The sequence below is a fragment of the Nicotiana tabacum genome, chromosome 14 (assembly GCF_000715075.1).
Source record: "Nicotiana tabacum cultivar K326 chromosome 14, ASM71507v2, whole genome shotgun sequence".
NCBI lineage: Eukaryota > Viridiplantae > Streptophyta > Magnoliopsida > Solanales > Solanaceae > Nicotiana > Nicotiana tabacum.
The window spans coordinates 16,621,212-16,693,300 of NC_134093.1; the positions used below are offsets into that span (position 1 = coordinate 16,621,212).

The following is a 72,089-nucleotide window of genomic DNA, read 5'->3' on the forward strand; positions in this document are numbered from 1 at the left end:
AGATGGGGTGTTACTCGTATTATTCAGCGGGCATAGACTATCATCTCCTGCTACCCGATTACTAACTTTAAGTTATTATCTAAAGCGCACTAGTTGATTCTAAATCGTACTTTATGCGTGCACTACCCGTCCCATACCTATGGTCCAGGAGGCATTTGGACCTCTATTTTGGGTGGTTCTAGATTTGACTTAGGCTGCTCAAAAATTATTAAAACTAGGCGACAGTGCAAAACAGATAGGACTGCAATTAAATACAATTAAAGGCTCAAGTTAGCTTCCGCTATTAGACAACAAAGGCACACAGACAGATTTCTATGTAGGGTATTAGGCAGTTTCAGAATTGAGGGAGATTGAAGTTGTTAAGCCCTATAGACATCGCTTCTAGATGATCCGATTCAGATATGCAGGCTATTTTAGACCTATGATTTCTAAATTACCAGTTCTAAATACATGTTGCTGTGAAGTCACTTATTACAGATTATAAGTTAATAGACCTATAGGCATGATCTCTAAATGGTTTGCACAGATAGTGAAACTTATTGGAAATGCTCAAAATTACCTATGCTTCCTAATAATTGCGTGGATGAGTAATGAAACAACCTTTGAAAAGCGAGCAGTGATGTCTTATAGGCATGATTTCTATAAATTGACGAATGGAACTGATTTTATACCTTTAGCTTTTATAGGCATGTTGTCTAGATGAACGAAGCGAATTAATTAGTTAAAATCCTATAGGCATGGTATCTAATGAACATGGTGCGGATTAAAGAACCGTTGTTAGCAATTATTTCCTATAGGCATGCTATCAAGCAACACATAGCAGTAGATATGGGAATAAATAAAGCACAAATGCTTTGATAGTACACTAGCTATATGAGTGTGTGATTTACCTAATGACATGATCTCTAATAGTGCATAAAGGGATTTAAATATAACACGTCAGAAAGCAAATGTATCACACAAATCATATGAGCATGCTTTCTACCCTTTTTATGCAAGTATTAGGAGATACCCCTTTTCAATTTCACTATTACCCCAATTATTATTACAGAATTATTACAGACCCAATAATGAATAAATTACAAAGTGGTACAAGTAATAACAGTAGGCCCAAGACAGGCCTAAAGAGATACTCAGCACTGCCAGGCCTTCAACTAAGCTCTTTGTCCATCTTTTAGCACACACGGATCTCAACCTAGGCGAGAAACCATAGGAAAACTCAAACCAAACCAAACAGCCATGGTTTGATCATAGGATCCAGAAACTAATCACTCACACAAATTAATTTGCACATTTAACAGATAGAAAGAGGAACAGAGCTGAGTAGTAAAGAAAGTGACGAAAGAACCTCATGTCCTAGTGTGTCAGAGTTCACAAGGGTCTCAAAATAGACCCCGAGCAGTGCTCACACTAGGGAGGTTAATAGAGAAAGCTTTAGTGGCCTTGGCTTTCAGTCGACCAAGAATTATAGGTTCAGATTATGGTAAATAACCAATGAGAATGAAAAATAGTGATCAACTGGTAGAATTTTAAAAAGTGCTTTTGTATTTTTAGAAGCAGGCATTGCAGAGGTGATCACACAATGAACATATCAGCAAAGAGGGTAAACAAAGTTAAAAGACAGGTTGATATCACAAGTCCAAATTTAGAATATTGGGGCAGAAGATATTTGTGGGAAGCAAAGGGGAATTATGACTTCTGGGATTCCAAACTAATAAGCAAAGGTGCATTAGGCAAGTAAGACAAACAATAGAACATTAACCTAACAAGTTCAAACCTAAGGGTAAAATTATGCTGCACACCAGAAGTTAAACAGACCAACTCATAGCAACAAGGCAAAATAGAGTCAAATGTCATGAGGGAAACTCAAGTTGGGAAGCTATTCTAAAAGGTTCCAACTAGTTGCTAGGGAGTCCAGAGTTAGGCAGGGCAAGGATATACTAAGTGATAAAATGATCATAGGAGCAAATCATAGCTAGAATGATGTTTTTAACATGGATTGGTGCATATCACAGATACAAATCAATCACTATAGAAATCCAGGACAAGGCAGGAAACAAACTGATGTCATATGACCAATGTAGACTCTCAAAGTACCAATATATTAAGATAAACGACTTCAAATAGTCTAAATTGTTCCAGTTAAACATAAACACATTTCAGAACTGGCAGTTTAGGCATAAGTAGATGCTAGAGAGGTTTATATCACAAACAGAGTCGATACTAGCAAGGTTGCACATAGAGATAGTCTAGAAACACATTGGGTTATGGAATTTCAGAGATGTGAATATGAAAATCATGAACACAAGAGAATGAATATTGCAAAGGCTAAAGAACTCACCAATTACTGATTGACAAGTAGACAAAAAAAGCAAGAACAGACTCCATAACACTTTGAACGTAAACATAGCAGTATAACCCAGGACCTTAGATGCATCAATTTCCCAAGGGCTTCAAGGAATCCGTGGCAATGCCCGTACCTAAGGAAGGTAAAAAAATAGGAATTCCGATGGCCTTGGATTTCAGCTGGCCAAGAGCCAGAGTAGAACAAGAGAATAAGTGAACAACAGAGTGAAGATTTTTAGCTTTTTAGTGGGAATTTTGTGATTCAAAGTCTGTCCAAAAAGGAATGGGGGAGGGGTTTATATAGTAGTGAAAACATCGAGCAATAATCAAGGAAACAGAGTAAATTAAGCAACAAACAAGGAAAATAAACATGCAAATCAATCTGAAAATCAATTTAAGAGAGAAATCTGTAAACCCTAGTTTTTAGTGTAAATCAACAGAATCTAAACAAAAAATCGGACTCACATAGTATCATAGAACGTATATAGACAGAATAGCGTTCAAAATCAGAGATTTCAACTATTTTGATTCGATTTCAGAAGAGATTTGCTTGCTATGTTTAGGCAAGCACTTAAGTAATACCATAAGAGAACAACCAGTACCAAAATGGGGTCATATATGGCAAGAAATGGTAGTCGAATCCCATATTTAGTGGGATTAGGAGAAGGATTTAGGGGGGTTTAGGGTTCTTCAGAGAGAGAAGGGGAGATTGAGAGAGTGTGAGGGAGGTGGGTTAGGGGATAATAGGTTAGGGTTTGGGGGCTGGGTTAATTAAAAAGGGAAGGGTGAATAAGGGTCGTTGATCTTGAGAGATTAATGGCCAAGATTAAAAGTTGGAACGGGCGGGTCATGAAGATGGGTCACCGACCAGGGTTTGGATTAGTGGATCATTTGGTTTGGGCTGGGGTATTTGGGCTAGATGTTTGAGGGTTTTGTGCCATTTATTTGGTCTGAAATTGGTTTTAAAATGGGCTGTTGTTTAAATACCCAATATTTATAAAAGAAAAATAATAATAATAATTTATAAATATAATTAATAAATAACAAAAAATATTATTTGTGCACTAAAATGATGGAAAATAATAACTTAACATTAATATAAAAAGTTATTTTGGCAAAAGTAATGTAATTATACATTAATATAGGCTATTATTGCAAAAACGTGCAATTAGCCTAAAAATGCAAATGCAGTTATAGAAAAATAAAGTAGAATATTATAAAACATACATGTTGGTGTAAATAATAAGTTTGGATGATTAAAGCATCATCAAAATAATTTGAAGGGTAATTATTGAATATTTATGTAATATAATGCAGCAAGAAATTAATTTAGAGCTTCTAAACATTATGGAAAATTATGAAAATTGCTTGTATGGGTTTGTAAACTAAATGATGATGAAAATATGCTATTTTGAAAGTATATATACATTTTTTTAAAATATGAGGGAAATATTGGGTATCAACAGCTGCCCTTCTTTACCCGGGAATGATGAAAGAATTGTCGGGTAAAGAAATGATGACCTATTTTGACCAAATGGGATGATTTGTAAAATAGAGGCCGAACTCTTATTTCTGAGTTGCCTACATATCTCTGTTATTACAGGAATCAGGTCGCGTGTTGTTCTGGATCCAGCGGTGAATTGAGCCGATGGAGCTGTTGCAGGAATGGTCGTATGCTTCGGAAAGTGTTCCTTTAGGTAGGATAATATCATATGAGTTTATATGAGGTTGTGAATGGATGTATCTTAGAACGGTTATGGATGAGCATTTTAATGGTTATCAAGTGGAAGCGGGTAACAGACGGTGGTTGGCTGCATTTGAGATAATTTCAGGATGTGAGCACCAAACGGAAACCGGAGCAAAGATTGCTCCTGTTTAAAAGAACAGTTACCTCCTGGATTACCTGCAAAACTTAAAAGCAATGCATGCAAGTATATATGGGATTATTGTGAGAATTTAAACATGATGCAAATTCTCTTTGGACCATGAAAGTTGTCTTTGGACGACGAGGATGATGTGCAATATTGAGAGATGATGTCCTGGGCCATGAATCGCGTGATAAGGGATTCGCAGGCTATGAAATGATGTTCTCGGGCCATGAAAATGGTGCCTCTGAACTATGACGTCTTTGAATAATGATGTGCAATATTGAGAGATCCTTAGGCCATGGTATGGTGTCTTCCGGCTATGAGGATGATGCCTTTAGACTATGACGTTTTTGGACAAAATGGCGATGTTTCAGTGAATGAGATGCAAAGACATGATGATGGGTCATATGCGAAGAGAAACAAGACAGGGCTTAGCCCCGGGAAAGTTGAAAGTAGTGCTAGATTTCAATAGCAAAGCATTTGGTATTATGCAAGGAAAGGCAAAGTTTAGCCTTATGTAATTAGGGATGCAGTTCTTAGCCTCATGCAGGAAAGGGAGACAGGGCTTAGTGTCATGCAAGGAAAGGCAGAGCTTAGCCTTATGCAATTAGGGAGGCAATGCTTAGCCTCATGCAATAAAATGAGACATGGCTTAGTCTCAAGCAATGGAAGGAAGTGCTTAGCCTTATGCAACTAGGGAGGCAATGCTTAGCCTCGTGCAAAAAAAGGAGACAGGGCTTAGTCTCATGCAATGGAAGGCAATGCTTAGCCTTATGCAATTAGGGAGGCAATGCTTAGCCTCATGCAAGAAAAGGAGACAGGGCTTAGTCTCATGCAATGGAAGGCAATGCTTAGCCTTATGAAAAATGTAGACAGTGCATAGTCTCATGCAAGAAGAGGAGACAGGGCTTAGTCTCATGAAATAGAAGGCAGTGTTTAGCCTTATGCAATTATGGAGGCAATGCTTAGCCTCATGCAAGAAAAGGAGACAGGGCTTAGTCTCATGCAATGAAAGGTAATGCTTAGCATTATATAATTAGGGAGGCAATGCTTAGCCTCGTGCAAGAAAAGGAGACATGTCTTAGTCTCATGCAAGGAAAGGCAGATCTTAGCCTTATGCAATTAGGGAGGCAATGCGTAGCCTCATGCAAGAAAAGGAGACGGGGCTTAGTCTCATGCAAAGAAAGGCAATGCTTAGCCTTATGCAAAGAAAAGACAATGAGTGATAATGGAGTATTTCTTAGCTGGAAACGCATTTGCGTTTGGCAATCTTGTCATTACGAAGATAACGATTTTGATATGTGTGCGTATTCCTTGTTTCTGTATCTAAAACAATATCATGAGTTTTGCGGGGAAGGTTGGTTTGTGCTTTCACCTTCTTGCTTTGCTCTTGATCTTGCTTCGACATCCTATTCGATTTATCCTAGGTAGCATCTGGCTATTAATAAAATAAAGTTTTCGAGAAAACATGCGTGCATTTGATGAATGTAGTCAATAGTAGTATGCAATATCAAGTAAGTTAGATGAACCAATGACTGTGACACTTTTAGAGACATTGCGACTTCCTAACATTTAGAATTTTGAGGGTCCTCCTCAAAATTCTACCCCAGTTAAATAAGCGATTCTTTGACCGTTCTACTCGTGATGAAGTTGGCTGGACTTGCTCCGGAATTTTGAGGGTCCTCCTCAAAATTCTGCCCCAGTTTCTGACCATGTATCGATGATTTCTTTTATTGCATGAAGCTAGCTTGCTCTAGGCCTGACCCTTTTGTTGAAAGCTCTGGACATTCTGTTCTGGTAAAATTGACCGTGATATACTACATTCATTCTTTTTCCGTCAATGAGAGCTAGTTTCTCATAACGACTTCGTATCCATTTTGCATCACTAAGTTCAGCCTCTTGTATGATTCTCAAAGAAGGAATTTCTACTTCAGCAGGAATGATGACTTCAGTGCCATAGACCAGCAAATAAGGAGTTGCCCCAGTTGATGTTCGAACCGTGGTACGATATCCAAGTTTGGCAAATGGTAACTTCTCATGCCATTGTTTGTGATTATCTATCATCTTGCTTAATATCTTCTTGATGTTCTTATTGGCAGCTTCCACATCTCCATTCACTTGTGGCATGTATGCTGTGGAATTCTTATGCTTAATCTTGAAGGTTTCACACATAGATTTCATTAAGTCACTGTTAAGGTTGGTGGCGTTGTCGGTGATGATAGATTCTGGCACCCCGAATTGATAGACAATACGATCCCTAACGAAATCTGCGACGACCTTTTTAGTTACAGCATTGTAAGATGCGGCTTCAACCCATTTTCAGAAATAGTCTATGGCCACTAGAATGAACTTTTGCCCATTTGAAACGGCGAGTTCAATTGTACCGATGACATCCATTCCCCAAGCGGAGAAAGGCCAAGGTGCACTTGTTGCATTGAGTTCATTGGGTGGCACTCCTATCATATCTGCATGTACTTGGCATTGATGACACTTTTGGACATACCTGATGCAATCCGTTTCCATAGTCATCTAGAAATATCCTTCTCTTAATATCTTCTTAGCTAAAACAAAGCCATTCATGTGTGGTCCGCAAGTTCCGGCATGTATCTCTTCGAGCAATTTGGATGCTTCCTTGGCGTCGACACACCATAATAGTCCTAGATCTGGAGTCCTTTTGTACAGAATTCCATCATTTTTGAAGAAATGGTTGGACAATCTTCGGAGTGTGCATTTCTGAGTATGATTTTCGTGCTCCGGGTACTCTCCTTTTGCCAAGTATTCTTTGATGTCATGAAACCACGGATTCCCATAATATTCTTCTTCAATATAAGCACAATAAGTTGGCTGATTATGGATCCCTACTAGAATAGGATCAATGAAATTCTTGTCTGGGTGTTGTATCATGGAAGATAGAGTGGCCAACGCATCTGCGAACTCCTTCTAGATTCACGGAACATGTTTTAATTCTATTTTTGTGAACCTCTTCATCAACTCTTATACGTAGTACAAATATGGCAATATTTTCATATTCTTTGTAGCCCATTCTCCTAAAACCTGATGTACCAAAAGGTCTGAATCTCCAATTACCAGCAATTCCTGAACGTTCATGTCAATGGCCAACTTGAGCCCCAAGATGCAAGCCTCATATTCTGCCATATTATTGGTACACAGAAATCTAAGTTTTGCGGATACCGGATAGTGTTGACCCATCTCTGATACAAAAACTGCTCCAATACCTACTTCTTTGAAGTTCACAGCTCTATCGAAAAACACTCTCCAACCGTCATAGGTTTCGGTGATATATTCTTCTACGAATGATACCTCTTCATCGGGAAAATATGTTTTCAGTGGTTCGTATTCTCCGCCCACATGATTTTTTGCCAGATGATCTGCCAACGCTTGTCCCTCGACCGCTTTCTAAGTTACATAGATGATGTCGAACTCACTCAGTAGTATCTGCCATTTTGCTAATTTTCCCGTAGGCATTGGTTTTTGAGATGTATTTTAATGGATCCATTCTTGATATGAGATATGTGGTGTAGGCACAAAAGTAGTGCCTCAACTTCTGAGCTATCCACGTTAAAGCATAGCAGGTGCGCTCCAGCAAAGAGTATCATACTTTGTAGGTCGTGAACTTCTTACTTAGATAGTACATGGCATGTTTCTTTCTTCTTGTCTCGTCGTGTTGTCCCAAGACACAGCCGAAAGCCACATCCGATACAGATAAATAGAGTAGCAAAGGTCTCCCAGGTTCTGGTGGGACTAGAACAGGTGGTTTGGATAAATATTCATTGATCTTGTCAAAGGCTTTCTGGCATTCTTCAGTCCAACTTGTTGAAGTTTCTTCCTTTAACATTTTGAAAATCGGATCACAAATCACAGTTAATTGTGCTATAAAACGACTGATGCAATTGAGATGCCCCAAGAAACTCATCACATCTTTCTTGTTCTTTGGAGGTGGCAAATCTTGGATAGCCTTGAGCTTTGACGGGTCTAGCTCAATTTCTCGATGGCTGACGATGAACCCTAGCAGCTTTCCAGCGGGGAACCCGAAGGCACACTTTGCGGGGTTCAGTTTCAGGTTGTACCTTCGAAGTCGACCAAAGAATTTCCTCAAATCTGCTATATGATATATACTTCTTTTGGATTTGATGATGATGTCATCCACGTACACCTCTATCTCTTTGTGTATCATGTCGTGGAAAATGGTTGTCATGGCCCTCATATAAGTGGCTCCAGAATTCTTTAGGCCAAACGACATCATTTTGTAGCAATACACTCCCCATGGTGTAATAAAGGCTATCTTTTCGGCATCCTCTTCATCCATCCAGATATGATGATATCCCGCGAAGCAATCTACAAAGTATTGGAGTTCATGCTTGGCACAGTTGTCGATCAGTATGTGTATATTGGGCAATGGGAAATCAACTTTAGGACTTGCTCTGTTTAAGTCCCGATAGTCGACACACACTCTGACCTTCCCATCTTTCTTTGGAACTGGCACAATGTTAGCTAACTAAGTCGGATATTCAACCACTCTGAGAACCTTGGCTTTGATCTACTTGGTGACTTCCTCCTTTATTTTCATACTCATAACTGGCTTGAATCTTCTGAGCTTCTACTTTACAGGCAGACACATAGGGTTGGTAGGTAGTTTATGATCCACTATGGACGTGCTCAAACCAGTCATATCATCATAGGACCATGCAAAGATATCCTCATACTCCTTCAAGAATCGGACGTACTCTGCCTTCTCTAATGGTGATAGGTGAATGCTTACACGTGTTTCCTTGACTGTTTCAGAGTCTCCCAAATTAACTGTTTGAGTCTCATCTAAATTGGACTTAGGCTTGTTTTCATAGTTTTCCACTTCTCTGACAATTTCCTCAGGTATTATATCCTCCTCCGGATCCTCTAAATCATTATACTTATGTTGTGTTGTCTCATTACATGTCACAGTCGTAAGTTCATCGGGATAGGTAATAATAGTGTTGTAGAAAAACTTAAAGAATAATAATAAATACTAAAAATAACAATGCATTAGATGAATCTTGAAAACGTCAAACAAGTACGGCTCGATGACCCGAGCAATTATTTCAAACAAAACATGCTTATAACAAAATACTGAAAATGTCTTAAATGCTCATAAAATTGCTTTTAAAATAAATGATGCTAATTTCCAGGCTATCCAAGAATTCGACGGGCCCTTGATGGTGCAACAGTCCATTTCTTGAGAATAGCTCCCTTCTCCATGGTCTGAATAATGAGGCCTTCTTCCTCCCTTTCCTCAACTATCGCACTGCAATCCATGTCTTTATCATCTAGAAACAGATTCCTTATATCAACTAGAACTTCATCTTCTTTGAACTCCCACATCATGTTAGCTTGATGAAATGACTGGCTCAAATGTGGTACTGGTTGCTCTAGAGGGTAATAAGGACCACGCCATGGTGGTGACCAATTCTGATACTTGTGCAAGGTGTATTCATACCAAAGCCCAAAAGTTGTGCTGTGACGCTTTAGTTATATCGATTTTGTAATCCCCTGGAGATTCTTACCGATACCTTTGCCAGATTCATACCATGTCCATGCCAATATGTCTTCTATCTTACTGCTCTACCATTTGTCCTTTTCAATTATGTTGACGCGCTCGATGCGATGGTATGTTTCTCCCCCCAACTTCCTGCTTTTCTCAATGACCGGAACAGTTTGATTGGTGTAAATAGGATTACTCCGTCCCCATGGATGATCACTTCTTGATGGTTCCACTCAAACTTCATGACCTGATGTAGAGTAGAGGCTACGACTCCAGCGGCGTGTATCCAAGGTCGTCCCAACAATAGATTGTAGGTAGCAGATATGTCAAACACATGAAACTCAACATCAAACCAGGTTGGGCCTATCTGTAGGTTGAGGTTGGTCTCCCCAATTGTGGCCCTTTGAGACCCATCAAATACTTTCACATTCATACTTCCTGCTCTATCTCGTGTAGACCTTTACTCAACCTTTTCAAAGTAGTTAGTGGATAGATGTTGACTATCAGGACTCTGGCAATAAACTTGTCTTCAAACTACACTGTGATATGCAGTGCCATGTTATGACTTAATCCTTCTGGTGGCAGCTCGTCTTCATGAAAAGTGATCTTGTGGCTTTCCATCACTTGCCCTACCATGTTAGCCATCTCTCCACTGGTGATGTTGTTGGGTACATAGGCTTCGTTCAACACCTTCATCAGGGCATTCCTATGTGCCTCGGAGTTTTGCAGCAGTGCTAAAGTGGATATTTGAGCAGGGGTTTTGTTCAGATGATCAATCACAGAATATTCCCTTGCTTGCACCTTTCTCCAAAGGTCATCCGGGCCAGTCTCGATGACAGGTGATTTAGATGCAGTTTCTATGATCGTTCCTCCTAAATGCTCAGGTGTATAAACCCTACCAGTTCTGGTCATGTCTTGCGCTACACCTGTTTCTTCCATTTTTGCTTTTCCTTTTCTTCCTGCTTCCATAATATAATCCCATGGTATAGCATTAGACTTATAAGACGGCATTGCTGCTACCATCACGGTGAAGGGTGTTGTTACTTCAACCTTAAACGGAGTTGGTGTAGCTACCTCAACTTCAATTGGTGCCTGAGTCAGTACCATCATAGGTGTGAGAGTGATTGGAGATGTTTCAGAATTATCCCCTTCTCCAATGAGTCCAATTGACCCCTATGAGTCTCATTCTTCATCGGTCTCTATCACGTTTACTCCTCCACCCCTGTGATATGGGAGATGATTGTTACGAACATTGGGTGTAGCCTTTTTTTCCTATACGACTTTGGTGTCAATTAATGTCTGAATCTTATCCTTCAAAGTGCAACACTCATCAATAGTATGATCTTTCATTCCTGAGTGATAGGCACATGTCTTGTTTGGATTAATCCACTAGGAAGAGTTTTCCATAGCAACAGCGGGAATGGGAGTGATATAACCGGCAACCTTCAATGTCTCCTACAACTGGTCTATAGGTTCAGTAATTGGGGTGTATTGTCTGGGTGGTCTGCGGTCGAAATTTGGTCTATGTTTTTGGTAGTTTTGGCGGGCTGGTGGTGAGTGGTATTATGTTGGTTGGGTGTTATATGTATGGTAGGTGGCAGCATGTTGTTGGTATCTGGGAGGTAAAGGCTGATATATGGGTGGACGTGTTTGGTATGTGAGAGGAGACTTCGGACCTTGGGCTACCATTACTGCACCTACTTCTTTCTTCTTGGAGATACCTCCTGAATGCGGGGCCTTATTTTTGGCTTGGAGTGCTTAAAAATTTGTCACCATTCCGCTTTTGATCCCTTCTTCTATTCTCTCACCCAACTTGATGATATTAGAAAATTTATGGTTTTCAATAACCATCACTCTTTCGTCGTATTGCGGATCCTGAGCTCTGACGAAGAACTTATTCATCTGTTCTTCTTCCAGCGATGGCCTTACTTTTGCAGCTTCAGACCTCCATCGAGTAGCATACTCGCGGAAAGTTTCCGTTGGCTTCTTCTTGAGATTTTGAATGTAGAAAATGTCTAGTGTGTTTTCTATGTTAAACCTAAACCGATCCATGAAATCTGATGCCATGCTCACCCAATTAACCCATTTCTTTGGGTTCTGACTAATGTACCAAGATAGGGCATCTCCGGTGAGGCTTCTCATGAACAGCTTCATGCGGATTCTTTCATCCCTGCCAACTCCTACAAGCTTGTCACAATATGTTCTTAAATGTACCTTCGGATCACCAGTTTCGTCGAACATTTCGAACTTAGGAGGTTTGTAACCCTCTGGCAGTTCAACATATGGCTGGATACAATCTTTGTAATTCAAACCCTCAATGCCTTTTCCCCTTTTGACACTTTGAACCCTGCCAGTAAGTTTCTTGAGTTCCTTTGCCATGTTCTTGATGAGCAGGTCCTTCTTGGCAGATTCGGGTATGTATAGGGTCTGTTGTGGGATGTGGGGTAAGGTTTCCACATATATGGGATTTCTTTGGTGGACTCCGGGAATCTGGGCGTAATGGTGGTCATTGGTTTAGTTTTGAGGGTTAGGAGTAGGTTGTGGTGCATTCTGAGGGGTGTGGTATGTGGTTATTTGTGGGTATTGAGTTGGGTGGTGATGGTGTTGTTAGGGAGTATATATCGGTGGAAGGTTGTGGTTCTGAGAAGGTGTGGAGTATTGATGTGGTATGGGAAGATTCAGTGGTGGGTTTTGATTCTGCGTGGTTTGGGGAGGTGTCGAGTTTTGGGCGTTTGTGTTTTGTTGGTTGATGTCAGGGACGTTTAGGGTGAGGGAAAGGTTTTCCAAGTTCCTGACCTGCTCAAGTTCCCCTTGTAGTTCCAATATTTTATGTTCCAGACATAGGACCAATTCGTTATGTGCTGGATTAATATGACCGTCCGAGGTTTCAACGTTCTCTGCATTGTCCTTTCTGATACTGCTTAAATCGTCCATTTTTTCTTTCCCTTTACTTTTCCCTTTAGGATAACTTGGTGGAGGAGGAGGTGGAGGACTTCTAGATCTAGTATGATATGCGGATGATGCCAGCATGCACAAACCAACATTTGGGGAATGGGAATAAATAAAAAAAACAAAAACAAAAAGGTAACCAAGTCAGTAAGGGATGTTGAAATAATACTTGCAATATTGAACATGTGTTGCAGAATCGGTAAATAAATTCGCGTCCTAATTTGGGGGACCTCGTTGTGCCCGAGGTAGGCCTAAGTGACACATAGACTTGGAGAAAATTTATCCCAATAATTGTGTCATTTTATTAATGCGAAAATGGATCAAATTCTGACTGAAACGACAATAATAAGAAAGTCACTAATGGCATTTGCCCTATTACATTCGAAATCTAAAACTACGCTAAAATGCAGTAAAGAACATCATTTCCTAATCTATTTGGCCCTAGAGGGACCTTATCCATGCTTGGCCTTCTTGGATCCATCAATCAAGTTCCCCAGGTCGCGCATGTCCAATAGTAGGTAAGCCTTTGCTAGGCGCCCTCCCTCACTGCCTTCCGTATTCTGACAATAAGAGAGCCTCTTCCCCATCTTCCCCTCGAGTCCCATTAACCCTTGCTCCAAATATTCTAATCTTTCTATTGATTTAGTAGCAATTTCTTTCCATTCGCCGATAACTTCCATATCCACTTTGTAATGTTCCAAATGTCTAGCTTCAGACTCAAAAACCCTCTTGCGCAGCATCCTATACTTGACTTGTGCTTCAACAGCGTCATCGATAACCCTATTTTCCAGATTAATCCTTGGTTTGACATCTCCCGCTATATCATCGACCAACCACGATGGGTAGAAGTATACATGACCGGCATGGTACCTGTCTGGCTCAATAGTGTCTTTCTCTACAACGACCTTTTGATTCCACATATGTTTTTCCTCGAACATGAACAGAATGATGTTCCCTTTAAAGTCTGCTTTATACTGGACCATGTTGGAAACCCGAGATATAACCTGCTTTCTTCCCGCTTTCCTCATTACCCTTATAGGAGCATAAGGATAGATTCCTCTTAACCCGATCATCACTAAATGAGTGGTTTCTCTTGACCTGATGATGAACTCGCTGCTAGGGAACCATTCGAACATCCAATGTACCCTTTCGTCAGTCAAATTGCTGAAGAAACGCACCCAACTCACAGCATTTCTAGGTTGCGCGAACCTATCTGAGATAAATGTCCTTATTTTTGGATGATGGTAGGATATGTAGTCATTCATTGGTCATCGCAGAAGTTCCTAACGATATTCACCTCTCTGGAAATGTTCTAATAACCAAACCTGTAGCAACAGATTACAACCCTCGAAGTGCCCATACCCTTGCTTGCATCGATCTAGAGCTCGGTACATTTCGGCCAAGATCATAGGGAGGATAGTGTAAGTTTTTCCTTCATTTCCTTCCATTTGAGTCCTAGCGACCATGGCTAAACGAGTGTAGATCCTCCCCTCATTCATCGGAAATATCATCAACCCCAAGAAGCAGACAATGAATACAAATTCTCGGCGGTGTGTCCAGCCCAAAGAAGTAATGGAAAATTCATCATGGTGAAAGCGATATGACTTGCTATGCCCATAACGTTCATAAAGGAATTCAAATGGTATGTATGACTCCTTCAGAAAAAGTAATTCATCATTCTTCTTAAAACCTATCATTTTCAAAAAAACCATGGGGAGTGCAATTTCCTGGTACTAATAAATCCGGACTATCCCATGGTAGCCTAGCGAAGCTTCCTATTTCCTGTAAGAGAGGGATCATCTCTACATTACCAAAGCGAAAGACAACTCTTTTCTCATCCCAAAACATAGTGGCAGCCTCAATCAATGCGTTATTTGGCCAGATGTCCAATAATGAAGGTAAATTTCTGAGGACCATTTCACATGATTCTGGTCACTAGATGAGAGGTTCTTCCACAAATCAAGCAGCAAAGGTGGGATGTTTTGAACCATGCCGAACCTGGGAACTTCGTACGTCATTTTCTGCAAAAAACAGATAGAGTTAACCCTTTTCCCCTCTGGGTCTGACTATTTACATATTAATTATCAACATATCGGCATGTTTTCTCCAAGTAATGCACATAACGTGATGGTATCCATTGAGATTATGAAAATCCCGTCAGACTTTGGACAAGGCTTATCTTAGTGGATTATCACGTGGACAACGTTCCAACCCATACTAGATTTGACATGATGCATGCAAAGTTGATATTGGAGTGAGGTTTCTAGAAGGGTCTAGACCGGTACCCTCAAGTGGACAACTTGAGAGGGAAAGGCACGAAACCATCTACTGCACCGCTGATTGACTAGTTTTACCGCAAATAAGCCTTTTCCAAATTAAAAGGGTAATTTTGGGAATAACACAGACACTTATCAAGTGCCGCTATGGTATTAGTTGGGCACGAGTGGAATTTGATGTGGAGCATGCTTATGCAAAGATAATAACACATTGCCAAGTATGTGCATGTTAAATATTTGAAAGAAATAAACACAGTATTAAGATAAAACATAAAGGACGTAAAAAGAAAGACAAAAGAAGAAGTTAGTTCGTGGAACATTGGGAATATAATAAAGTGAGCAAGGGAGTAGGGGTGGGAGAGACATGATATAGATAATAAATATCAGTTAGAGCAACTAAGGGCGGATATGGAAAGGGATATTACAACCCAAATTCACATACCATAGATCACGCCATAAGTTAGTCGACGTAAATCCAAGAAGAGATTATCTTTGAGATGATAAGAAGTTAATCCTATTGGTCTTAAACGATACAAGGGTGTATAAGAGTCGTTAACAAGTATTTGAAGTTAAACGAATCAAGGATGTTATAACTCGTATTTTCGGGTAACACTAGAGGTGATTAATTGTCCCAAGAGGTCTTGTTTTAATTTATTTGAATCATATAATATCCGCATCATAAGTCTTGAAGTCAAGCGAGTTATGAAACAAAAGTCGATAAAAGTTGTTGCAACTTAGGTTTATAATTTTACTTAAACTTTAGGTCAAATGTTACTACATTTTTCTCCCAATGTGCTTGGAATTATGGGGTGATATACATATCAAATTGAAGATCTATGAGTTTAGTTTCTAACGCATTAAACCATTTATCGATACGATCTCGGAATAGAGAGATATTCGCATTTTCGCGAGAGTGCGCCAAGCTGCTCTCTATGGGGCCCACAAAGGCGGTTTAAGACATATGGACATATATAAGATACCTCAACCCCGTTTTAAGTCATTATTTTTCAGTATATTCAGACCTTATAACCCTAAAAACAGTCTCTCAAGGTTCTCTCATGATCCAAGACCCAAACAAAGGGCAAACAACACAAATCAAATGTCAGGAATCCCGTGGCGCTAGTAAGTTTCTTGTTCTTCTTGTTGTTGCTGATTTTTGTGTTGTTCCAGCTCATGTGGGAGGTTGTTTTAAGTGTTTTATGTCCTGTAAATACCCCTTCAAGTTTTTAATATCAACCCTAGGTGATTTCAAGTCTTCTAAAGTAATTCTAGTGCCGAAAAACCCGAATTAATTGCTAGTTTCGCTTCCTTGTTCTTGTGGCAGAATTGAAGGGATATTTCGTGGAAAATTAAGGTCAAATTGGAGTTGTTATTTCTGTTTAAAGGTAAGGAACCTCTTACTCTATATATATTTAAGATTATCCAAATTGCAGCTAAGTCGTTGAAGCTAGAACTTGTGAAATATATATTGAAAGGCTTGGTAGTAATGTTGTTGGTTGGCGGACTGTTTTGGAGGCTCAATATGATTATTAATGATGTTGTTTGGGCTGTTTGGTGATTGTATTGACTTGTGGGATGTCATATAAATAGGGTAGGTGCTGTCCGTTTCATCGTAAAATAGGTTGTGGTCGATACATAATAGTTACGACGCTTAAACGATAATGATAGTGTCATTTATCTTATTGTAGACTAAGGAGTCGTGACATTTGCATAGCTTGAGGTTGGGCAGTATATACAAGGTATGTAAGGCTATCCCCTTCATTCTTTTGCACGACTCCGATTGTACATAATGTAATGAACGAGCTCCCAAAGATACTCTACTCTTAGAAGCTAGCAGTACTTACATTGCTGCCCTTCTTATGAAACGATTGATATTGATGTTACTTCTCTTATTCTTATATTATCAATGTTGTTGGTAGTTCCTGATTCTTATAAGATTCTTGATGAAGAGTTAATCCTAATAACGTGTACGAAGGATACCAACCTTATGTCACTCCGAAAGGTTCAAAATGTGATTCCAATGAGTCCAGCATGCATCATATATATGTATCTATTTTACTCTACCGAGCCGCGCTATAGTCGGCCGGGTACGGCACCTATTGTGCAACCACTGATCAGTTGGGTTTTACCGAGCTCCACGTGGCCGGGTACGATTCTACCGAGCCCTATGATGGCCGGGTATGTTTTACCGAGCCTATTATGGCCGGGTACGATATGATGATGGTGATGCCCACAAAGGCGTATGTTTTAAAAGTTTATGTATATATATGTATGTATCATGTATTTCATGTCAGTAGCCCTCAGAGGTACCCAGATGTCACAGGTTGTATATTCTCTATCCCTGTTTATATTACTGTTCTTACTTATGCTTTCTTGCCTCACATACTCAGTACTTTATTCGTACTGACGTCCTTTTTATTTGTGGACGCTGCATGTCGTGCTGCAGGTCCTGATAGACAGGTAGACATAGCTCCCCCACCACAGTAGGATGTCCAGTTCAGCGGTTATTGGCGAGATCCCTTCTCCAGACTTGCCGTGGTCTTGGTATGCATTTTTGTTATAGACATTATGGGTATGTCGGGGCCCTGTTCCGGCAATGTTGTAGCACTTATGTTCCTTTAGAGGCTCATAGACAGGTGTCGACTTATGTATGGTTTAGAATGCCTTTTCGGCTGATTTTTGTTGTATAGTCTTTCATGGCATCATGATAGCTCGTACCTTATATAATTTCTTGACAGTCTTGTCGTCCCATGTTATGTATGTTCATGACATTATCTTTCATTGTTGGATGTTCATGATCCATGTCTACTATTTATATTGATCTTGTCGGCCCTTAAAGATAATAAGAAAAGTTAGATAAAATGTACGTTGGTGCTCGGCAAGTATGGCCCGGGTGCTAGTCATGACCCTCCAGTTGGGTCGTGACTAGGGATGTGCATGTTATAACAAATTTAAGCACATAAAGATGGAGAAGGGAAGGGTCGTTCATGTTATAACGGTTTTAGACAAGTAAAGCTGAACGGGAAAGGGATGTGCGTGTTATAGCAAATCTAACAAATAAAGATGGAAAAGGAATGTGCGTTTATAACAGAGAAAACCAATCCACATAAGCCAAGTTCATTATGGTAAGAGCCTAAGTGTATATCCCCAGCAGAGTCGCCATGTTGTTGCGACCGTTTTCTCGCGAAATCGGGTTTCGACATATGACAACTCTTTTAAGGAAGTACTAAAAGTGGAGAGTCGCCACCTAATGGTTTAAGGTACATTAGGGCACCTATTTGCATATGACTCGGGTTAAACTAGTTTGCATCACCAAAGATCGGGTAAGGGATCGAAATTACCTCGAAGAGAAGGTGTTAGGCACTCTTCGAGGTCCACAACTGTTGGTCCCGGCCGAACTTTAATTATATGAATTAGTCAGATAAACAAAGACAGAGAAAAGCAAGAAATTTGGGAAATTTATTAAAAGACGTTTGAGTAAATACGAACATTTGATTCAAAGATAAACAAGAATAAGAATAAGATAGGGGGTCCTAAGTTTTTTAGCCTAAAGGATCACCCTGTGCAACATAAATAATACTTTGTAACTCCCTCGAGATGGGGTGTTACTCGTATTATTCAGCGGGCACAGACTATCATCTCCAGCTACCCGATTACTATCTTTAAGTTATTACCTAAAGTGCACTAGTTGATTATAAATTGTGCCTTATGCGTGCACTACTCGTCCCTTACCTATGGTCCAGGAGGCATTTGGACCCCTATTTTAGGTGGTTCTACCCTTGAATTAGGCTGCTCAGAAAATGTTAAAACTAGGCGACAGTTCAAAACAGATAGGACTAGAATTAAATACAATTAAAGGCTCAAGTTAGCCTCCGCGATTAGATAACAAAGGCACACGGACAGATTTCTATGTAGGGTATTAGGTAGTTTCAGAATTGAGGGAGATTGAAGTCGTTAAGCCCTATAGACATGGCTTCTAGATGATCCGTTTCAGATGTGCAGGCTATTTTAGACCTGTCGTTTTTAAATTACCAGTTGTGAATACCTTTTGCTGCTAAGTCGCTTATTACAGATTATAAGTTAATAGACTCATAGGCATGATCTCTAAATGGTTTGCACAAATAGTGAAACTTATTGGAAATGCTCAAAATTAGCTATGCTTCATAATAATTGTGTGGATAAGCAATGAAACAATGTTTGAAAAGCGAGCAGTGATGTCTTATAGGCATGATTTCTAGAGATTGATGATTGGAACTGATTTTATACATTTAGCTCTTATAGGCATGCTGCCTAGATGAACCAAGCGAATTAATTAGTTAAAATCCTATAGGCATGGTATCTAATGAACATGGTACGGATTAAAGAACAGTTGTTAGCAATTATTTCCTATAGGCATGCTATCTAGCAACACATAGCAGTAGACATAGGAATAAATAGAGCACTCATGCTTTGACAGTACTTTAGTTATGTGAGTGTGTGATTGCCCTAATAACATGATCTCTAATAGTGAACAAAGAGATTTAAATATAACAGGTCGAAAAGCAAATGTATCACACAAATCCTATGAGCATGCTTTCTACCGTTTTTATGCAAGTATTAGGAGATACCCATTTTTCAATTTCACTATTATCCCAATTGTTATTACAGAATTATTACAGACCCAATAATGAATAAATTACAAAGTGGTACAAGTAATAACAGTAGGCCCAAAGCAGGCCCAAAGAGATACCCAGCATTGTCAGGCCTTCAACTAAGCTCTTTCTCCAACTTTTAGCACACATAGATCTCAACATAGCCCAGAAAGCATAGGAGAACTCAAACCAAATGAAACAGCCATGGTTTGATCATAGGATCCAGAAACCAATCATTCACACAAATCAATTTGCATATTCAACAGACAGAAAGAGGGACAGATCTGAGTAGTAAAGAAAGTGACCAAAGAACCTCAGGTTCTAGTATGTCAGAGTTCACAAGGGTCTCAAAATGGACCTCGAGCAGTGCTCATACTAGGGAGGTTAATAGAGAAAGCTTTAGTAGCCTTGGCTTTCAACCGGCGAAGAATTATAGGTTCAAAATAGGGTAAATAACCAATGAGAATGAAAAATAGTGATCAACTAGTAGAATTTAAGAAGTTCATTTGCATTTTTAGAAACAGGCATTGCATAGGTGATCACACAATGAACATATCAGCAAAGAGGGTAAACAATCTTAAAAGACAGGTTGATATCACAAGTCCACACTTAGCATATTGGGGCATAGGACATTTGTGGGAAGCAAGGGGGAATTATGACGTCTGGGATTGCAAACTAATAAGAAAAGGCGCATTAGGCCAGTAAAACAAACAATAGAACATTAACCTAATAGGTTCAAACCTAAGGATAAAATTATGATGCACACCAGAAGTTAAACAGACCAACTTATAGCAACAAGGAAAAATAAAGTCAAATGTCATGAGGGAAACTCAAGTTGGGAAGCTATTCTAAAAAGTTCCAACTAGTTGCTAGGGAGTGCAGAGTTAGGCTCGGTAAGGATATAGTAAGTGATAAAATGATCATAGGAGCAAAGCATAACTAGAATGAGGGTTTTAACACGGATTGGTGTATATCATAGATACAAATCAATCACTATAGAAATCCAGGACAAGGGAGGAAACAAACTGATGTCATATGACCAATGTAGACACCCAAAGTACCAATATATTAAGTTAAACGACTTCCAACAGTCTAAATTGTTTCAGTTAAACATAAACACATTTCAGAACTAGCAGTTTAGGCATAAGCAGATGCTAGAGAGGTTCATATCACAAGCAGGTTCGATACTAGCAGGGTTGCACATAAAGATTGTCTAGAAACACATTGGGTTATGAAATTTCAGAGATGTGAATATGAAAATCATGAAAACAAGAGAATGAATAATGCAAAGGCTAAAGAACTCACGAGTTACTGATTGACAAGTAGACAAAACAAGCAAGAACAGACTCCACAACACTTTGAACGTAAACACAGTAGTATAACCAGGACCTTAGATGCGTCAAGTTCCCAATGGCTTCGAGGAACCCAGGGCAATGCTCGCACCCAAGGAAGGTCGAAAAATAGGAATTTCGGTGGCCTTGGCTTTCAGCCGGCCAAGTGCCAGAGTAGAATAAGAGAATAAGCGAACAACAGAGTGAAGATCTTTAGCTTTTTAGTGGAAATTTTGTGATTCGAAGTCTGTCCAAAAGGGAATGGGGGAGGGGTTTATATATTAGTGAAAAGATCAAGCAATAATCAAGGAAACATAGTAAATTAGGCAACAAACAAGGAAAATAAAATTGCAAATCAATCTGAAAATCAATTTAAGAGAGAAATCTGTAAACCCTAGTTTTTAGGGAAAGTGTAAATCAACAGAATCTAAACAAAAAATCGGACTCACATAGTAGCATAGAACGTATATAGACAGAATAGCGTTCAAAATCAAAGATTTGAACCATTTTGGTTCGATTTCGGTAAAGTATGGCAAGCACTTAGGTAATACCATAAGAGAACAACCAGTACCAAAAGAGGGTCAGATATGGCAAGAAATGGTAGTCGAATCCCATATTTAGTGGGATTAGGAGAAGGATTTAGGAGGGGTGGCGATTTAGGGTTCTTCAGAGAGAGATGGAGAGGTTGAGAGAGTGTGAGAGCGTCGGGTTAGGGGATAATAGGTTAGGGTTTGGGGTTGGGTTAATTAAAAAGGGAAGGGTGAATAAGGGTCGTTGATTTTGAGAAATCAACGACCAAGATTAAACGTTAGAGCGGGCGGGTCATGGAGATGGGGCACCGACCGGGTTTTGGATTAGTGGGTCATTTGGTTTGGGTTGGGGTATTTGGGCAAGATGTTTGAGGGTTTTGGGCCATTTATTTGGTCCGAAATTGGTTTTAAAATGGGTTGTTGTTTAAATACCCAATATTTATTAAAAAGAATTATAAAAGTAATTAATAAATAACAAAAAATATTATTTATGTACTAAAAGGATGGAAAATAATAACTTAACATTAATATAAAAAGTTATTTTTGCACAAGTAATGTAATTATACATGAATATAGACTATCATTGCAAAAACGTGCAATTAGCCTAAAAATGCAAATGTAATTATAGAAAAATGAAGTAGAATATTATAAAACATACATGTTGGTGTAAATAATAAGTTTGGATGATTAAATCATCATAAAAATAATTTGAAGGGTAATTATTGAATATTTATGTAATAAAATGCAGCAAGAAATTAATTTAGAGCTTCTAAAAATTATGAAATATTATGAAAATTGCTTGTATGGGTTTGTAAACTAAATGATGATACAAATATGCTATTTTAAAAGTATATATATATTTTTAAAAAATATGAGGGGAAAACTGGGTATCAACAGCCGCAATTCCATGATATGGATATGGAATCTCCTTATATTTCAAGTGCATCATGGTACCTTGATAGTAAACTCAAGTTCTAACTCTGTAGAAGTGCGAGCGAAAAAAAATGGAAGCGTTAAAATAAAAAATACTACGCTATCAAAAAGAGACGATGCACCAGCAATATAATTTTTACTATCAGAAGCGCAAAGTTGTTAAAAGCACAATGACAGAAAATCAATATTGCGTACAAAATAATATCTGCATGAATTTAGAGAAAATCTTAACCTAATTTTTTTTTGGTCTATAATGTAGTTGAAGAAGTCTTCTTTCCAACGGCATATGTGGATCATGGTTTCGACGTGCCTGCAGCGAGATGTTTTATTTTTTAATCAGGACGTGTAAAGCTGTAAAAGTATAATGACAATTTAAAACTGAGTTCAAAAGAATATTTGTATTAATATTCAAAAAATGTGGACCTATGTGTTGTATATATTGTAGATTCAAAAGTTGTAATTCCAACGGCAAAGCAGATCACATTTTGGACGTGTCCGAAACAAAAGATGTTGGAGCATTTGTCTTGATCACACAACAACGCTAAGGTGAATATACAATCTTATATTTGAGCAGAATGACTGGCTTGTATCTTGGGAGGGTGAATTATGGAATCTGGTAAGGATAAACTTGCATAGTTAGTTTGCATAATAAGGGCCCAAACATTTGCTTATTTCAGTTTAGTTTCCAGGATCATTCACTCCTCTGTACCATTTAAAGCACCTCAATTAAGGCAAATGCACAAAGTTTCATTTCATCCAACCAAATATAACTTGGACTATATAGTAGTATTTACAGCAACCCCGGTCAGAGTGCCTTCAAAATACTTCTCCCACCTGATTTTATACGATTCTTAACGAAAAACGCATTAGGAATAAAAACTTACGAAAGTTTCTCTTTAAAATGCTTTTTAGCCAACTATGTTGGCCGTAGCGCTTTCTCAGTTTGTAAATAGCCCAATAGTAGCTGTACAAAATACATGCAATTAGGAGAAATGTAAGAGTCATCCAAACCTAAACTTTCTCTAGCAACAGAGTGGAGACACATTCTAAACAAAATAATTGTTGCTAATATTCCCTAGAAATTATTGGCTTTGGTCTGTTTTTATTTTGGAAGAGTAAATACGTGTTCTTTGAGCAAACTATCAAATGTATTACATTAATGTTTAAAATGAAAAAGGATTCAAGTTGTATTATCTTTTGTATTTTTTCACTCAAATGGTATGTTGCAAAAACAGGACCCTCTTCTATACACATACCTTGAATGTCATCATATTGAATAATGAAACTTTTTCACCAGCAGGGGCGAAGCAATGTTGGCCCAAGGGTGGTCAACTGACCACCCTTCACCGAAAAATTATAATACGTATAAGGTAAAATATTATTTGTTATTGATTAAAAATAGACTTTGAACACCCTTGCATAGCCCATTAGCAAAGAGTGTTCAAAATTTGAACATCTTATTGAATTTTCTGGCTTCGCCACTGCAAGGAACAACCTCTTCCAAATTGACACCTGAGACATTATTAGCCATAAGAAGACCATTGTTCGGTTGCCAATGTTGTGGAACAACAATAGTAGTGGCCGTTAAGACCCCAAGACATTTCAGAAGTTTGTTTGCACGTTTTGAAAATAAATATGTAGCTAAGACAGAGTTCATCTTTATTACTTTGCCACTTGGATTTTGCTCATTGCGGGCCCACTTCCACAGCTTTTGAGGACCATTTGAACCAAGTGCCAGGATACCAACACCAGAATTTGTATAAAGAAGCAGTGCAACCTAACTACAAGTGCGAGTTGAAGGATTACATGTTGAATCACATTACAGAAGAAGTGCACACAAATAATCGTACCTGCGCGTTGTATTTTTTTATCACATCAGCAGATAAGTTGCTATGCAGCTCTTTATGTATGGGAATTTACCCTATAATACATGATAAAAATTAGAAGAATGGCCTTAACTATTGATATTGAAGAGCAGCAATTTAATTAATATTAATATATACATATTACTTTATAAACCAATAACAGAGAATCACAAACTGATTAAAACATTTATCCAAAAGTACAACATACCTATTAAATGTTTCAGGAATGAATGCAAGAGCTGCTCTTTTTCCATTTGGTTCATGAATGTTAGCAAGAAATGTAGTATATAAACCTCAAAAATAACACTAGTTATCTTTTGATAATCAAATTAAATTTTGAAAAACTTCTTTAAATACTATATTTATAGCTTCGGTACTTATTTGTCCATCATCATCATAAACCAAAACTTTTAATACTTTTCTAGTTGTAACCCGGGAAAGAGCAACATATAGCTGTCTGTGTGTAAACACTGATTTCTTCAAAAATAATCCCACGTGAGACAATGACTGTCCTTGACTTTTATTGATTGTCATGGCAAAAGATACAGTGATTGGAGATTACCTTCGCTTGAACTTAAATGGAATTCTAGCATCAGACGGAGACAATGTCATTTTAGGAATAAAACCTTTCTGTCCTGCTAGAACTTTGGCTTCAATAACTTGATTTTCAAGTTTAGTTATGATCAACCTTGTTCCATTACACAATCCTGCTGACTGATCAATATTTCTTAATAACATCACTAGTACACCAACCTTTAGAGTAAGAGTGTGATTTGAAATTCCGGAACATTTAATAGTATTCAAGAATTCTGGTGTGTGTACATGTTCTAATGCTGAATAAGTCTGATCAGAGGTGCAAATTGTATCGGAACTCAAATATGATTTATCAGAACTATGATTGAGTGAAATCATATATTCATTGATTGATTCCACCATATCAAAAGTTGGAGCAAGAATGGCTCTTTGTTGGAGGTATCCAATATCATTGCAACGACGGATGAAATCAGGATGTGTACTTTCTAGAATTGCAGATATTGGATCAACAGATTCGTTTATCAAAAGATCATCTGGTATTTGAACTTTTTCATTGCCATCAACTGAATTACCAATCATACCATCACCAATTGCCAAAATCCAATATAAAAAATCTCTCAACTCATCCACATGGGGCGTATTTCATTACTTTGCAATCTCATATTCTTTGATAGCATTAAAAGTTGACAATAAGGCCATAAATAAGATGAATTGAGAGAAGCATTAACAATATTTTGTCTAGTACCTTTTGGGATGACATGCAATATTTATCTGAAGTCACCACCAAGAATAACTGTTTTACCTCCAAATGGTCGTTTTAAATCGGATGCATCTTTAAATCTAAGAATATCTCTTAAAGTTTTATCAAGAGCTTCAAAACAATATCTATGCATCATCGGTGCCTCATCCCAAATAATCATATTTGCCTTGACAATCAAATTTGCTAAAGGAGTACCTTGCTTGATATTACATGTTGAATCTTCAGTTAGATTGAGTGGAATTACAAATCTTGAATGAGTTATTCGACCACCTAGTAACAACAGAGATGCAATCTCGCTAGATGCAACAGTTACCACAATATCTCCTCTAGATCTTATGGCAGAAGCGAGAGTCCTCCAAATAAAAGTCTTGCCTGTTCCTCCAAAACCATATAAGAAGAAAAATTCACCTTTATTTTCATTTACAACTGTTATTATTTTCTCATAAATTGACTTCTGCTTATCCGTCAAATTCTTTAATAATTGTTCATGTTCCTCCGCCAGTGCGCGTCTATTATAACGCAATTCATCACGAATTAATCTGTTACTATTGTCAACTTCTTCCGCACAGTAAACAGGCTTTGGCATTGTTGGATAATCCTGAAAACTTCTTCCGCATCCTTTTGAAAAGTTTTCCAGCTTTTGCAAACAACGATTTTTTAATTCATCTTCTGTGAGATCAGCTTCTGAAATAACATAAAATAGATAATAATTAAATAAATTAGAGTTTAGTTGAGCTACATGAAATGAATAATAAGATAAACATAAAAGTAAAATGCAAAATAATGGTTTAGATAAAACTGAAGTCCATTTAATTTTAACGAATTTAAAGGAATATGATAGTCCAAACCATATGGTTCATTTTATCGATAAAAACCACAAATAAGTAAAGATGCATTTTGTTATACCTAATGTATCAAGAAAGGCAGGTTTGATTTCCAATACTAACAAATCAAAACTTTTTCAATTAAAGTAGGCAATGCATAATTACTGATTTTTAGCTGTTACAAATTGTAATGGAATGAATTATAAAGAATTAAATGTCTATTAGTATTTATTTCTAGTAAATGCATTCATCCGTACTTATTCCTATACTATAAACGCAATACTATAGGAAAACTAAACATAACAAAACATAATTTTTAGAACCTGTAGGTTTGGGATTCATTTTGAAGGAAATGGAGGGAAAAAAGTCAAGTGATTTACTATCATATTGAATTGAATGAACTACTAACAAATTAAATTAACTAATGTAGTTATGCAAATCATCCACAATTCATAAATACGATATGATAACTTGAAATTGGAAGCATTATTTGAGTACCTCGGTTATCCAAAATTGTTGTTTCTTTATGAAGGATATCTTCTGATAGTCAATGACATGTTGCTTGCCAAACATTTTCTGGACGTGATATTGAATTTGATAAAAGTAGCATAGCAAATAATTGCCTAAGATACGATGGTATTCCCCAATTACTTGTTTCTACTGTAGCATCCACATACTCTTTATCATCATCTAATAAACCCAGAACATAACATGCATCCCTAAAAGTCTTATGATCACGACTATTGATTTTTTTGAGATCCTCATAGAACTTTGGACTTTTAATGACATTCAACAACAATCTAAGGTAATGTTGCTCACCAGATCCGGGTGAAACAAAGAAGATTCTTGTTACACCCCATGTTTTCGTACGTGAAAGTACGCCATAAGTAAATTCGTGAAGGTGAGAGGGTAAGCGAATCGAAGAAAGTGAGTTTCGTCGAAGTTTGTCAATTTGGGATAAAATACGGTCCGAGCTATAATATTCGGTATTTATGGACTAGTACCATACAAGGTACCATATGACCATGATAGTAAGGTGTATAACATATATTAAAAGTAAGTAGTATTTTAAGTAATTTGAGATAATTTATAATTATATGAATAATTGGGTAATTATTAATTTTAGTGGGAGATTAACTAATTAATAATCTTTGGATAAGAACATCAACGTGGCAGCCAAGAAAGCCAAATTATTTTACTCTTAAGTTCATATATAGGTACTAGGTAGCACATTTAGAGGATTATGTAGTTTAGTCATCTAATAAGTGGGGCCCACACCCACTAAGAGAATTCCAACATTAGTAAGATGCTTTATTTGTTAATACCTAAAGATCAAGAATCAAAGAATTGAGTCACTTGTGTAAGACAGTGGGCTGGTCGACTTAACCATGCATCTTAAGGCCCTTCACTGTAACGACCCGGCCTGTCGTTTCGAGAGTTATAGTCTCGTTACTTTATTTTTACTTTTTTATGTGTTATTTAGCTGCATTGTGATGTATCGGGTTGGTGGGTTCGGGTCCGAAGTGGTTTCGGAGTGGAATGAGACACTTAGTCTCCTATTTAGAACCTTAAGTTGGAAAAGTCAACCGGATATTTATCTATATGTAAACGATCTCGAATTTGAATTTTGATAGTTCCGTTAGCTCCGTTAGGAGATTTTAGACTTAGGAGTGCGCTCAGAATATGATTTGGAGGTCCGTGATAGAATTAGGCTTGAATTGGCGAAGTTAGAAATTTGGCGATTTTAGTCGGCAGTGGAAAATTTTGATATCGGGGTCGGAATGAAATTCCGGAAGTTGGAGTAGGCTCGTAGTATCATTTTTGATGTGTGTGCAAAATTTGAGGTCATTCGGACGTCTTTTGGTTGGTTTCGGCATCAGTTGTCGAATTTGGAAGTTTAGAAGTTCTTAGGCTTGAATCCGAGGGTAATTTGGTGTTTTGATATTGTTTTGAGTGATTCGAAGGTTCGACTAAATTTGTATATGGATATAAGACTTGTTTATATTTTTGGTTGAGGTCTCGAGGGCCTCAGGGTGATTCCGGATGGTTAACGGAATTGTTGAAGTCGAAAAATGCAGTTGAAGCTGCTGCTACTGCTATTTCCGCACCTGCGGAAGGAGGAGTCGCAGGTACAAGGTCGCTGGTGCACAAGGAGAGTCCGCAGGACAGGCAGTGCTGGGCTACGCAGGATGCGCAGATACGAAGAATTGGCCGCATCTGCGAGCCCGTAGGTACGAGACCTGGGGAGCAGATGCGGAAAGGAGAGAGCTGGACAAGCTTCGCAGAAGCGGAGGAAACGCGCAGGTGCGCCTTCGCAGGCGCAAAATTTTGGGCTGCAGATGCAGAACCTGGGCTCATAAGTGAGTTCTGCACCAGCGATGGATTTTTCGCAAGTGCGGTTGCGCAGAAGCGAGAAATTGTCCGCATGTGCGAAAAAGCCTAGCAGAAACCATAAATAGAACCCTTCGTGAATTTGGTTCATTTCCACCATTTTCAAGTCGGTTTTTGGAGCTTTTGGAGTGATATTTGAAGGTTGATTCAAGGGTTATCAATGAGGTAAGTTTCTTGAGCCCTAATACTTGTATATATGGTGATTTTCCATTGTTTAATCATGTAATTAGTGAAAATGAGGGGTTAGGGCTTGAGATTTTTGGAGAAGTAATTTAAGGATTTGAAGGATGAAACGATGTCAGATTTTGATGAATTTGGTATGGTTAGACTCGTGAGTAGATGGGCCTTCTAGTTTTGTAAATTTTGTTGGATTTCGAGACGTGGTCCCGGGGGACGGGTTTGAGCCAATTTCGGGATTTTGGTCTAAATTGGTAGTTTTTCTTGTGGAATTCATTCCATTAGAATATATTGATGGTATTGTACTGATTGTGAATAGATTTGGAGCATCTGGAGGCCGAGTCCTGAGACAAGAGCATTGCGGGGTAGAGATTTGACTGGTTTGAGGTAAGTAACAATTGTAAATCTAGTCCTGAGGGTATGAAATCCCGGATTTTGTATCGTTTACTATTTTGAGGTTACGCACATGCTAGGTGACGGGCATGTGGGCATGCACCATTGGGGATTGTGACTTGGTCCGTCCCGTAGCAACTATAAAGTTGCATATTTTATTGAAACTATATGATACTTATGAGTTTTAGAAATAGGTTTCTGTAATTTGGGTTGAATGTCATGTTTGGGCCTTGTGCCAATGCTGTTTGGACCCTTAGGGGCCTTTTCTTACTATCCTATCGCTGTTGTCGATTTAAAAATCTATACTCAGTCATGGTTATACCTGTTTACTGCATAACTCATTTTTCTTATTCTATTTTGATGCATATAATTGTTGTTTGGGGATGAGTACCTTGTTTTTACTGAAATGCCTGAGAGACTTGAGAGGTTTATGACTGAGTGAGGACGAGGGCCTGATTTGTGAGGATATTTATGGGATCGGGCTGCACGCCACATCATCTTTGATATAGGCCGAGGGCTTGAGTGATTTATGCCATGATTTGGCTTGATATAGCGCTTGGGCTGAAGGAGACCTTCCGGAGTCTGTACATACCCCTAGTGAGCGCAGGTACCTACTGAGTACGAGTGCCGAGTGATGAGTGACTGTGAGGTATGCCCGAGTGGCATGGGTGACTTTGAGGTATGCCCGAGTGGCATGAGCGATTGTAAGGTTTGCCTGAGGGATTGTATACGAGTGATTGTGAGGTATGCCCGAGGGGCTGTTATTTATAATTTTATCATTTTTCCTCACCTTTGCATTGAGCCTCTTTTTGAAACGGTTGAAGAATATCTTTAAATGATTTTTACTGAAACTGGGTTTAAACGAGATATTTTAATTCAAATCCTGATTTTTAAAGCATGAGGTATTTTACTGAGATTTCATGATATAAATGTTATATGCTTTATTGCTCGTCACTACTACTCAGTCTTTATTTATTGTTGTTACTTACTGAGTTGGCATACTCACGTTACTCACCGCACCTTGTGTGCAGATCCAGATGTAGCTGGACACGGTAGCGGTTGTTAATTATTCTGGTTGCAGATTTTCTCGGAGATAGCAAGGTAGCTATTTGGCGATCGCAGCCCCTACTCTTTTCCCTCTTATATTTCTCTAGTTATATTTAGTTATTTTCTAGGCAGAGTTAGCCTTGATATTGTTAGACAGATTGTAGTAGATTCTCATGACTAGTGACACCCCGATGTCGGGCATTTCTCTTCCGCACTTTTGTTTTGATTTGAACTCCTTTACGAAGGTTTTTATGTTAAATAACATTGAATTTATCTTTGAAATGAAAAATATCGGTTTGTTTTAGAATGAGTCGGCTTGCCTAGTACCACGATAGGCGCCATCACGATAGGGGTTAGTTTGGGTCATGACAGATTGGTATCACAGCCCAGGTTACATAGGTCTCACGAGTCATGAGAGGGTTTAGTAGAGTCTTGCGGATCGGTACGGAGACATCTGTACTTATCTTCGAGAGGCTGCAGAACCTTTAGGGAGATTCCACATTCTTGAATTCTTGTCGTGCGAATCTGTTGATTCTAGTAACTAAACATTTATTATTTCATTCTCTCACAGATGGTGAGGACTCGTACTACTGGTTAGGAGGGCCAGCCACCAGTACCACCATCCATGGCCGCGAGAGGCCGAGGCCGCGGTAGAGGTCGTGGTAGGGGCAGAGGTGCAGCCCGTACCGTATCTAGGGCAGTACCTACAGATCCATCAGTTATCCTAGATCAGGACAAGATTCCAGTTGTTGATGCACCAGCTCAGACACCACCTGTGCCTATTGTGATTCCAGGCCTTCAGAAGGCCTTAGCTCAGATTATGACAACGTGTACTGGCCTTGATCAGGCGGTCTCTATCTCGACGGCAGCAGCCACTTCTCAGGATGGGGGAGGCTAAGGCACTCAGACTCCCGTCGCTCGCACAACCGAATAGGTTGTTCAGGGACTCCAGACACCGAGGGCACCACCAGCCCAGCCGGTTGCAGTTGCTCAGGATTATGCGGTTCCTGCTATGCCTGAGGATGATCACCGTAGGTTGGAGAGGTTTGGGAGACTCCATCCACTACCTTTCAGTGGCACAGAGAGAGAGGATGCTCAGGACTTTTTGGACAGGTGTTAGAGGATACTCCGTACTGCTGGTATTCTAGAGACTTGTAGGGTCCCCTTCACTACTTTTCAGTTTTTTGGGGCTGCACTCAGATGGTGGGAGACTTACAAGAGGCGTAGGCCTGTTGGCGCAGCATCCCTTACTTGGAAGCAGTTCTCCGTGGTGTTTTTGGAGAAGTCTGTGCCTCGATCCCGCAGAGAGGAGCCGCGCAGGCAATTTGAGCGGCTTCGCCAGGGTGATATGTCTGTGACGCAGTATGAGATGTGGTTCTTTGAGTTGGCCCGTCATGCTATCTAGTTGGTTCCCACGGACAGGGAGAGGATCATGAGGTTTATTGATGGTCTCACTTATCAGTTACAGTTGCTCATGACCAGAGAGAGGGTTTCTGGTGTTACTTTTAATGAGGTTGTCGACATTGCTCGGCAGATTGAGATGGTTCGCGGTCAGGAGAGAGTTGAGAGGGAGGCCAAGAGGCCTCATGGTCAGGGTGGATTCAGCGTTGCTCCTTTTGGGGGTCAGTTCCAGCATGGTAGAGGTTGTCATTTCAGACAGGCCCAGTCAGCTCTGCGACTTCACCGTGGTGCATCATCTGGCCATAGTTCTCACAGTTCTCATCAAGGCCACTCATCACTTAGTGCCCTTCCAGCTCAGAGTTCGTCCCTTGCTCTACCTGTTCAGGGATCTTCCATGCCAGGTTCTTCTACCAGTTATCCCGGTGCTAGGGGTTCCCTTCAGTTCCCGCCACCAGCACCAGAGAGTTATTTTGAGTGTGGGGAGTTTGGGCATATGTAGAGGCATTGTGCTCGTCGTCATGGAGGTCTATCTCAGCAGAGGAGTCAGCCTCCGACTTCAGCACCAGTTACCTTACCACCCACCCAGTCAGCTCGGGGTAGAGGTCAGTCAGCTAGGGGTCGCCCTATAGGGGAGGCAGATCAGGGGGTGGTCAGGCCCATTTCTATGCCCACCCTGCCAGACCAGACGTTATTGCTTCAGATGCTGCAATTATAGGTATTGTCTCAGTTTGTCACAGAGATGTCTCAGTATTATTCGACCCTGGCTCCACGTATTCATATGTTTCCTCGTATTTCGCCCATTTTCTGGATGTGCCTCATGAGTCTTTAGTTTCATATCTTCATGTATCTACTCCTGTGGGCGATACTATTGTTGTGGACCACGTATATCGGTCATGTGTGGTGACTATTGGGGGCCTGGAGACCCAAGTTAACCTTTTGTTGCTCAGTATGGTTGACTTTGATGTGATATTGGGTATGGATTGGTTATTTCCATGTCATGTTGTTCTCGATTGTCATGCTAAGATGGTGACGTTGGCTATGCCGGGATTTCTGAGAGTTGAGTGGAGCGAATCTATAAACTATGTACCTAGTAGGGTAATTTCGTACCTGAAGGCTCAGCGAATGGTTGAGAAGGGTTGTATATCCTATCTGGCCTTTGTGAGGGATGTTAGTTTAGAGACTCATGCCATTGATTCTGTGGTGGTACATGATTTTCCGGATGTGTTTCCTGCAGACCTGCTAGGCATGCCGCCTGACAGGGATATTGACTTCGGTATTTATTTGGTGCCGGGCACTCATCCCATTTCTATTCCACCGTATCGTATAGCACCTGCGGAGTTTAAGGAATTGAAAGAACAACTTCAGGAACTCCTTGATAAGGGGTTTATTCGGCCTAGTGATGTCACCTTGGGGTGCACCAGTTCTATTTGTAAAGAAGAAGGATGGTTCCATGAGAATGTGTATTGATTACAGGCAGTTGAACAAGGTCACAGTCAAGAATAGGTATTCTTTGCCTCGTATTGATGATTTATTCGACTAGCTTCAGGGAGCGAAGGTGTTCTCCAAGATTGATTTGAGGTCTGGTTATCACCAGCTGAAGATTCGAGATTCAGATATTCCTAAGAAAACTTTCAGGACCCAATATGGCCATTATGAGTTCTTAGTGATGTCTTTTGGGCTGACCAATGCCCCAACAGCATTCAGGCATTTGATGAACAGTGTGTTCCAGCCCTATTTGGACTCATTCATTGTTGTATTCATTGATGACATCCTGTTGTACTCTCGTAGCCAGGAGGAGCACACTCAGCATTTGAGGATTGTTTTACAGAGATTGAGGGAGGAGAAGCTTTATACAAAGTTCTCCAAGTGTGAGTTTTGGCTCAGTTCAGTAGCATTCTTGGGACATGTGGTGTCCAGTGAGGGTATTCAGGTTGATCCGAAGAAGATAGAGGCGGTTCAAAGTTGGACCAGACCGTCCTAAGCTACAGAGATTCGGAGCTTTCTCGGTTTGGTTGGTAATTACCATCGGTTCATTCAGGGTTTCTCGTCTATCACGTCACCCTTGACCAAACTGACCCAAAAGGGTGCTCCATTCAGGTGGTCGGACGAGTGTAAGGAGAGCTTTCAGAAGCTCAAGACTGCCTTGACCACAACTCCAGTGTTAGTTCTGCCATCAGCTTCAGGTTCTTACACCATGTATTGTGATGCCTCGAGGATAGGCATTGGATGTGTTCTGATGCAGGAGGGTAGGGTGATTGCCTATGCCTCGTGCCAGTTGAAAACCCATGAGAAGAACTATCCTGTCCATCATCTTGAGTTAGCAGCCATTGTTCACGCCTTAAAGATTTGGCGCCATTATTTGTATGGGGTTCATTGTGAGATCTATACTGATCATCAGAGTTTGCAGTATCTGTTGAAACATAAGGATCTTAATTTTCATCAGCGAAGATGGTTAGAGCTTCTTAAGGACTATGATATCACTATTCTGTACCATCCGGGGAAAGCCAATGTGGTGGCCGATGTTTTGAGTCGCCGGGCAGAGAGTTTGGGGAGTTTAGCATATCTTCCAGCAGCAGAGAGACCTTTGGCATTGGATGTTCAGGCCTTAGTGGGCCAGCTTGTCAGATTGGATATTTCGGAGCCTAGTCGGGTATTGGCTTGCGTGGTCTCCAGGTCTTCTCTTTATGACCGTATCAGGGAGCGCCAGTATGATGACCCCCACTTACTCATTCTTCAGGACAGGGTTCGGAGAGGTGATGCTAGAGATGTGACCATTGGTGATGATGGCATGTTGAGGATGCAGGGCCGGATATGTGTGCCTAATATAGATGGGATTCGGGAGTTGATTCTTGAGGAGGCCCACAACTCGTGGTACTCCATCCATCCTGGTGCCGCGAAGATGTACCAGGATTTGAGGCAGCACTATTGGTGGAGGCGGATGAAGAACGATATAGTTAGGTTTGTGGCTCGGTGTCTCAACTGTCATCAGGTTAGGTAAGAGCATTAGAGATCCAGAGTGGAAGTGGGAGCGAATCACCATGGACTTTGTAGTTGGGATCCCACGGCCTTCGAGGAAGTTCGATGCTATTTGGGTTATTGTGGATCGGCTGACCAAGTCCACGCACTTCATTCATATTGGTACTACTTATACTTCAGAGCGGTTGGCTGAGATTTACATCCGAGAGATTGTTCGCCTGCATGGTGTCCCAGTTTCCATCATTTCAGATAGGGGCACTCAGTTTACCTCACAGTTTTGGAGGGCAGTGCAGCGAGAGTTGGGTACTCAGGTTGAGTTAAGCACAGTTTTTCACCCTCAGACGGATGGGCAGTCCGAGCGCACTATTCAGATATTGGAGGACATGTTGCGCGCTTCTGTCATTGACTTTGGGGGTTCATGGGACCAGTTTCTGCCACTCACAGAGTTTGCATATAACAACAGCTATCAGTCGAGTATTCAGATGGCTCCGTACGAGACTTTATATGGGAGGAGGTGTAGATCTCTGGTAGGATGGTTTGAGCCAGGATGCATTAGATAAGGTGAAATTGATTCAGGAGCGGCTTCGTATGGCGCAGTCTAGGCAGAAGAGCTACGCGGATAGGAAGGTCCGTGATATGTCTTTTATGGTTGGGGAGAAGGTTTTGCTGAAGGTATCACCCATGAGGGGTGTTATGAGGTTTAGGAAGAGGGGCAAGTTGAGCCCCCGGTTCATTGGGCCTTTTGAGGTACTTCAGAGGATTGGGGGGTGGCTTATAAGCTTGCCTTGCCACCCAGCTTGTCGATTGTGCACCCAGTGTTTCATGTTTCCATGCTCCAGAAGTATATTGGAGATCCGTCCCATGTTTTGGATTTCGGCACGGTTCAGTTGGAGGGTGATATGACTTATGATGTGGAGCCGGTGGCTATTTTGGATCGGCAGGTTCAAAGGTTGAGGTCAAAGGATATAGCTTTAGTGAAGGTGCAGTGGAGAGGTCAGCCTGTAGAGGAGGCTACTTGGGAGACTGAGCGGGAGATACGGAGCAGATATCCACGCCTATTCGAGACTCCAGGCATATTTCTAGACCCGTTCGAGGACGAACGAATGTTTAAGAGGGGGAGGATGTAACGACCCGACCGATCGTTTTGAGAGTTATAGCCCCGTTTCCCCATTTCTGCTTCTTTATGTGTTATTTAGCTGCATTGTGATGTATCAAGTTGGTTGGTTTGGGTCCGGAGTGGTTTCGAAGAGAAATGAGACACTTAGTCTCTTACTTAGAACCTTAAGTTGGAAAAGTCAACTGTATGTTGACCTATGTGTAAACGATCTCGAATTTGAATTTCGATGGTTCTGTTAGCTCCGTTAAATGATTTTGGACTTAGGAGTGAACCCGGAATGTGATTTGGAGGTCCGTGGTGGAATTAGGCTTGAATTGGCAAAGTTGGAAATTTGACAATTTTGGTTGGCAGTGGACAAATTTGATATCGGGGTCGGAATGGAATTTCGGAAGTTGGAGCAGGTTTGTAGTGTCATTTTTAACGTGTGTGAAATATTTGAGGTCATTCGGACGTGGTTCGGTTGGTTTCAGCATCGGTAGCCAAATTTTAAAGTTTAGAAGTTCTTAGGCTTGAATCTGAGGGCAATTTGGTGTTCTGATGTTGTTTTGAGTGATTCAAAGGTTCGACTAAGTTTGTATATTGATATAAGACTTGTTGATATTTTTGGTTAAGGTCACGTGGGCCTTGGAGTGATTTCGGGTGGTTAACGGAATTGTTGAAGTTGGAAAATGCAGCTAAAGCTGCTGTTACTACTATTTCCGCACCTACGGAAGGAGGAGTCACAGGTGCGAGGTCGCTGGTGCACAGGGGGAGTCCGCAGGAGTGGACAGTGCTGGGCTATGCAGGATATGCAGGTGCGAAGAATTGGCCGTATCTGCGAGCCCACAGGTGCGAGACCTGGGGCGCAGATGCGGAAAGGAGGGCGCTGGGCAGGCTTCGGAGAAGCGGAGGAAACGCACAGGTGCGCCTTCGCAGGCGCGGGATTTTGGGCCGCAGATGTGGAACCTAGGCTCCTAAGTGAGTTCCGTACCTGTGATGGATTTTTCGTAGGTGCGGTGGCGCAGAAGCGTGAAATTTGTCCGCATGTGCGAAAAAATATGGGCAGAAACCATAAATAGAACCCTTCATGAATTTGGTTCATTTCCACAATTTTCAAATCAGTGTTTGAAGCTTTTGGAGTGACATTTGAAGGGTGATTCAAGGGCTATCAGTGAGGTAAGTTTCTTGAGCCCTAATACTCGTATATATGATGATTTCCTGTTGTTTAATCATGTAATTAGTGAAAATGAGGGGCTAGGGCTTTGGATCTTTGGAGAAGAAATTTAAGGATTTGAAGGACGAAATAATGTCGGATTTTGATGAATTTGGTATGATTAGACTCATGAGTGGATGGGCCTTCTAGTTTTGTAAATTTTGTCTGATTTCGAGACGTGGGCCCAAGGGCCGGGTTTGAGCCAATTTCGGGTTTTTGGTCTAAATTGGTAGTTTTTCTTGTGGAATTCATTCTATTAGGGTATATTTATGGTATTGTACTGATTGTGAATAGATTTGGAGCATTTGGAGGCCGAGTCCAGAGGCAAGAGCATTGTGGGGTAGATATTTGACCGGTTTGAGGTAAGTAACGATTGTAAATCTAGTCCTGAGGGTATGAAACCCCGGATTTTGTATCATTTACTATTTTGAGGTGACACACATACTAGGTGACGGGCGTGTGGGCATGCACCGTTGGGGATTGTGACTTGGTCCATCCCGTAGCAACTGTAAAGTTGCATATTTTATTGAAACTATATGATACTTATGAGTTTTAGAAATGAGTTTCTGTAATTTGGGCTGAATGCCATGTTTGGGCCTTGTGCCAATGCTGTTTGGACCCTTAGGGGTCTTTTCTTACTATCCTATCGATGTTTTCGATTTTAAAATCAACACTCAGTCATGGTTATACCTGTTTACTGCATAACTCAGTTTTCGTACTCTATTTTGATGCATATAATTGTTGTTTGGGGATGAGTACCCTGTTTTTATTGAAATGCCCGAGTGGCTTGAGAGGTTTATGACTGAGTGAGGCTGAGGGCCTGATATGTAAGGATATTTATGGGATCGGGCTGCACGCCGCAACATGTTTGATATAGGCCGAGGGCTTGAGTGATTTATGCCATGATTTGTCTTGATATAGCGCTTGGGCTGAAGGAGCACCTCCGGAGTCTGTACACACCCCCAATGAGCGCAGGTACTTACTGAGTGCGAGTGCTGAGTGCCGAGTGATGAGTGACTGGGAGGCATGAGTGACTGTGAGGTATGCCCGACTGGCATGGGTGACTGTGAGGTATGCCCGAGTGGCATGAGTGATTGTAATGTTTGCCTGAGGGGTTGTATACGAGTGATTGTGAGGTATGCACGAGGGACTGTTGTTTATAATTTCATCATTTTTACTCACCTTTGCATTGAGCCTCTGTTTGAAACGGTTGAAGAATATCTTTAAATGATTTTTACTGGAACTAGGTTTAAACGAGATATTTTGATTCAAATCCTGATTTTTAAAGCATGAGGTATTTTACTGAGATTTCATGATATGAGCGTTATATGCTTTATTGCTCATCACTACTACTCAGTCTTTATTTATGGTTGTTACTTACTGAGTTGGCGGATTCAAGTTACTCCTTGCACCTTGTGTGCAGATCCAGGTGTAGCTGGACACGGTAGCGGTTGTTGAGTATTCTGGTTGCAGATTTTCTCGGAGATAGCAAGGTAGCTGTTTGGCGATCGCAGCCCCTGCTCTTCTCCCTCTTATCTTCCTCTAGTTGTATTTAGCTATTTTCCAGGCTGAGTTAGCCTTTATATTGTTTGACAAATTGTAGTAGATGCTCATGACTAGTGACACCCCGATGTCGGGCTTTTCTTTTCCGCACTTTTATTTTGATTTGAACTCCTTTACGAAGGTTTTTATGTTAAATAGTATTGAAATTATCTTTGAAATGAAAAATATCGGTTTGTTTTAGAATGAGTCAGCTTGCCCAGTACCACGATAGGCGTCATCACGACAGGGGTTAGTTTGGGTCGTGACATTCAGAAAACAAATATTTCCCATACCAAATATGGATGACGTTGTTTGTTGATTCCGTGCTAATATGATAAATTCTGCTGTCCACATTCCATTAAAACTTTGTAGGGGAGAATGTATGACAATGCTATAGCAGCGTGAATTGCAAATTCTAAGAGAGCACGATACAATCTTTCTCAAGAATATCATACAGATTTTTCCCTACTTCGATCCGTCGTTATATGTTTTTCACAAAAGACGTATGTTAGAAGGATTGTCAAGAGAATCGGTTCAGGTATGTTAAGGATATCCCTTCTTTCTTTTTGGCATGATCAATAGGATACAAATGAAACTAGCAAATGCACAACTTTCGTAAATGACTCTATTCATAGAAGTACTAGAAGTGCCTATGTTCTTGATTCCCCATATGTCCTATTATTCTATCATCTGTTCATGGGTCTCAGAAAACTACGTAGTTGATAAAGTTTATTTCATGATATTAATCAAAGGCATATTGATCTTATGACATTCAGAGAAATCTTATTAACGCACTTTTTATGCATTTCATGCATTTATATATGTACATTGACCCATGACCAGATAGCGTTATATACGTGTATATTATATGTATATGGGATATGGGAAAAGGATACGGCGTTATATACACACCACCACCTGATCAGCTGGTATATGTTGATGATTTTGCCCACAGTGGACGAGATGATATGATGGGATGCCCACTAAGGCTTGATGATGTTATGTACGCATATACCTATGCATGGTATGGCATTTATACGCATATGCATGGCGTTGTAAATATTAATGATTCATAGAGTTATTCAGACTTACATGTTGAGTCTTTTACTCCATGTTTCTCTCATGTCTATTGTTTACTGATTTTCATTCCTTACATACTCGGTACATTATTTTTACTAATGTCCCTTTTGCTTGGGAACGCTGCGTTTCATACCCGCAGGTCCCGATAGATAGGTTGAGAGTCCTTCAAGTAGGCTATCAGCTCAGCGGAAGGTGTTGGTGCGCCCCATTTGCTCCGGAGTTTCTTATTTGGTCAGTATGATCAGGACATGTGTTGATTGGTATGGCAGGACCCTGTCCCGACCTTTATGATATTTATGTACTCTCAGAGGCTTGTAGACAGATGTCATGTATACAGATACTTGTATGGCTTTATCGGCCTATGTTTTGAGTATATTAAGGATCATGTCGGTCTTATAGGCCCGTACGTCATATGTATAAGTCGGTATATCAAGTCGGGTCACCCTATATTGAGTACTTCCCTGTGCTTTATTTTATTCATCTAATGACAACCTTTCTGGTTCATTTACCTATGATAATATGATAAGTAGGATACATTACGTTGGTACTCGGTAAGGCATCGAGTGCACGGCGCGACCCATCTGGTTGGGACGTGACAAAAGTGGTTTCAGAGCAGTTCTGTCCTTGGGAGTCTACAAGCCGTGTCTAGTAGAGTCTTATTTATAGGTGTGTTGTGCACCACACTTATAAGCAGGAGGTTACAGGGCATTTAGGATTGTCACTCTTTTTTCTTACTCTAGATCGTGTGGTAGAGCTCACTTGTAAGAATTCAGACTCCTAAATTCTATTTTATTCGTAATAAGACGATACCTACATCCAAAAGACAGCTGGTAAGAGATTGACTGTGGCTATGGAAGAGTTGGGTCAGAGGAACTCGATTTTTGCATGATGCTTATAATGAGTAAATGTAAGGTATTCAGCAGATCATGTATGTACTAAGACGTGTAAGATTTTTTATAAGGAGCCTTAAGTCAAGAATATCTATCCACCCATATGGTGAAAAGCAATGAGAGATTTAGAAGGTAGAGACAATTTTCAACAAGTAAAAGAAGCAAGGTGAAGAAAGGTATGAGGTACCCAGCTAGTGAAGAATATCATTATATACTATTGAGGAAGAGAGATATAAGCATTTCGAGTTACCTTCAACAGCAACAGAGGTATGTACAATTGACCACACCCATCTCAGTTATGCCCTATGGGAGCTAACAAATATAGTTTAAGAGAAGGACGGCTTATGTAGATCCGGCTAGGGTTGGAGTAACCCAAAATGGTGGATGGATTGTTTGCGTTAGTTGATATTTCCGAAGGATATTGCAAATGTGGTAATGGATATTCTTGTGAGACACCCAGATGGTGCTCTCTAAAATAGTACAGCTAGATATGGGTACCATAAAGATAGGTACTGAAATCCTAGAAGGGATAAATATTACCTTAGCATGGCTCCCGTCCTTAGTAGAGAAAGAATGTTAGGAAACTCGAAGAGCCAGTGGATGGAGCAAAGGGGAGCTAAAAGCAAAAGGATGTCTTGTTGAAGTATTTAGAATAAGGTGATAGACAGAAATGTTAGCGGGGAAATAAGAAGAGATAACATAAAGCATTGTGAGTAAGATGTGATACATGGATGACAACGGTAGATCAAAAAACGAAGATGACAGTGTTACAGAGTCTATAGTCAAGGGAAGGAAAAGATGAGAGGTGTCAGTCCCGGAGACAACAAAAGAGTATAGGCCATAAAGTCATATCCTCATTTCAAAAAATAAGTTTGTGACTCTAATGTGATTACCAAAAGGGAAAGTTACACCCTAGAGTAATAGAAACCAGTATAGACTGATGAACAAGATAAACTAAATATGAATTAGGGACTGAGTAATAGTCGGCATCATGAGAATTTCAGAAATTGAGTTCCGGCGATAATAGAATGGACGACAGAAGAATACCCTTTAAAGGTCATTCAAGAAGACGTTTCCCTAAAGCAAGCAATGTGAGCAAAGTTAAGCTTAAGGGACTATGTGTGCCAATTACGCTAAGTATCACCCTTGTGAGTAAGGAATTTTGTTATCCTTGGTATAGAAGGATTACCGCAAGGCGAGTAAGGGTCATTAATGACGTGAAAAGACGCCAAGGATGAAGAGGTAAAAAATCTATAGGTAGATCGTCGTAGCGCTAAATCTTAGTACTCCCCTAAATGGGAGAATATGGAGCGATGAGGCATTAAGTCAAAATTAAGTGGTTCTGGTAACTATGAAATGATAAAGGAAGAATATGATAAGAATAAAAAAGGGATAAGATTGCACTTATTCAAATCCTATAGATATGCTACATTTCCAGAACATTATACAAACACGATGTCAAGGAAAGGAAGTAAGGGTTCCTACCCGAGATGTTATTGATAAATAAGGAGCCAGTGCGAGACGTAAGTTAAGACAAAGGGAATAACCCAAGAGGGATTGCGTGGAATACAGATATGAGAATGGACCAACGAGCAGTTAGTAGTTGATTCAAGAAGAGTCTAGTTATGGCTAGACAAGAGGTTATAGACAAATCAACAAATCGTGCAAGATAAACATAGTGAACCCCAACATAGGAATTCAGTATCGCAGATACGACATCGTGACACTTGAGAAATATTCAGATAGAAGTTGGGATAGTTAAAGATACCGTATGAATGTTATAGAAATAAAATCGAGTCTCACTGGGAAGACAGTCAAAACTTCAGTTCAGAAGCAACACTACAAGCACACGGGTATGGAAGTAAGTAACTACGGATAATTATATACGAGGAAGGACATCCAAAATTCCGTCGAGTATATGATGTAATAAGCTCGCAACTTTACAAGAGTGAGAGGGTCCTCCCTAAATACTACAATGAAAGACTAGTTGAGGAAATAAGGAAGAAGGCTTCAACCTAAGCATAGTAACTTGAAGAAGAAATGGCCATGTAAAAACTGTCTCACTACAACATTGTATGCGCTCCATAAGAAAGTGGCACCTATCGTGGCTAGTGAACGGGAAGGAAAATCAAAAGTAATATTCGAGATCATATGAGTTGTAAAAAATTCTAGAATGCATGGGAACTAAGATAAGCTAAGTATGCGCAACAAAGGGGCAGAAAGCTGAAAAGGAACGAAAGGAATTATTCGATCAATGATCCAAAGTTAGTTACGTTATGAACACACTTAAGATTTTGGAGTATTATCCATTCAGCATATTTGTTGACAATCATACAGCCGTAGAAGACTCTAGTATAAGTTAAAAGAAATAAGTGAGTCCATGTCATAGACAAAGGATTGAATTGTTAGATGATGGTATCACGAATATTCCATATCGTCCATGAAAGGCTAAAGTAATAACTAATACCATGAGCCACAGATCAGAAGATAGCTTAAGCCTACATAAAGGTTGATCAGAGGGAAGACGAAACTAAAGAGTTACATCAACTAAGTAAATTAGTAGTCTGATTATTGGACCAAGAAAATTATAGACCTCGTGATTGAGAACATTGCATGATCACTCTTAATATCAGAGGTACAAGAGAGATAGTTCAACAACCTTATTCTATAACGGCTCTACGATAAAGCCTGTTAGGAAGAGTACCATCCTTATAGGAAGTCAGTATAAAGCTTCCATCGGACTGTGTATGCACCTGAGGTGTAAGTATTATAATAGAGCTTCAAGTTGTGGATGTGAATTATCCCTATGTGGAAGAAAAGTTATGAAAGAGATAGAAGAATAAGAGGTGATATTTTAAGGTAAGTAAGGTAAAGGTGAACAACGTACGAGATATTCAAGTGCAGAAGGTTGTGAATAGTCCATACTTTAGATAGAAGGCAAGAAGCGCTGGGATTCAGTATCCAGGAATGATAGCAGCGTCGTCAGTGGCATATCTTCCAGACTAAGGTTTCTAGGTACTGAGAGGTCTAGTTAAGAGAGTAAAGAAGAGTTATAGATGATGTAATGTCTCGCTTGATGTTCCATAATAACAGAAGGAAATCTATGGTGCAAGCAAGTTGAAGGAAGGTTGCGAGTAGTATAAATGGATATGTGTAGGTCGCAAGCTAAAGTATGGTAGAATGACAAGGTTTTAGGAATACATGAGCAAGGATAAGAAAGGGCAAGTGAGAAGGTGTCAAGAATGGATAAGTCCTCATGATTAAGCCCATGCAAACAATAGAGCTGATGGTTTCTCTAAGTTATAGAAAGCTCAGTAGAGCCTGAATAAACTCAAAGGAGTCTAAGACTAGTAGCATTTAGAAGAGATGTAACATTGCCCTGGTAATAGAATGAGGGTGTAATTGTGATAGATAAAGGATGACGTTTGGGCCTCCGATTGAGTAATGATTTGAAAAAAAAGGATTTCACGGACGACACGAGATTAGAATACCCCCTAGACATAAGCCCTAGTGACAATGTATTGCGTAAGAGGTTTCAAGTTATAAGTGGTAGATTGTAGATCAATATTGAGGTGAATCAACAATGGATGGATAAAAGTTACAAAGTATGAGATGAGATCAAGCTGTCATTCTTAAGATAAACAGTAACGAGGAAGTATTAAAGGACTTAGATTTATACATATGGAATAAGCAATGAGAGTAACCTGGAGTTTGGTAGCAGAGATCAGTAACAATAAACTGATGTAGGAGTTATGGTACAATATGACTTATTTAGATGTAGTAAAGCCATAGGCACCCAGAGGGTCAGCTGGTCAAAATTCCGGAGGGAAGAATCACATAGGCGCACATACAAGGACAAAGTCATACAGACTGCATGATAGAAAGTAGCAATAGTTACGAAATTGGAAGAATTCCGACCACAAGTCGTGGTGTGAGAAATAGGCCTAAAGGGGGGAATGCACTAGCCTTTGAATTTATTCACAGAACAGTTGATGAGATGGCAAGGAGAGTACTAAAGTATTCGCAAAAGCTATAGGTTATGATAATGTTTAGTGCATCAGTCAACATTCGAGGACGAATGTTCCAAAGGGGGTATGATGTTACACTCCATATTTTCGTATGTGAAATTACGCCATAAGTAAATTCGTGAAGGTGAGAGGGTAAGCAAATTGAAGAAAGTGAGTTTCGTCGAAGTTTGTCAATTTGGGATAAAATACGGTACGAGCTATAATACCCGGTATTTATGGACTAGTACCATACAAGGTACCACATGACCATGATAGTAAGGTGTATAAAGTGTGTTAAAAGTAAGTAGTATTTTAAGTAATTTGAGATAATTCTTAATTATATGAATAATTGATAATTATTGATTTTAGTGGGAGATTAACTAATTGATAATCTTTGGATAAGAACATTAACGTGGAAGCCAAGAAAGCCAAATTTTTTGACTCTTAAGTTCATATATAGGTGGCACATTTAGAGGATTATGTAGCTTAGTCATCTAATAAGTGGGGCCCACACCCACTAAGAGCTTTCCTACATTAGTAAGATGCTTTATTTCTTAATACCTAAAGATCAAGAATCAAAGAATTGAGTCACTTGTGTAAGAGAGTGGGTTGGTCAATTTAACCATGCATATTAAGGTCCTTCAGAAAGCAAATATTTTCCATACCAAATATGGATGATGTTTTTTGTTGATTCCATGCCAATGGGATAAATTATGCTGTCCACATTCCATTAAAAAGTTGTTGGAGAGAATGTATGACAATGCTATAGCGGCGTGAATTACAAATTATAAGAGAGTACGATACAATCTTTCTCAAGAATATAATACGGATTTTTCTCTACTCCGATCCATCGTTATATATTTTTCGCTAAAGACATGTATTAGAGGGATTGTCAAGAGAATCGGTTCAGGTATGTTAAGGCTATCCCTTCTTTCTTTTTGTCATGATCCATACGATACAAACAAAACGAGCAAATGCACAACTTTCATAAATGACTCTATTCATAGAAGTACTTGAAGTTCCTATGTTCTTGATTCCCCATGTGTCCTATTATTCTATCATCTGTTCATGGGTCTCAGAAAAATACATAGTTAATAAAGTTTATTTCATGATATTAATCAAAGGCATATTGATCTTATGACATTCAGAAAAATCTTATTAACGCACTTCTTATGCGTTTCATGCATTTATACATGTACATTGACCCATGAACAGATGGCGTTATATACGCATATATTATATGTATATGGGATATGAAAAAAGGTTACGGTATTATATACGCACCACCACCTGATCAACTGGTATATGTTGATGATTTTGCCCACAGTGGCCGAGATGATATGATGGGATGCCCTCTGAGGCTTGATGATGTTATGTACGCATATACCTATACATGGTATGGAATTTATATGCATATACATGGCATTATAAATATTAATAATTCACAGAGTTATTCAGACTTATATGTTGAGTCTTTTACTCCATGTTTCTCTCATGTCTATTGTTTACTGATTTTTATTCCTTACATACTCAGTACATTATTTTTACTAACGTCCCTTTTGTCTTGGAACGCTGCGTTTCATACTCGTAGGTCCCGATAGACAGGTTGAGAGTCCTTCAAGTAGGCTATCAGCTCAGCGGAAGGTGTTGGTGTGCTCCATTTGCTCCGGAGTTACTTATTTGGTCAGTATGATCAGGACATGTATTGATTGGTATGGCGGGACCCTGTCCCAACCTTTATGATATTTATGTACTCTTAGATGCTTGTAGATAGATGTCATGTATACGAATACTTGTATGTCCTTGTCGGACTATATTTTGAGTATATTAAGGATCATGCCGGTCTTATAGGCTCGTACGTCATATGTATAAGTCGGTATATCAAGTTGGGTCACCCTATATTGAGTATTCCCTCATGCTTTATTTTGGTCATCTCATGACAGCCTTTTTGGTTCATTTACCTATGATAACATGATACAGAGGATACGTTACGTTGGTACTCGGTAAGGCATCGGGTGCCTGTCGTGGCCCATCGGTTTGGGACGTGACAATTCTTCTAATAGAAAATACATATATTTTTCTTTTTTTCCATCTTTTCAATTTTTTTTCCAAACAAACCTAAGAGGGAATTCTGCATAAGTTAATCCTCTTGCTTTTGGAAAATGCCTTATTTGCTTCAAACCAGCTTAAAACATAGATTCCTTTACGGTTGGTCTATTCATAACTGCATCAATTGCATCATCATCCTAAAATATGACATTTTGATTATTCGGTAGGTGAAATGATAGCCTTTCTACAGATGGTTCTCTACGGTATTTTGGGAATTTAAAAATTCTCCAAGCAGCTTCACATGGTGATATGTATCTGCAATCATAATACATATTTATTTCATCAACAACCCCTGTGTTTTCCTTATTTACACTTTGAGAGAAAGTTGCGGTGACACGATTATTTTCTTTATTAACATACTTAAATAAGTACTTAATGGATCGTGATTGATTGCACCATTCTACATTAATATGTGCACCATATTTCAATAATAAAAATCTATTGTGTGGCACAACATATCCAACTCAATACCAGATCTCAATATAGTTCTACCATCCTCCCTTCTTCTATAAATAAGATATCCATCTTCATCAACTGTGGTTGATGGTACAAATTTTTTTGGAAAATGCTTTGTACATTTGTCGTTCTGCATGCAAGGAGAAGATTTTCTAGCAGAACCACACGGGTCATGCATCATAAAATTTGTAACAGCTTTATAATATTGAGGATCGACTTTTTTATCTGGTAATTCTGCTGAAATTATTCCATCAATATATGCGATATTTGGGTATTTATTACGAAGAAAAAGCAAGATGTGTGCACACAACAAAACAAAGGCATGATAGTACTGTACTCAACTGCTCGTGCCGTATGGCTCTTCGCTTTTAGAATTCAACTATATAAATTACTACAAAAAATATTCATTAGATAAGTAAGTATTTGTATATGTTGTTTTTAGTATTAACTTTTAATAACTTAAAATAATAATGTAACAATTGTTAAAGGAATATAATATTATACCTGCTTTTACTTCTCCAAAAACTTTATTGTCACGCAGGTCCTTTATCATGCGATCCAATTTGATTTTGAAAATCCTTGTTAAAATGTCAGGACGATCTTCAGGAGATAGTCCCCTATTCTCCACAAATCTAGTAATTTCAGGCCATTTTGGGTTGCAAGTAAATGTGATGAAGAGATCAGGGTACCCTGCCCATTTGCAAATTGCCATGGCATCTTGATAATTTCGCAACATGTAACATGCACCCCCCGTGAAGTTGGAAGAGAGTACAACTCTTTGTCCTTGAGAAGAAGGTTCTATGTCTCCATGCAAAACAACATCTTTAAACCCTTTATAAAAGTGTGCTCTCAATTGTTTCTGATGAAGCCTAATAAACCTCAATCGAGAAGATTTCATCATTGTATATCCATCTACCATGAATTGCTGAAATAATCTTCTGGATGACACAATTATTGGAACTTCAGACTTCCTTTCTTGAATTTTATATGATAAGTATTCGCATGTGCTAACACATTTCCTTCCACCAGTAAAATCATCACTTTCATTTAAAGGAATATCTTCTCGGTATCCGTATTCACCATATGGAAATAGTAACGGATATTGCTGACACGACCTTAAATTCTCACCTTCGGGACCGCGCCTAGCATTTCACTTGCTAGGCAAGCCAACATTAGAATAATATTAGCCATTTTTAAATAATTTTAAATTAATTAATTAATATAAAGAAACAAATACGGAAGTAAGGTCTGAAATATTGTGAATAATCCATAATAATAGCGATGTCTAAATACCATCCCAGAATTTGTGTTACAAGTGCACGAGCTACTAGAATAATACAAATAAAGGTCTGAATGAAAATAAAGTTGTCTGAAAGAAATACACATCTATGATAAAGTGGAACGGGACTTCAGAACTGTGAACGCATGCAACTATACCTCAAGTCTCCTGCGAATAACGGAATCCGAGCAAATCTACTATATGTTGTTGGGACCAACTCCGGTATCTGCACAAAAAGTACAGAGTGTAGTATGAGTGCAACCGACCCCATGTACCCAGTAAGTGCCGAGCCTAACCTCGACGAAGTTGTAACGAGGCTAAGGCAGGTCACATACATTAACCTGTACTGTCACAACCCGATTTCATCATAGGTCGTGATGGCGCCCAATATCGTTGTTAGACAAGCCAACACTGATAGATCTAGTGGTTTCCATTTATATTTTTTATATGTTTGCAGTGTAAATAACTTTCCGCATTTTATACAAGAATTAGAAATTTACTGCTGTAAAGTAATTAGACAAAGCAGCTGAGAGCAAATCGAAGTCTTAATAATAAATCCAAAAATTATAAGTCTACTAGTGTGTGCCAAGACCTAGTGTCATAAGTATATGGGCTACTAGCAGAATATACAAATGAATACTAGTCCACTGTCTCAAGGGAATAGACAGCAATACAAATCCAAAAGAGAGACTTTGGCTACTACTGAACGGATCGGAAGGGCAGCTCATTGTATAGTCTCGAAATAGAAGTCAAACGTGCGCGCCGGACTAGAATCCAGATGCACCTGCCTCAGATCCTACACATCAAGTGCAGAAGTGTAGTGTGAGTACGTAAACAACATGTACCCAGTAAGTTTCTAGCCTAACCTCGAAAAAGTAGTGACGAGGGGTCGACTTCGACACTTACTAAAGTCCCAAAAAACATAATAATGTGTAAAGCAGGTAATATACAATAATAGTGGCGCTTAAAAACAATAAGTAAATCCTTCTTTCAAGTAAAAGTCAAACCATTTCTCTCATCTATTCCTTTTACCTTTCAAGTCCCTGAAACATTATTAAATATAAAAAGGGATTTCGGTATTGCTACGCACAAGTTATGCCGAGGATGTACGGCCCGATCCAAATATACATAATAATATAATGTGCATTGTCAAGTGTCGAACGGCCCGAACCATATAATATCTTTATAAATCCTGCTGACGCGAACGACCCACTCCCATGAGAGTAGTGGAAGTTTACCCCGCTCGCAAAATATATTTGCGAAGTGGTTGAACATATATTTTATCAACTCATCGTAGTATTTCTCAATTCTTTTCTAAAAGTAAGAAATTCAACTTGGGGCTTTAAATATTGGGACCTTCAACTTCCACTTAAATCCAACAAATAGTAAGCATAAACAAGCAACGGTATCAATAAAGCATGGTGTAAACCTAAATCTACCCGGACATAAGCATGAATAGTAGCTACGCACGAACTCTTGTCACATCGTGCGTACGTAGCCCCCACAAATAACAGTACATATTGATTAAGTTCACCTACGGGGTTAAATTCCCTCTTATAAGGTTAGAAAAGAGACTTACCTCGTCTCGAAGCTTACTTCCCAATTCAAGAATGCGCTCAAGCCTCAAAATTTGATGCCAAACGACTCGGAACTAGCCAAACATTATACAAATCGATCAATCTATGCTTAAAAGTTCATATATCTACTATTAAAGTGATTACCCAACACAAATTGTAAGATTCTTAAAATTCACCCCCGGGCTCACACGCCCGGATTCCGGAAGTTTTGAAGAAAGTTGTTGCCCATAACCTTAGGAACATAAATATATGATTTTCACTAAGTTTCATAATCATTTCCGTGGTAAAATCTCATTTTTATTAAACCCTAGATTTTTCATCTAAACCCATGATTCCTACCAATTTTCACGTTAAAATCTACCCATAATCTATGTATTAAACTCACATTAAGTAAAAATCACTTACCTCACAAGGCTAGTTCGAAATTCCCTCCTTAAATTCTCTTTAATAGCCCCAAGAGTGAAATAAATGGCCCCAAAAATGCCTAAGTCTCGATTTTAAACTTACTGCCCAGCTGTCTTCCGTCATCGCGAACGTGGAAGGGACCTCACATTCGCGAAGGAAAATGGTTCAAGCCCCTGAGATGACTCATCGCGAACACGACTAATTCAACGCGAATGCGAAGAGCAAAAGCGGCCCAAGCCCGACCTAGGGTACTCTACGCGAACGCGAGTCGCCTCACGTGAACGCAAAGCTCACAGGTCCTAGACCTTCGCGAAAGCGGACTAGCTATCGCGAACACGTAGCACAAAATTCCCCATCCCCCAATTCCTTCTACGCGAACGCGAGAGTCCTTCCGTGTTCGCGAAGAAGGAAACCAGAACTGGAATGTTCTGGTTTTTCACACTTAGCTCCGAGGGGTCCGAAACTCACCCAAGCCCCTCGGAACCCTATCCAAAGGCACCAACAAGTCTGAAAATATGATACGGACTTTCTCGAACTCCCAAAACACGAAAATCAACAACGTAACTAAGAATCGCACCCCAAAACAAATTGAATCAAACTTAGAACTTCAAGTTTCTTCAATTTATTTCCAATGCGCCGAAACGTACTTAATCTACTCGGAATAATACCAAATTTTGTGTGCAAGTCTTAAATGACATTACAAAACTATTCCCAGTCTCGGAATTTCATTTGGATCTCGACAACACCAAAACCCGCTCCAAACTAAATTTAAAGAACTTTTAAAACCTTCAAGAACTAACTTCCACTATTAGGCGCCGAAACGCTCCTGAGTCATCCAAAACCCGATTCGAACATACGCCCAAGTCCGAAATCATCATACGAACCTATTGGAACTGTCAAATCCCGATTTCGAGGTCATTTATGCACAATGTTGACCGAAGTCAAACTTGGCCTTTTAAGCCAACCTTAAGGAACCAAGTGTACCGATTTCAACCCGAACCCTTCCAAATCCCAAACTAACCATACCCGCGACTCATAAAATAGTAAAACCATGTACGAGAAGTCTTATTTAGGGGAACGGGATTCTAGAAAGTAAAACAACGGGTCGGGTCGTTATATGTACGCAATAACAATAATAACAACAATAATAGAAATAAAACAGGTGTCTCTTTTCAGCAGTTGAAGCCCACTCGGCAGTCATAACCAATTATTATTTCAATCAGTTTTCGTTGCGGCGTGCAACCCGATCCCACAATTTATTCATATTCAATTTTGTTGCAGCGTGCAACCCGATCCTCTAATATATTCATTTCAATCAATTCTGTTGCAGCGTGAAACCCGTTCCTCCAATATATTTATTTCAATCAATTCTGTTGCGGCGTGCAACTCGCTCCTCTAATATATTTATTTCAATCAATTTTGTTGCGGTGTGCAACCCACTCCTCCAATATATTCACTTTCATTTCCGTTGCGGCGTGCAACCCGCTTCTCTAATATATTCATTTACCAATTCTTATAAAAGAAATTACTCCAATAAATGCAACAATTAGTATGAAATTATAAGACAACAAGCATACAATAATTATGATTTATTAGAAATAAGTGATGACAAGTAGGAATTAATTATGAAAATTAAGGATGTAATAAGCAATTTAATAATAAGTATGTTAAACGTCAAGTGGCAATTAAATCACATAAATGAAATAATCATGTAGCAATTATAGCATGGATTCAAGGCATGATATTGAGCAAAGAACATGAGAGAAATAATTAATTCATGATTTAAAATGATTTATGATTTTTTAAGTAATTATACAAACAGTTAATTTGACGACGTATAGACACTCGTCACCTCGCCTATACGTCGTTCACATGCATTTCACACAACAAATAATTTAAGGGTTCTATTCTCTCAAGTCAAGGTTAACCACGACACTTACCTCGCTTTGCAACCAAATTCAAGATTTTAATAAACCTTTGCCTCGCCAATTTGTATCTGAAATCCTCAAATCTAGTCATAAACAATTTAATATACTGAATACAAATCGTAGGAATTAATTTCATGTGAATTTACTAATTTTTCGGATTGAAATCTGAAATTCATCTCAAAAAGCGACATCGGGACCCACTTCTCGAAATCCCGAAAAAATTCTCGAAATCCGAACACCCATTCCGATATGAGTTCAACCATACAAAAATTATCAGATTCCGACATCGGATTGCCTTTCAAATCCTCAATTAAAGTCTTTGAAGATTTCTACCATGTTCAACTCAATCTTTATCCATTTGAACTCAACAATCTTCCCACAAACCTTATTGGTACAAGCATGTATAAATAATACTCTCACATCCAAGAATCATCTTACTAATTACCTATATCTAGTTGGATTTCGAAATTGAAGGATTGGGAAAAGAAATTCTTACCTCATTGAAGCTCTAGAAACCCTTTGATTCGATTTCAAGGTTTGATTCAAGGTAGAGTAGTGAAATCCTTAGTCCTTCTTTTCCTCTCTCTTGAATCGCTCTCCTCTCTCTCTAAAATACCAGAAAATACCCAAAATCTGAACCCTAAAATGAGTTAAATGAAATGGGGGTCGAGTTATAAAAACTCTCCAAATTTTCGGACCGCGCTACAAACCAGGCTAGGCATGCTTTGTAGCGAGCTACAGACCAGGATTGGCACGCTTTGTAGCGAGCTACAGACCAGGATTCACGAGCTCTATAGCGAGATAAATACCAGGCTTCGCGAGCTAAGTACCAGGCTTCGCGAGGGATATAGCACGGTTTAGCGCGCTACAGACCTGGCTTCGCGAGGTCGAAATGATTCAACTCCCCAACGCACTGTTTAACCCAATAAGTCCAAAAATACAATACATTAGCCTACCTTGGCACCACGAAACCTTAAATTTCTTAGCAAAAGTTTACGGGGCATTATATTCTTTCTCTCTTAGGATCATTCGTTCTCGAATGAGAATTAGAGTCCGCCCCAAACACATAACATAACTTATCTCTTCTTTCACCCATTTCAATTTCCCAAATTTTTACTAACTCCCAAAATTTCCAAAAAATTCGTCAGAGTTTCCTTTGTAACTGGGCCTATCCACCTGCAAGAGAATCCCAGAAACCAATCCTAACAATACATACATAATCCAATCAACGTAACACAACATGAAAATAATACTAACGGTGGCATCATAAGCAATATGTTACTAGAAAAGGAACTCCATTAACATCAACTATTCAGGTGATACATAACTCATAGCAGGTAAGCTCTTAACATTTTCATAGAACACATAAATGAACATTTAAATTAATGATGACATTTTTGGGTCATCACAATTATAAATTTAAGTATGCGGCATTTAATTCATTTATCCTTTGTAGTTGTCCTGATTGGCTTTCAACAATGATATCTGTGTTAGGCCTTATTTGTTCAAAATCAACGACCACCAAAGCAGCTACCTCTGAAACTGTCGGTAAGTTGTATCTTCTTCCATTATAGCCAATCTTAGTCTAACATTTGAGCTTCGATCTACTTGAAATCGATCTCTTACCATTCTAAATGACTTTGCAAAAACATTATGGTCATCCAGCATTTGCTTCAAATCAGTAACAATTTCAGCATGAAACTGATTGTTACTTTCACCATAACTGTAAGAATATAATATTCAATTCACTAAAAATATTTATCTTTTATAAAATTTATTATTAAAATATTATTATTAAGCAATTGATCAATAATAACCTGATAACATGAATTCTATTTTCTACTTCATTTTCTGTATCATAGATATACAATTGTGCAAATTTTGGGGTAGATCCTTGTGGAAGTAATAAGCTTCCAATTTGGTGATAATTTTGCCTAGATAATCTGAATGTTCTCGGACCCTTTGTTTGGTTGACAGAGACATCAATCTTTCCTCCCATTGATGTAAATGAGAACAAAGAATTATATGTCCGTATATTCTCTCTGAAATATTTACTTTTTGCACCTTCATGAAATTAGAGTTTGTTAAAGAAGATATATGTATAAATTCTTGTGTTGGTTTATTTTATTCAAATAAATTTATCTATTAACTTGATCCAAACAATAATTCATTTAAGATGGAAGGCGGCTCTTTTGGATTTGGTAGCTTGATCTTTTCACGATTGCAGCACAAATTGAATACTTAATTTTTTTTCTTATACTTTTTGTTAATTCTTTCCTCGTACCAGAAATATGCCCCACAATATTCACATTCATAAGTAGCCTCTCCTATATCCCAGTAATCTAGTATAGTGAGAGTAAAATAAAGGGTTAAAGTCACAATACTTATTATACAGAAAATAGAATAATGTTGTATATGTAAATTTAATAAACATCATACTTACTTCATTGAAAATTGTCCAGCTTTCGACTTCATCCTCTACATATAATAATATTAAAATATAAAAATTAAGAAGTCAATATAGTTTGAATTGTTAATATATTTTCACATGATCGATGATTGTTGGGTTTTTATCCACATACCTTCAAACACATCTTCATCATCATTTTCATCATGATCTTGTAGCATTGATTGCATATCGCCTTGATGCATAAAATAAATATTAATAAACTTGTATGTATGACTGTTAGTTGTGGTGTTCTTCTAATAGCATACCTGGTATATCACCATCAATATTGACATCCTCAAATTCTGGAAAACAAAATTAAACATTAATAGTTAGCATAATTTATTTGACATTCTTGCATTTAATATAGATCTTTTCCGTAATAGCCTCACGGTGCAAGGCAGCAACAACAACAGCAACAATAATAACAACCCAGTATAATTTCATTAGTAGGGTATGGGGAGGGTAATGTGTACGCAGACCTTACCCCTACCCTAGGGTAGAGAGACTGTTTCCGATAGACCCTCGTCTCCCTCCCTCCCAGAACTCACGGTGCAAGGCATGATTTTAATAAATAATTAAGAAATGTTTAAACTGAAATAAGTACATTTCACTATTTCTTTCTCAGTACAGAAATTTATAACATCATTAGAAAGTACACAAATATTATGCTAAGACATATGAATATACGCATAGGAAGTAATGGCATACAAATAACATATTATACATAGCTCATAGGTACAAAGGCTATTTAAAAGGCAAACATATATAAGTTATTAAAACTGAAAAGTCATCGAAAAGGAAAACATTATTGTATTATCCTTCCAAAGGAACACTACTGACGACATCATTAACAAAAACATGATTGATGTAAGAGGTACTATATATCTGAAACATAGTTTCAAATTTATTATGAAAGATCACTAAAGTAATACGAATCAGGAGAGCATTACCAAAAACATGATCAATCTAAGAGAAAATATGTATTACAATAAATTATTTTTTCAAAATGAGCTTGCATCAACGCATCAAACTTAGTGAAAAATAGTTTTTCTTACAATTTATGGTTGATGACCTTTAGTCGGCACTTATTAGAATAATCAAACTCTAATATTACCCTCTAAATTACTAAATAGGTAAGCATAAAAAAAGTATACATCAAAATTAATTTTTTAGCATGGGAGGATCCCTCTAAATGTTCGTCTTGTTTATTCTATACGAACCTACACACGATAATGACAAGAATTTATAAATGTTTATATTTCTTAATGTTCAGTTTTTTAGAAAAGCTCGAAAGTGAATACCATTTAGATAAATAATTTTTTTGTCAAGTTAATGATATTACTTCTAAAGAGGTCCAACATAATTCAAGTTAAAATGGTCCAAATGAAATATAGTTTTTCCTAATAACTTTGAAATCTAACGGGCAATATTATATTTGTTCACCTAATAAAAAATAGTAGGACATGCTGTTTTGTTGATGAATTTTTGGTGCCTTGTGAATTGGTTTTACGATGTATAAGTATATAATTTACAATATCATATTTTATGTGGAGAGCCGATGCACTGTCACAAACTTTTATATCCTCAAATTAATTATAAGTAATAATAAATATGTAGTTGGAATTTATGAAAGACTCATGTTTTTACATAAAGTTCACTGAAATATTTACCTTGCAATAATGGTAGCGCTTTTAAATCCGGTATAAGATGATATGTTTGCACATTTGAAGTCCACAAACCACATCGCAAATTTTGGTCTGGCATTGAATTTGGACATAGTGCTTGAGAATTAGACGATGAAACGGGTCCACAATTCTTTATGTGTGCACTGCATAATGGAGTCGAATTTTGACGATTTGTTATGTCCGTTAATGATTGTTTTATTTTTTCTTTTTCAAAAGCATTCTCTCTGATAGTAGTAGGATCAACAAAGCCAGTGAACCATAAAAATAAAAAAATTAGCTAATAATTAGAAATTAACAAAGTTAGGGAAAGTATCAAACCATTAAGGGATGTCATGTCATGACGCGTTTTAATATACATCTACTTCTATGTGTTAAGTGTAAAATTTTAATAATGATCAAATATCCATAAAGAAGTCTTGACCAATATTATATTAATATATGCAGATTCAGATTCAGGTGAAGCAAGCATTGCCAAAAAGGAATAAAGATCCACTCCATGACTATGTATCTTGAACCATTACCTTACATGTAACTCACCTGCAAATACAAATAGCAGATTCTGTATGAAGGAAGACTCAAAATGGAAAGGGAACACAATGTAATGGGAGACAACTTGAAGTATTGTTCCTCTACCTAATAAAGCATGGAGCATGGAAAGCACTCCCTGGATAAATTAATCCAGCCCATCAACTGCTCCTTTCTTCGACAAAGCATGAAGCATGGAAGCACTCCCTAGATCTCGGCTTGGAGCACTCCCTGTATTATTAAATCCATCCCATCCTTCTTGAATGAATTAAAGACACGGGTCATGAATCAAATATCAATAAAACATTGTGTGCACCAATCAAAACAAAGCAAAACAGCTCTCAAATCTGGTCTATAAAAAGATTGTCATACTCAAGGATTGGGTGCGCAACTACACAAACTGATTCTAAACCTTTCTAGTTCTTAGTACAAATAAAGTATTCTTGAATCTATAAGTGTCATAAAAGATAGGAAGAGATAGAACACAAAAATAGAGTTGTGTCAACATTACAAAAGCTATTATCACTGAATGTTATTGATGGTGAGCGAACCAAAACCATCATCATTGTAACCTATTATCAAAGAACTAAGAAGTAACTTGTGACCCAAGGAAAACTGGATATAAGTACCTCACCAATATAAAAATTATTGTGTCCTGTTATCTTTCAGTTTGCTTGGTTTACTTCTCTTTAACTGTTCACTGTGCAGAATCTAGTTGACTAAACTCATATTTAGTCAACTATGTTTTAATCGACCATAATTTATCCCTCCCTAATTCACCCACGTATTGTACTTTCAATTGGTATCAGAGCAAGTCTCACAAACTTTGCTTAATAGCTAGTGAGAAAAAGATCATGGGATCAAATACAGTCGTCGGTGCATTATTTCAAGAGGGAACCTCTCAGGTAGGACCTCCATATTTCAACGGGCAACACTTTTCTTACTGGAAGGTTCGGATGGAAACATACATTATGTCATATGACATCAAAGTTTAGCGTGTGATCAAAAAGGAAAATCTTCCAATTCCGTCAAAAAGGGATAAGGATGGTCAAGTCATAGTATCAACTGACCCACTTGACTTAGATGATTACACTGATGAACAGGCTGTTGTCATAACTGTGAATGCCAAAGCAAAAAATCTTATGTACAATGCTATCAGTGGAAAAGAGTATGAAAATATTCGAGTTGTGAAACTGCTAAGGAAATGTGGGATAAATTGGAAGTGACATATGAAGGGACCAACAAGGTAAAAGAAACAAGGATCAATCTTCTAGTTCGTGACTATGAACTATTTCAAATGAAAGATGGAGAGTCGGTGGAGGAAATATTCTCTGGGTTCAGCAAAATCCTTGGAGATCTAAAATCTCTTGTAGACAAATCAAAAGCGGAGAACATGTCAGAAAAATTCTTAGAAGTCTACCCACAATTTGACAGCCCAATGTTATTGCTCTAGAATGTCAGGACCTTTACAAAATGTCCTATGATGAATTTAGAGGTGATCTAATTGCCTTTGAGAAAACTCACTTGGACAGGCAAATTCAACAATAAAAGAAGAAAATGGTTGCCTTTAAAGCAACTGTTGCTGAACCAGAAAATGAAGAAGAAGAGGAAGGAGGAGAACAGGATGAAAATATAGCCATGCTCTCCCAAGTTGTCACAAGTATGATGAGGAAAAACAGATATAGTAGGAGAGGTAGATCAAACTTCAGAAAAGGAAGGACGAATAATGAAAACGATAAAAATGATGGAAGATGCTATGAATGTGGAAAATATGGACACATTCAAGATGATTGTCCAACTGAAGAAAAAGCTAAGCAGGAACTTTCAAAAGAAGAAGTCCTTTGGAGCCTGGAACGATGAAGAAGAATCTGGCCTTAAAAAAATTACAATTATGTGTTTCATGGTCATAAAAGAAGATAGCAATAAAGACTCAGATGATCTTGGGCTCATGGAAGACAAAGGAGCAGATGAGGAAGAAGACTCCGGCAAACTTTGTCTTATGGAAGTCGGGGGAACCAGTGAGGTACGTCTTCCTACATGTCCCAACTGTTATGAACTTCAAGAATTTCTTGATATTGCTCTTGCAGATATTGAAAGAGTTTTAAAAGAACTCAGGAAAAAACTAAAGAGAAAAGAAAGATTGGGCCCCGAAGCTGGAAGTTTGTGAAATTGAGCGTGACATGCTTCAAAATGAAGTTAATAAACTTAAACTTCAATTGAATGGATTACTAAAATCCACAAGTCATAGTTCTGTCAAATCATATCAGACTGTTCCTCATACATCTTTGATTAGAACTAGAAACTCTCAGGGATGCTCTTATTGTGGTAAAAATGGTCACAACACTAACCAGTACAGGAATAGAATCAGAGCAGAAAAGGAATCTATAAATCAAAAAAACTCCATTGTGTTTTTATTGTGGAAAACCTGATCACACTTCTTTCCGGTGCAGGATCAAAGACAACAAGAGATGGTGTCACGACCCAAACTAACCCCTGTCATGATGGCGCATATCGTGGAACTAGGCAAGCCGACTCATTTCCAAAACAAACCGATATTTTCATTTCAAAGATAATTTCAAGGTTATTTAACATAAAACCTCCATTTAAAGAGTTCAAATTAAAGAAAAACAGAAGTCTGGAAAAAAAAAAGCCTGACATCGGGGTGTCACTAGTCATAAGCATATACTACAATCTGTCTAACAATATCAAGGCTAACTCAGCCCGGAAAATGGCTAAATACAACTAGAGGAAGATAGGAGGGAGAAGAGCAGGGTGCTGCAATCGCCAAAGAGCTACCTTGCTATCTACAAGTAAATCTGCAACCAGAATACTCAATACCCGCTACCGGGTCCAGCTACACCTGAATCAGCACACAAGGTGCAGGGAGTAATGTGAGTACGCCAACTCAGTAAGTAACAACAATAAATAAAGATTGAGCAGTAGTGACGAGCAATAAAGCATATAACGTTCATATCAGGAAATCTCAGTAAAATACCACATGCTCTTAAAAATCAGGATTTGAATCAAACATCTCGTTTAAACCCAGTTCCAGTAAAAATCATTTAAAGACATTTTTCCAACAGTTTTTCAAACAAAGGCTCAATGCAAAGGTGAGCAAAAATGATAAAATCATAAACAGCCCCTCGGGCAAACCTCACAGTCACTCGTGCCACTCGGGCATACCTCACAATCACTCTTGTCACTCGGGCATACCTCACAATCACTCTTGCCTCCAAGTCACTCAGCACTCGGCACTCACACTCAGTAGGTACCTGCGCTCACTGGGGGTGTGTACAGACTTCGGAGGGGCTCCTTCAGCCCAAGTGCTATAATCTGCACGGACAACTCACGTGCGATAATAATAAAGTATACTGCAGGCGGGCAGCCCCGATCCACACTCATCCTCACCAATCAGGCCCTCGGCCTCACTCAGTCATAAGTATGCTGCAGGAGGGCAACCCCGATCCACACTCATCATCACCAATCAGGCCCTCAGCCTCACTCAGTCATAAATATCTCAAGCCACTCGGGCATTTCAGTAAAACAGGGCATTCGGCCCAAAACATTTATATGCATCAAAATAGATTCATAAAAACTGAGTTATGCGGTAAACAAGTATAAACATGACTGAGTATAGATTTTCAATCGAAAACAATGAGAGGATGGTAAGAAACAGCCCCTAAGGGTCCAAACAGCAGTGGCGCAAGGCCCAAACATGGTATTCAGCCCAATTTATAGAAAATATTTCTAAAACATATAAGTATCAATGGTTTCAACAAAGTATGCAACTTTACAGTTTCTACGGGACGGACCAAGTCACAAATCCCCAACAGTGCATACCCACACGCCCGTCACCTAGCATGTGCGTCACTTCTAAATAGTAGAATGATACAAAATCCGGGGTTTCATACCCTCAGGACTAGATTTACAATCGTTACTTACCTCAAACCGGTCAAATCTCTAACCCGCAATGATCTTGCCTCTGGACTCGGCCTCCAAATGCTCCGAATCTATTCACAATCAGTACAATACTATCAATATGCGCTAATGGAATGAATTTCACAAGAAAAACTACAAAATTAGACCAAAACCCGAACTTAACCAAAAACCGACCTCAACTTGACCCTCAAATCTACAAATTTTATTTCCAAATTTCTAAGTTCCAATCTCCGATTTACACCTCAAAATCATGTAATCTAGTCAGATTATTCGACGATAATTCAATATTATGGAGTAGAAATAATCACAAGGGACTTACCTCAAGTTTTCCTTTAAAATATATCAAAACTCGCCTCTCCTCAAGCTCCAATTTGTCAAAAATGGCAAATGGGACGAAGTCCCTATTTTTATAATTCTGCCCAGACAACCTCGGTTCTACCTCGATCTTGGCCTTCGATCTTGGCCTTCGATCCTGGTCCTTGATCCTGGCCCTCGATCCTAGGCCTTTGATCCTGGTTCTCGATCCTAGGCCTTCGATCCTGGTTCTCGATCATAGGCCTTCGATCATGGTTCTCGATCCTAGGCCTTCGATCATGTCTTCGACCCGGCCTTCGACCGTGACCCTCGACCCTGGGCTCGATCATGGATTCGATCGTGGCCCTCGACCCTGGGCTCGATTCTGAGAGATTTCTGGGCTCGAATCTGGCAAAAAACAATTTTCAACAGAAGGAAATTGCAGCAGCTGTTGTAGTTCAATTTTTGATCTGTTAACCATCCGAAACTCACCCGAGGCCCTCGGGACCTCAACCAAATATACCAAAAATTCCTAAAACATCATACGAACTTAGTCAAATCCTCAAATCACCTCAAACAACGCTAAAATCATGAATTACGCCCCAATTCAAGCCTAATAAACTTTGAAAATTTTAATTTCTACAAACAACTCCGGAACCTATCAAATCACGTCCGATTGACCTAAAATTTTTCACACAAGTCCTAAATAACATAACAGAGGTATACTAATTTTCAAAATTAGATTTCGACCATGATATCAAAAAGTCAACCCCCTGGTCAAACTTCTCAAAAATAAAACTTTCGGCATTTCAAGCCTAATTCCTCTACGGACTTCCAAATAATATTCTGGACACACTCCTAAACCCAAAATTACCATATGGAGCTATTGGAATCATCAAAATTCAAATCCGAGGTCGTTTACACATAGGTCCATATCTGGTCCACTTTTCTAACTTAAAATTTTCAATTATGAGACTAAGTGTCTCATTTCACTCTGAGTTCCTTCCGGACTCAAACCAACTAACCCGATATAACATAATATAGCTGAATAACAGTAAAAGAAGTAGGAATGGGAAAAACGGGGTTATAACTCTTGAAACAACCGGCCGGGTCGTTACAGATGGGTCTGGCTACCTAAATCCATTAGTCAAGCTAACACTCAGAAGTCTAACCATTCAGGACCCAAGCAGGCTTGGGTACCCAAAAATAAGTAACTTTATTTTGTAGGAACACCGCAAGAAGAATCGAAAAGGAAAATGGTATCTTGACAGCGCGTGTTCCAGACATATGACCGGTGACAAATAATTATTCAAAATTATCACCAGACTAGATGGAGGAACAATTACATTTGGAGATAAATCAAAAGAAAATGTAATTGGTGTTGAAAAAGTTCCTCTCATCTCAACATGTGATGTGGATGAAGTGTATCTGGTTGATGAACTTGGGTACAATCTTCTCCGCATTAGTCAACTATGTGACAATGACTACGAGGTTCGTTTCAAAAAACATGATTGGTTTATTGAAGATGAATCATGTAAAGTTATTCTCTCTGGAAATGGGGAAAAAAATGTTTATACTATCAGTAACTTGGAAAGCGTTGGTAATCAAATTTGTCTAGCTTCCATTCTTGATGACCCGTGGGTATGGAATAGAAAACTTGGTCATGCTAGCATGCGTACTATTCATAATCTTTCTATAAACGATCTTGTCATAGGTCTTCCAAAACTAGATTTTTTGAAAGATCAAAATTGTGATGCATGTCAACTAGGAAAACATACCAGATCCTTTTTTAAAGTCAAAAATGTTGTTTCCACTACAAAACATCTTCAACTATTGCATATGGATCTTTTTGGACCTACTAGAACTGCTAGCATAGGTGGTAAAAATTATGCTTTTTTTATAATAGATGATTTTTCTAGATTCACCTGGGTTATTTTTCTAAGTTACAAAGATGAAGCTCTACGAAACTTTGAAGTCTTTTGCAAGAAAGTACAGCGTGAAAAAGGTTACTATATTTCCTCCATAAGAAGTGATCATGGAGGAAACTTCGAAAGCAAAGCCTTTGAGAACATCTGCAATGATCAAGGGATCTCTCACATTTTTTCTTCCCCAAGATCGCCACAACAAAATGGAGTGGTAGAACGTAAAAATAGAACTCTACAACATATGGCAAGAACCATAATTGTAGAAAATTCTCTCCCACACAACTTCTGGACAGAAGCCGTAAGTACAACATGTCATATCATCAACAAATGCCTTATTCTACCAATACTCAAGAAGACTCCATATGAACTATGGAGAGGAAAAAGATCCAACATCAGTTATTTTCATCTCTTCGGTTGTAAGTGTTTTTTTCACAACAATGGAAATGATAATCTTGGTAAGTTCGATCCCAAAAGCGATGAAGAAATTGGTTGGATTCACAACATGTATTTTTCTCGGATACTCTCCCTCCAGTAGAGCATATAGAGCTTTTAATAAGCGTACTTTATCCATTAAATAATCTATACATATTGTTTTTGTGGATACTAACCCTCATTTGAAGAATCTATACATGTTATTTTTGTGGATACTAACCCTCATTTGAAGAATGGTCATCTTACTGAAAATGAAGAAATTTTTATAGTGCCAAAGTTTATCGATACAAGTGGAATTGCCTCTGAAGAAGTGACTGATCAGCAAGATCAGTCCGCTGTGCATCTTACAAAAAATTAGGAGTCCACTTTGATCAATCCAACAACTCTGCTGAAAAAGAGCCAGAATTAGTCGTCCCAAATGAATGAAAAAATGAACCTGGATATCCTCATAAGTATATCACTGGAGACCCTCAGGAAGGGATGAAGACTAAAAGATCTCAAAGTAGACATCAAATATCGCTCTCATATCCCAACTTGAACCAAAAAGGGTGGACGAAGCACTTGGTGATAAAAGTTGGATAATTGCAATGAAGGAAGATCTTGATCAATTTGAGAACAACAAAGTATGGGAACTCATTCCTAAGCCACCAAATGCATCCATTATTGGAACAAAATGGGCATTCAGAAATACATTGAACGAATAACAAGTCGTGCGAAATAAAGCCAGACTAGTTGCCCAAGGTTATTTACAAAAGAAGGGATTGATTATGAGGAGACTTTCGCCCCTGTTGATAGGTTAGAATCCATTCGCATTCTATTAGCTTATGTTGTTCATAAGTGTTTTAGACTATTTCAGGTGGATGTGAAAAGTGCCTTCTTAAAAGAATTTATTTCTGAGGAAGTTTTCGTTAAGCAACCTCCAGGATTTGTAAATGAATGCTTTCCTAATCATGTCTACAAATTATCCAAAGCTTTATATGGCCTAAAGCAAGCTCCTAGAGCCTGGTATGAAAAGTTAAGCTCATTTCTAATTAAACATGGATTCAACAGAGGTAATATTGATACTACTCTTTTCATGAAACGATCATCTCTAAGTAACTTAATTGTACATATTTATGTAGATGATATTATTTTTGGTAGTACTAATATTATTTTGTGCAAGAATTTCTCAAATATCATGAAAAGAGAATTTGAAATGAGTATGATGGGAGAATTAACTTTCTTTCTTGGACTTCAAATCAAGCAAATACATAAAGGAATCTCCATTAGTCAAACAAAATATATGAAAGAACTCATCAAAATATTTGGTATATCTAATGCAAAAGCCATAGGAACACCTATGAGTCCATCGACTACTTTGGATGAAGATAAAAATGGTAAGAGTGTTAATGAAATAATGTATCGAGGTATGATTGGCCCATTACTCTATCTTACCGCTAGTCGATCAGATATTATGTCTAGTATTTGAAAATATGCTAGATATCAGTCAGCTCCCAAAGAGACTCATTTGACTGCTATTAAACGTATTTTTAGATATTTGATAGGAACAGTCGACTATGGATTATGGTATGAAAGTCTGGAAAATTTCAATCTCAAAGGTTTTTCAGATGCAGATTTTGCAGGAAATAAATTTGATAAAAAAAAAAAAAAGCACAAGTAGAACGTGTCAATTACTTGAAAAATCCCTTGTATCCTGGCACAACAAAAAACAAAGTTGTGTGGCCTTATCCACCACAAAAGCTGAATATTTGGCAGTAGACAACTGTTGCACACAAGTGCTATGGATTATGCATCAACTGCTTAGATTATGATTTACATCTTAATTCTGTTCCGATCACGTGTGACAATATTAGTGCAATTTATTTATCAAAAAACTCTGTGCATCATTTTAGGGTTAAGCATATTGAGATCAAGTATCATTTTATACATGATCATGTTGCTAAAGGAGATATTGTATTAGAATTTATTAATACTGAAAATCAGTTGGCCGATATTTTTACAAAACCTTTGCTTGAAGAAAGATTTCGTTTTCTTCTGAACAAAATTGGCATTTGCACAATTCCCTCATAACCATGGTTAATGTATCCATAATTACTCTTATTTAATTCCATGTATGTTGTTGTGCCAAAAAATCTCTTAGTACTTAATTAGTCTTCACTTCTATTTGAACTAATGGTATAGTTTTGTAGAAGGAAACTTTTCAGTTGTCTTTCATACGTCGCTCCAGAAATCGAGGCATCCTTTTTTCTTTTTTTAATTCCTCTTCTCTCGAGTGTATCTCTCACTCACTCAAAGGAACCAAATCTCTCTCTCTCTCTCTCTTTCTCTCTCTCTCTCTCTCTCTCTCTCTCTCTCTCTCTCTCTCTCTCTATTTTTCTCTTACTCATGGCCAAAGCAAAACCCTTTCCCTCATCTTCCTTACCCAGAAGAAGCCACCGATTCAAGAAAACCAAAAATGATCATGTTGATATCGAAACCTCAAAAAGCACAGACAACTTACTCACTGAAGAAGAATCAAGTGGCTCTCAAGAAGAAATCCTCATATCTCAAAAGAGGGCAGGAAAACGACCAATAGAATCTATCCCCAAACAATCCTCTCAGAAAAAGGAAAAAATTGAAAAAATGAGTTTTGTCCTGAAGACAAGATGATTTTCTATGGCCTTGAAGAGAAGGCTAGATTTGTCTCCTTCAAAGGAAAGTCAATTGCATTTGGTCGCACTGTAAGCTTAAAGTCTATGCAAAACTCTCACTGTGATGTTCTGTCTATTTTAGAAACTCAAAAACTTGTCTCCCTATTTGCTACTGTTGGTGATATTATCTATGAAGAGCCCGTGCGCATATTTTATGCAAACTTTTTTGTGAATGATAAAGAAGATCTAGAAACCATGGTCTTAGGAACTCGCATTATCCTTGATTCTTATTAGTTTGAAAAAATCTTTGCCACAAAGTTTGTTGGATACAACTTATTTGTACAATATTCCTGGCCAGATAATTTTAAAGTATCTTTTAATAAGGCCAAAAGTGTTCTGTCTGAAAACCTCCCTGATATAGGTCCTAAGAACTTGAACTTTGAACATCGTGTTCTAGCCCATATTATCGCAACCACTTTGCTACCCCGTACTGATTTACTCAGTACTTTGTCTCTCAGAGAAGTATTTGTTTTGTATTGTTTGGTAAATGGTAAAGCTATAATCTGGTTTGTCTGGGTACGTCAATACATGCTTGAAAGTATCAGGGACGTTTCCTCTTCTACGAGCAGCCTGCCTTATGGTCTACTAGCTTCTCACATTCTGAAAGTCATGAAAGTGGACCTATCTATCTATGTTCTAAAGATTATCTCTAGCACCTATGACAAGACTGCTTTTTTCATGATGGGGTATACTTTAATTGAGGCAACATGGCTTAAAAAGGACAAAGCATCAGAAGTCATCCCTACTCAGAGCAGTGGAGGACTAAAATATGAAGTCAACAAATTCTCTTCTTCAGACCAACTAATGTTGATGTAGCACAACATTGCAGATATCAAAGATTTACTAACCTCTTTGCAGGAGCAGGTGGACAAGATCAGAGAAGTAACCAAGGAAACCGCGGCAGACGTGGCCAAACTTAGGATCACTCTTCAAGCCACAAGGAGGCAAGGAATCAGGGTCATGCAGGCTGTTTAGGAATGCTTAAGACAATCCTTTTTGCTTTGTGTGATAGTTTAAGACTATTTTCTTTTGGTTGTGTCTGGGATGAGCATTAGTCGACTATGCTCACTATAACTGCTTAGATGTACAAATTTAATGCCTGCTTAGCTAGTACTATTACTGCAAGTAGTTTCTCCTATTTTTTTTAATTGATATCAAAGGGGGAGAAAGAAAGAAAAAAAGTTGCAGGTGTGTTACATGTGAACTACAACTACAAGGTTGCAGGTGTGTTACAACCTTACAGGTGAACTACAAGCTTCTTAAGTGCAGATTCAAATCAACAACCAGCTTAAAGACAGGGGGAGCACACTTGAAAAGAACAGGAAAGTATCCATAAATTAGTCAAACTCTTTTTAGCTTATTGTCATCATCAAAAAGGGGGAGATTGTTAAGTGTAGAATTTTAATAATGATCAAATATCAATAAAGAAGTCTTAACTAATATTATATTAATATATACAGATTCAGGTGAAGCAAGCATTTCCAAAAAGGAATGAAGATTCACTCCATGACTATGTATCTTGAACCATTGTCTTATATGTAGCTCACCTGCAAATACAAATAGCAGATTCTGTATGAAGGAAGATTCAAAATGGAAAGGGAACACAATGTAATGAGAGACAACTTGAAGTGTTGTTCCTCTACCCAATAAAGCATGGAGCATGGAAAGCACTCCCTCGATAAATTAATCCAGCCCATCAACTGCTCCTTTCTTCGACAAAGCATGGAGCATGGAAGCACTCCCTAGATCTCGGCTTGGAGCACTCCCTGGATTATTAAATCCAGCCCATCCTTCTTGAAGGAATTAAAGACACGGGTCATGAATCAAATATAAATAAAATATTGTGTGCACCAATCAAAATAAATCATAGCAACTCTCAAATCTGGTCTATAAAAAGACTGGCATACTCAAGGATTGGGTGCGCAACTACACAAACTGATTCTAAACCTTTCTAGTTCTTAGTACAAACACTGTATTCTTGAGTCTACAAGTGTCATAAAAGATAGGAAGAGATAGAACACAAAAAGAGAGTTGTGTCAACATTATAAAAGCTATTATCACTGAATGTTATTGATGGTGAATGAACCAAAACTATCATCATTGTAACCTATTATCAAAGATTTAAGAAGTACCTTGTGACCCAAGGGAAACTGAATGTAAGTATCTCACCGGTACTGAACCAGTATAAAATTGATGTGTCCTGTTATCTTTCAGTTTACTTGGTTTACTTCTCTTTAACTATTCACTGTGCGGACTCTAGTCGACTAAACTCATATTTAGTCAACTAAGCTTTAATCGACCACAATTCACCCCATGTACTTTCACTATGTTCACGTTAGAGGTTAGTATAGAAGTATTGAAGAGCTGATTTGAAATGTTGATTTTCTCTACTTCCTACAGACTAAAGCATGTAAAAAAGCGAAATCTAAAGATGATACAGAGAATCAAACAACTTAGTAAGACAAAAAATAAGTAAAGTGTATAAGGAATGGACAAAAATATTAGGTAGTTCAATCAACGAATTTATTGCTGAAAGATTTTGGGTATATTTATTCTGATCTAGTAAAAAAAATAAATCAGGTAAAAAGAAGGAAAATCTAATTTAAGCCAAATAAAAGAATAGAGGACAATTGATTGGAAAAAAGGAACTGAATAACATACATATTGGTCTCTTTATGAATTGAATATACACAAATAATATGCCACAACTTGGATAGTTAAAAAAAATCTTAAGGACGTGATAAAAAGTTTATGGCAGATTAAACATGCAGGTAGAAAGACAAATCAGGTTAGAAGAAGAAAAATATAATTTACCGCAAAGAAAATAAAAGAACACATACTATAATAAAGTGTTCATTAATTTAAGCAGAATAGTATATGATTTTGTATTGAAAATCAGTAAATAGTTATAAAAGTTCATACCATTGTTATTCGAGGAATATTTTGGTCGTTCTTTGTTCCGTATGCATATTCTATTTTTTCTTGCGAGTTTCTTCAATTCTTCCATGCCAAAGTGCCGTACAAACTGATTTTGCTGTGAGAAGTTTAGATAATATTGGAATTTTTGTGGAGTCTTTCGGCAGATATCAGATTGTGTTGTGAGAAATTTTGAAGTAACTCTGAAGCAACCACAACAGGATTGAGAACAACACTATTTCCTAAGAGAAATTAAGGTACTGTAGACAAACCTAGAATCATGAAAACCTTCGATTCATATATTGTCGTTGATATTGGTAGTTGACCGAACTTTGCCGAGAGAAACTTAATTTGGTGTGACAAGTTGTAGAGTAGTTGAGGTTGCGCCTGTTTTTTGTTTTCATGAGGTTTTTTTTTTTTTTCAGTCCTTTTTAGTGAAGTAATATTTTTATTTTAATATATGTTCCACAAACATTTTTTGGTATCTATTCTGGAAAAAAGAAAATTCTCTTAAGTACACCAGGGAAGTTAATTTTTTATATAACAAATATATTTCCTATTAATTTAAGGAGTTAGCCCATAACAAAACTCTACCAATAAAAAAATCAGTAGGACATCCTTAGAAAGATAGAAAATTCAGGACGATTAGAACATATTTCAGTAGGACTCCATTTTGCGAATAAAAAGAATTGATGATTATATAATGGAAGCTGGAGCAGACGGTTAGTAGTCATACATATACATACCAATAATGTCACGATCTCAAATTTCCTCCGTAGGATATCGTGATGGCACCTAGTCTCTAAGACTAGGTAAGCCTATCAATGCGGAATAAAAATTTAAATCTGAAATAAATAAACTACAATTCAAATAATTTCAACTCCCAAAACCCGGTAAAAATAAGTCACAAGCTTCTAAAAATTTATCCTCAATGTCTCTATATATATCAAGGTCTAAAGAAAATAAGGAAGCAACACAATAATGACAGAAGGGGACTCCGGAGTCTGCGGACGCTGGCAGATATTCCTCGAAGTCTCCGTGTACAAGTAACTCACTAATGTCGGGACTGGTAAGGAGTACCTGGATCTGCACAAAAAGATGTACAGAAGCGTAGTATGAGTACACCACAGCGGTACCCAGTAAGTGCCAAGCCTAACCTCGGTAGAGTAGTGACGAGGTCAGGTCAGGCCCTACTGGAAAATAATAATTGCATGGTAAAATATTTAACAATATAATAAAATAAAATGACAATGGAAATGAATCAAGTAGCATGTCACCAATTAATTAAACAAAATAATGACAAATAATATCTCGTGAAATCAAAACAGAATGTGCTTTCAACTTTATGAAAATCATAACAAATAATCAAAGGCAACTATGGCCATAAATCAATATCAACAAGGGCACTCACGAGGTACCTCCTCGTAGTCCCAAATCATAAATAAATTCACAATATCTCATTTTCTTATCTCACCGCGGGAGCCTTTACAATTTATTTTAAAGAAAATATTTTTCCCGAAATAGCATCCCACATTTTAACCATCCTTATCACATCGCATGACTTCTAGTAGTTCCCCCTACTATCCAAGCGTATCAAGCAACCCTTATCTCACCGCATGCGTTTTAATACCCAGACCTTATACCACCGCATGCGTATCAACATCACAATATATCACAATTTGCACATCAAGTGCTCAAATAATTTAACTTGCCAAAATACTTCAACAACAATATTTTTTCACAATAAAGAGCTCACAGCTCCATCACAATGAGTACGGAAATCTTACAAAAATATTCAGGAATAAATAATTCAGCAAAATAATATTTCAAAATCTTTAATACGTTGCTTCAATACCAAATTTAAAAATGTCAAATACTTCATGTTAATAATATTTAATTTAAAGAAAATTAACTTCAAATAATGCATAGAATAAAAGAAACCAAGTTTTAACTAAACAGGTAAAATAATTAGGCGGAAAAGGTCAAGCAACTTTAAAACATTAAATCAATGATGAAGAATATATCAGAATAAAATAGTTTAATTAATGCGCAACAGTGATCTACCCAATTTAATAACGTAATCTTTCACATTTAGCCCGTGTACACATACGTCACCTCGTGTACACGACTTTCAACACATTATAATTTATCACTTCCCTACCAATCCTAGGGGAAATTTTTCCCACACAAGGTTAGACAAGTCACTTACCTCAACTTGCTCCAATTTAACCAAGTAGTATGCCTTTTCCTCGATTCTCCAACTCTGATCGACTCGTACCTGGTCATAATTAATTTGATACAGTCAAATAAAATTATAGGAATTAATTTCATAAGAAAATATTATATTTTTCAATAAAATTCGAAATTAGTTCAAAATTTGCCCGTGGGGCCCACATCTCGGAATCCGGAAAAACTTATAAAATCCGACAACACATTCAATTACGAGTCCAACCATACCAGTTTTACTCAAATCCGACTCCGTATCGATGCAGAAATCTCAAAAATTCGTTTTTATGAGATTTCTAAAATTTTTCCAAATTTCCATCTTAATACACTAATTAAATGGTGAAAACAATGATATATTCGTGTATATTGACCAAATCCGAGTTAGAATCACTTACCCAAATATTTTTCCTTAAAAATCTGTCAAAAATCGCTTCTGCTCAAGCTCAAGTTCGTCAAAAATGGCAAATAGGACGAAATCCCCAGTTTTATAAACTTACAGATCTGTCCGGGCTGGACCTCGGTCATGGCCTCCGATCATGGCTTCGATCATGGATCTCAACCCTATGGCTCGATCACAACCATCGATCCTGGCTATCGATCATGGCTTTGATCTTTATGGCCCTCGATCACTCGCCTTGGTCATAACCCTCGATCCTGG

At 38.4% G+C, this 72,089-nt stretch overlaps 1 protein-coding gene and 1 long non-coding RNA gene across 2 annotated transcripts; both read right to left on the reverse strand.

Moving 5' to 3' along the window:
* Positions 1-24,823: 24,823 nt before the first annotated feature.
* On the reverse strand, positions 24,824-48,080 carry LOC142168826 (uncharacterized). The gene is made up of 3 exons (XM_075229986.1): positions 47,666-48,080; positions 25,602-26,243; positions 24,824-25,362 (listed from the first exon to the last, which is right to left on the reverse strand). The coding sequence occupies exons 1-3, from the start codon at positions 48,078-48,080 to the stop codon at positions 24,824-24,826; spliced, it is 1,596 nt and encodes a 531-aa protein (XP_075086087.1).
* Positions 48,081-67,358: 19,278 nt separating this feature from the next.
* Positions 67,359-69,566, reverse strand: LOC107809773 (uncharacterized). The gene is made up of 3 exons (XR_001653476.2): positions 69,212-69,566; positions 67,933-68,082; positions 67,359-67,836 (listed from the first exon to the last, which is right to left on the reverse strand). It is a non-coding gene; the product is annotated as an uncharacterized LOC107809773 (long non-coding RNA).
* Positions 69,567-72,089: the final 2,523 nt, after the last annotated feature.

Excerpts from the sequence above, each read along its gene's own strand:
- LOC142168826 (XM_075229986.1), bottom strand. The coding sequence starts at position 48,080 with ATGGTAGATGGATATACAATGATGAAATCTTCTCGATTGAGGTTTATT. Across the intron at positions 26,244-47,665 it reads TTTTGGAGAAGTAAAAGCAG|AAGCTGATCTCACAGAAGAT; the intron begins GTATAATATTAT and ends ATGTTATTTCAG. Across the intron at positions 25,363-25,601 it reads TTTAAAACGACCATTTGGAG|TTGATGGCAATGAAAAAGTT; the intron begins GTAAAACAGTTA and ends TTGGTAATTCAG.